This window comes from Sturnira hondurensis, unplaced genomic scaffold (genome assembly GCF_014824575.4).
Source record: "Sturnira hondurensis isolate 20B ecotype Veracruz unplaced genomic scaffold, ASM1482457v3 Scaffold0000022, whole genome shotgun sequence".
Taxonomy (NCBI): domain Eukaryota; kingdom Metazoa; phylum Chordata; class Mammalia; order Chiroptera; family Phyllostomidae; genus Sturnira; species Sturnira hondurensis.
This window is the reverse complement of record NW_028072653.1, coordinates 3790202-3860612: the sequence shown is the minus strand read 5'-3', so window position 1 is coordinate 3860612 and position 70411 is coordinate 3790202. Positions and strand designations below refer to the sequence as shown.

General features: G+C 40.5%; 3 protein-coding genes, 1 long non-coding RNA gene and 1 other non-coding gene across 8 annotated transcripts; 2 read left to right on the top strand and 3 right to left on the bottom strand.

The window, feature by feature from the left end:
* Positions 1-15795: 15795 nt before the first annotated feature.
* HMMR (hyaluronan mediated motility receptor) lies at positions 15796-39664 on the bottom strand. Its single transcript, XM_037040023.1, has 18 exons — positions 39253-39664; positions 35380-35478; positions 34868-34947; positions 32971-33018; positions 30812-31000; positions 29355-29441; positions 29166-29266; positions 27715-27789; positions 27402-27580; positions 26747-26895; positions 25267-25481; positions 23991-24107; positions 21861-22007; positions 21211-21363; positions 21031-21130; positions 20100-20276; positions 17508-17670; positions 15796-16958 (listed from the first exon to the last, which is right to left on the bottom strand). The coding sequence occupies exons 1-18, from the start codon at positions 39296-39298 to the stop codon at positions 16939-16941; spliced, it is 2145 nt and encodes a 714-aa protein (XP_036895918.1). The 5' UTR covers positions 39299-39664; the 3' UTR covers positions 15796-16938.
* LOC118984442 (U6 spliceosomal RNA) lies at positions 22628-22734 on the top strand. Its single transcript, XR_005065932.1, has one exon. It is a non-coding gene; the product is annotated as a U6 spliceosomal RNA (small nuclear RNA).
* A 151-nt stretch (positions 39665-39815) lies between the features above and the next one.
* On the top strand, positions 39816-45632 carry NUDCD2 (NudC domain containing 2). Of its 3 annotated transcripts, none has more exons than XM_037040135.1 (4): positions 39816-40096; positions 42057-42105; positions 42318-42469; positions 44546-45632. In XM_037040135.1, exons 1-4 carry the CDS (start codon positions 39932-39934, stop codon positions 44627-44629), a joined length of 450 nt encoding a protein of 149 aa, XP_036896030.1. In that variant the 5' UTR covers positions 39816-39931; the 3' UTR covers positions 44630-45632. The 3 variants fall into 3 exon arrangements, with proteins under 3 accessions (XP_036896030.1, XP_036896202.1, XP_036896116.1); XM_037040307.1 differs by having other exon boundaries at positions 39816-40120; positions 42393-42469; XM_037040221.1 differs by having other exon boundaries at positions 39816-40120.
* A 7417-nt stretch (positions 45633-53049) lies between these two features.
* CCNG1 (cyclin G1) lies at positions 53050-59923 on the bottom strand. Of its 2 annotated transcripts, XM_037038689.1 has the most exons (7): positions 59682-59923; positions 58298-58561; positions 56298-56551; positions 55631-55709; positions 55449-55547; positions 55035-55229; positions 53050-54282 (listed from the first exon to the last, which is right to left on the bottom strand). In XM_037038689.1, exons 2-6 carry the CDS (start codon positions 58559-58561, stop codon positions 55038-55040), a joined length of 888 nt encoding a protein of 295 aa, XP_036894584.1. In that variant the 5' UTR covers positions 59682-59923; the 3' UTR covers positions 53050-54282; positions 55035-55037. The 2 variants fall into 2 exon arrangements, with proteins under 2 accessions (XP_036894584.1, XP_036895295.1); XM_037039400.1 differs by lacking the exon at positions 58298-58561.
* LOC118982775 (uncharacterized) lies at positions 53050-61775 on the bottom strand. Its single transcript, XR_005065607.1, has 3 exons — positions 61765-61775; positions 60823-60832; positions 53050-54206 (listed from the first exon to the last, which is right to left on the bottom strand). It is a non-coding gene; the product is annotated as an uncharacterized LOC118982775 (long non-coding RNA).
* Between the last annotated feature and the right edge of the window lie 8636 nt (positions 61776-70411).

The following is a 70411-nucleotide window of genomic DNA, read 5'->3' as shown; positions in this document are numbered from 1 at the left end:
TGAAATTCCTAAACCTGCCTGTGTCAGGGAACAAATGAGACAATCATTCTGAAAGAGTGGAGCCCAGTGAGCTTATTTTTAACTATTTCAAGGATGATAAATGTGCTCAATATTTTGAACCACTGCTTTGGATTACGGCTCTCTAACAATTTAACAAGAAAACTGCCATTCGGAGAGACCTAAAAAGATCACTTAAACTCTTTATACACTACCCACTTAGAGCACAGAGCCCAAAGTGAGCTCCATGTAGCACGCAGAGTCTATGAGTAATGAGGAATTTACGATAATTTAGAAATGCTGTTCATCAAAAGATACTATTTTTTAAAAGATTTTATGTATTTATCTTTAGAGGGGAAGAAAAGGAGAGAAGGAGAAAAGGAGAGAAATATCAATGTGTGGTTGCCTCTCGTGAGTCCCCTGCTGAGAACTGGCCTGCAACCCAGGCTTGTGTCCTGACTGGGAATCGAACCGTGATTGTGTAGTTCACAGGCCCGCGCTCAATTCACTGAGCTACACCAGCCAGGGCTCAAAAGATAATATTTTTAAAAATGAATAAGAAAAGCACAGACTAGGAAAATGGTCTCGACACAAATAACTGCCAAGGACTCATACTCAGACTATATAAAGAGCTGCTACAATTCAATAACTTTTAAAAAATCATTTATAAAACGGGCACAAGTTTTGAACAGATACTTCACAAAGTGAAGAGGCAGCATGGCTAATAATCATCATATAAAAATGCGACACAACACAAGGGCCTCAAGGTCTGGGTGGTTCTTACTAAATGCTATTCTTGCCGAACGTTAAAATGTAGCACAGGATTTTGCAGACTCGGCTGTAACCAGATGTGTTATTTCAGGGCCAAACCCCAGAGGTTTGGCCAACTCCAAAGAAGTCAATATGTAATGAACCAGGCCTGATGGGTGTGGCTCACTGGATTTGAGCACCAGCCTGCAAACCAAACGGGCGCTGGTTCAATTCCCAGTCAGGGCACATGCCTGAATTGCAGGGTACTCGACAGGCAATCACACATTGATGTTTCCTTTTCACCCTCTCTTCCCCTCTTTCTAAAAACAAATAAAATATTTAAAAATATGTAATTAACTAAATAGCATCTATAAACAATGGCTAAACCTCCCTTTGGCAAGACAGAGCTTTTGAGGTGAATCCCTTGTCTCCTTTACATGCTACAAGTAGATAAAACTACCTAATAACACCATATTTTGTTTTTAAGTAGAATACGCCAAGCAGCAAACCCCTGGATTTCAGTCACAGAAAGATGCTCAATATCAGGGTGTTGGGAACGGCCCTGCCTGGTTTCAGAAACTAACCCCTCGTTGGCTAAGGCTGAGTAGAAAGACTTTGAGACCATAAACCATTAAGGAGACAAAGCTTATCTTCCTTGTAAGGGTCCTGCCTCTGCCTGCATTGACCCTTCTTGGCCCGGAGAAGTTGATGGGTTAGCCAATCAAGGGGAAGATGACCTAAGACAGGCATGGTCATGAAGGGGCCCTCAGAGAAGAACTTGGGGGACTAGAAAAAGAGGGTGATGGGCCCTAGGCCTCAGCTTGGACATAGCCTGATACTCATTCTGTCTGCAAGAAGTCTCCTAATCTCTTGTCTGCTTTACTTTCCCTGCCTGATCTAAGCCTGAAACAATGCTTTAAGCCTGAAACAATGCAGCAGGTGGGTGGGGCCCTGTTCTGGAAAGGGTGAGTTCCCTGGGGTGATCAGGCCTAAGAAAGCAAGCTTAAAATCCTATGAAACCTACTTTGTTAATACCCTCAATTTAAATGATATGCATCGAGGCATGAAGTGACTTTGTTCCCCCAAATTTTATGGTCCTTTTGCTCTCTGACCCTCACTCAGAATAAGCCCTCAGAGTACTTTGAATGTTATCTATTGTTTAATCATTTCTTCTTGACAATGACTGATGAGCTTTACATAGACACCCTGTATTCCTATGCAAATTAAACCCAATAAAAGCCCATTGAGGCATTGGTTTCTGACCCTTCTCCTCGGAGAGATAGGCCACCTTTCCTTCCCAAGCAGATCACGTCTGGGTAGATTTATTGTCATCCACAGTGGACTGGGGACTTGCAGGGAAAGCTCCCCCACAATCAGGGAAATGTAAATCACAGTAATATTGAGGTACCATTAAATGGCTAACTAACAGAATGGCTAAAACTAAAAAGACTGATAACATCATATGCTAACAAGCATTCTGAGCAACTAGAATGCTCACTCATTGCTGGTGGGAGCGTAACATAACACAGCCACTTTAGAAAAACTGTTTGTCAATTTATTATAAAGTTAAATATACACCTACCCCTTGACCCAGTAATTTCATTTCTAGGTGCTTATCCAAAAGAAATAAAAGCATATATCCCTAAAGACTTGCACAAGAATATTTATAGTAGCTTAATTCAAATAACCTAAAAGTGGAAACCACCCAAGCATCTCTCAGCAGATAAATGGACAGACAAATGATGGTATATACATACTGTGGGGTGTTGCTCAGCTATGCAAAGAAATAAACTATATAAATTAATCTTGAGATCATTATGCTGAGCGAAAGAAGCTGGACACAAAAGAGTCCAATTCCGTTTAAGTGAAATTCTAAAGTAGATGAAACAAACCCATGGTGAAAGAAATCATTTTTCCTTGGAGAAACGGGTAGAGGTTGGCCATAAATGAACTTTCAGAGGAAATAGAAATGTGTTATGTCTCGATAGGTGTGTGAGGAACATGGTTAAATATGTTTATCAAAACTTCGCAAACTAAAACAATTGAGATCTCTTCATTTCATTGCCTGTATTACTGTATGTAATTTACAGGTCAATTTTAAAACAGTAATACAGTCATATTTCGCATCATTTGGGGAACGAGATACTAGGATGAGGTAGTGTCATCCATTGCATTGGTACTGAGTGATGGACTACATAGGAAGTATTTAAATTTCCAAATTCATTAGGATCTAAGATATCAAAATCTTCTTCCTTGATACGATATGCATACATTTTTCACGTTTGAGTCTAAGTTGGTGTGATGCCCCAAGGGTACGAAACAAAGCTTTTTGTTTCTTCTTTTTCAGTCTCCCATCTTTTTGGAAACTACATCTGTTTGAACCATCCCAGCTGTTCCCATTTGTATGACTGTGACACCCACATGTAGGCTTCGACCTAAATTCTCTCTCAAGCTATGATTCCTCCACTCCAGATGCCTCAAAGAAATTTTTACTTCTCTGTTCCTCTGGCATATCAAACTCACAGGCCCAAGAAACTAAATTAATATTAATTCATTACCTTGTTCTCCAAACCCAACCTTCCTCTTAACCTCCCAGGTTCGTGTGAAAAATCCCATTAGACTAATTATCTTGGCTAGACTGCAACAAATGTATGGGAATGTATTAGGGGATAAAGATAACAAATAAAAAATGAAACATTAAGAAGAACAAGGCTTCTGTGAACCAGAGAATCTCGGTTCGATTCCCAGTCAGGGCACATGCCTGGGTTGCAAGCTGGTTCCCTGCAGGCCAACTCCCAGCAGGGGACGCACAAAAGGCAACCATACATTGATGTTTCTCTCCTTCCCCTCTAAAGATAAATAAATAAATAAAATCTTAAAAAAAAAAAAAGNACCTAAATTCTCTCTCAAGCTATGATTCCTCCACTCCAGATGCCTCAAAGAAATCTTTACTTCTCTGTTCCTCTGGCATATCAAACTCACAGGCCCAAGAAACTAAATTAATATTAATTCATTACCTTGTTCTCCAAACCCAATCTTCCTCTTAACCTCCCAGGTTTGTGTGAAAAATCCTATTAGACTAATTATCTTGGCTAGACTGCAACAAGCATATGGGAATTTATTAGGGGATAAAGATAACAAATAAAAAATGAAACATTAAGAAGAACAAGGCTGCTGTGAACCAGAAAATGGCGGTTCGATTCCCAGTCAGGGCACATGCCTGGGTTGCAAGCTGGTTCCCTGCAGGCCAACTCCCAGCAGGGGACGCACAAAAGGCAACCATACATTGATGTTTCTCTCCTTCCCCTCTAAAGATAAATAAATAAATAAAATCTTAAAAAAAAAAAAAGAAGAAGAAGAACAAGGCTGGATTCCTGTGGAGGGAAAGTCCCCAAAGTCTAAATTCAGGGTCATTCTGAAGAACTGATATGTAGCCTTATTCAAATTCCTAACAGCTTTGAAAGGAGAAACTTACATACAGAGGCAGAGCAAGGTTAAATAGCAAAACCAGACCTCAGGTAGTAGTGTAGACTTCCCAAGTAAACGAAGTATCACTAAGTTAAAAGATAACAACATCGGGCAGTTATTCACCCCCCATACATTTATTAACCTCCTTGGTGGGGGGTGTTGGACTTTGGGGGGAATTTTAATTTTCCTGGCAGTCAGCCAAGCATGAGGCTATGCAGAGAGTTCAAAGCTCACAGTTAAACATCTCCCGGGTGCCTTGGCTGCTGGAGCCACACTGCGTCTCTAAAGTGACTTCCCGCCCTGGCTGGTGTAGCTCAGTGGATTGAGTGCGGCCTGCGAACCAAACGATCACGGTTCGATTCCCAGTCAGGGCACATGCCTGGGTTGCAGGCCAGTTCCCGGCAGGGGACACACGAGAGGCAACCATACATTGATATTCCTCTCCCTCTCTCCTTCCCTTCCCCTCTAAAGATAAATAAATAAAAATCTTTGAAAAAAAAAAGTGACTTCCCTTACAAATATCTAATTTACTTGTACTGAAATAAATCCTTGACAGATGTAAAATCTTTAAACAAAATTGTGGAACAAAAGTACTAGAGGTAAATGGGTAGAGTGATCTTGGAGCGAGGAAGCTGTCCTTAAAAATCAGGCTGAAAGTCGTCCTGAAAGAAAGGGTTTACAGAGCTACATTCTAGCCAGAAGAAGGACCAGGCCCCGGGGCGTGCATGCGGTCTAAACCACCAAGACTGGACGGAGAAGACAAACCTGTCCCCTGTCCTGGCGTTGACAGGGCTGTGTTGCGCAATTAGTTTGGGGAAGACAAACGTAAGCTGTTTCGAAAGAATTTACACTGGCTGTAGACAAGAGGGAGGGCAGGAAAAGGGGAAGGAGAAAAAGTTCTGGGATCAGTGAATAGTGCAGGAAGACGAAGAAATGGATGCTTTTGCATTGGTGGTGGGCAACGCTCTGCAAAGTGCCTTACTTACCACGGTGCCCCAGGGTCTGGTGGTTTTACTATTCTTTTGAGGAAAGAGCTGAAAGGACTGCTTGATTCAAAGCTTCCACAAATGGCAATTCAGGAATGTGAGCAATCTTTTGTGGATTTGGGCCTGCAGCTATTAATTAACTTCCCCTGCCCTTTCTCTCATCCTGAGGCTGGCTGTAATTTACTGCATCTCAGAATTAGTCTCTTCTCACCTGGTATAAGCATATCATGAAATTCAGAAAACAGAAGTGAAAATATCAGCAAAGTAGAATACATAGATTTGGGTAACTATCTGCATTACGACAGCAATAATAATTAACAAAGCCAAAAGATAAACTAGAAAGCTCTGAGTGGTGTGGCTCAGTTGGTTGGGCTTCTGCCTATTACCGAACAGATACACAGGGACCCTGGACTCCAGGGCAGTATACTAATACCTACTGGGCTCATCTGTCCGCTGCCCATTGGAAAGACATCTCTCAATGCCAGAGATTTGTGAAAAGGAAAGGAAAGGTTTATTTAATGCTACTCAGACCTAATGCCTTCATTAAAATATCAAAGTCCTTTAGGGTATCCACCTACACACACACAGTGCTCCCTTCTCCCCCTGTCCTAATTCTGGGTACCGTAAATCAGGAAAAGAGCACACATCTGTTTTTCCAGGCTGCTGGTACCCTCAGCTGTGTTGCCGTCCAGGCAGAATCTCCAGTTAAGCCAAAGCCATGTGGCACCTTCTCATGACCTACTGGCAAAGGTTCTTTCACTCTTTTTCCAGGCAAAGTCTCTCCTGCTTCCCAGGCCACGTGGCCCAAGGGAGCACCCGAAAGCTGCGTGGGCCTCTTCTACCAAAGCTGCAGGGGTCCGCACTCCGCCAGAAGCATGTGGCTTTCTTCTTCACCTGGCTGCAGGGGTCCCCACTCTGGCAAAGCCGTGTGGCTCTCCCCTTTCACCTTGCCAAGAGGGGGTCCTTACTCTGCTAAAACCGTGTAGCTCTCCCCTAATGGCTGCTGTGTCTGGGTTTAAATCCCCACGCCAATCTTCCTCTGTACCTCTATTTCTGACTCCTCCCACGATCAGTTACACCTGCCAGTATCTCTGTATTATTAGAAGTTTACTGGGCTGCCATCGTGAGTCTGGGCAGGTGTGGCCCCCATGTCCTAGAGCCAATCTTCTCCAAGCTCCCACGCAGGCGCTGTAACTCAGGGGACCTGCCCCCCCCCCGTTATATTTTGGGGGAAGTGACTTCATCTCCCTGGCTCTAAGCCTGGCCACAGCCATTTAACATATCCAAGTGACCCACCAAAGGCTATAGATATGTTAAATGACCAGGCCATGGATTAGCCACAAGGCTGTGGCTGTACAAAACAGCCCTGCAAGTTCCTGGTCTATGTGTCCCTTCCCCCAACTCACACCTGTGGGGGGAAGGGGTGAGGACATCTTGTATGTCTCTCCAATATCCATATACACCTTGAGTTCTGGACACCATTCCAAATCTTTTTTTTTTTTTTGCACCCTGTATCATGTCCACAAAGCAAAAGGTTGCCATTTGGATTCCGGGTCAGGGCACATGCCTGCTTGCAGGTTCTGTCCCAGGTTCCCAGGTCAGTGCACATACAAGAGGCAACCAACCAATCAATGTTTCTCTCCAGGTCTCTCTAAAAAACAAACAAGAAAAAAAAAGAAAAAAAAACGGGAGAAAATACACATAATGCATGAGATACGAAGAGCTAGTTGTCATGCTATATATAAGAGACCAGAACAGGGGTAAAAAAAATTCTCTGGACATCCATGGAGTGGAAAAGTAGAAGCCTTCCTTTGGAATTACTATATATTTTTTTTATTTTTTAAAACATTTTATTTATTTATCTCTAGAGGGGAAGGGAAGGAGAGAAGTACCAATGTAGGGTTGCCTCTCGTGAGTCCCCTGCTGGGAATTGGCCTGCAGCCCAGGCATGTGCCCTGACTGGGAATCGAACCACAATCCTGGGGTTCACAGGCCCGAGCTCAATCTACTGAGCGACACCAGCCAGGGCTGGAATTACTATATTTTAAACAATAATATGAGGAGGAAAGACAGAGGATTTGAGTACGTGTCTGTTTGTGCTGGCAGATTTTATGTTTATAAACAAGAGAAAGTCCCCGTTCAGCTGTTTCAATTCCCAGTGGAGTATGTGGTAACGCCATCAGGAGAAGAAAAGCATGAGTCAGAACTTTGAGGGGCCTGAGCTAAAATTATATATATATTTGTATAACTTTTCAGCTCATGTAGCAGAACGTAACAACTTTTTATTATAAAATGTTTCAAGGTTGTATAAAATACTTCATACTTTCTACCCAAACTCTGTTGTCTTTTCATCTACATCAGACCTACTTTTTAAAATTAAACCTTTTTTATTTATTTTTATTTTTTTATTTTTTTAAGAGATTTTATTTACTTATCTTTAGAGGGGAAGGGAAGGAGAGAGGGAGAGAAACATCAATGTAGGGTTGCCTTTTGTGTGTCCCCTGCTGGGAGTTGGCCTGCAGGGAACTGGCCTGCAACCCAGGCATGTGCCCTGACAGGGAATCAAACCGTGGTCCTGTGGTTCGCAGGCCCGTGCTCAATCCACTGAGCTACACCAGTCAGGGCTTAAAATTAAACCTTTTTTTAGAGCAGTTCTAGGTCGACAGAAAAATGGAGGTGAAAATACAGAAGTTTCCCAGATATATCCTGCCCTCGCACATACACTGCCTCCCCTGTCAGCAGCCTCCCCTGCCCAAATGGTACACATGTTACAATTGATGAACCCATTAGACACATTACTATCCCCCGAAGTCCACAGTTTCCGTTCTGTGGGTTTACACAAGGGTACAATCCATGTAGCCACCCCTGTGCTATACGGTACAGAATACTTCACTGCCCTAAACATTCCCAATGTTTCTCCTATTCATCCCGCCCAGCCCGAAAACTCTGGCAACCTCTGATCTTTTTACTGNCCAGAACAGGGGTAAAAAAAATTCTCTGGACATCCATGGAGTGGAAAAGTAGAAGCCTTCCTTTGGAATTACTATATATTTTTTTTATTTTTTAAAACATTTTATTTATTTATCTTTAGAGGGGAAGGGAAGGAGAGAAGTACCAATGTAGGGTTGCCTCTCGTGAGTCCCCTGCTGGGAACTGGCCTGCAGCCCAGGCATGTGCCCTGACTGGGAATCGAACCACAATCCTGGGGTTCACAGGCCCGCGCTCAATCCACTGAGTGACACCAGCTAGGGCTGGAATTACTATATTTTAAACAATAATATGAGGAGGAAAGACAGAGGATTTGACTACGTGTCTGTTCGTGCTGGCACATTTTATGTTTATAAACAAGAGAAAGTCCCCGTTCAGCTGTTTCAATTCCCAGTGAAGTATGTGGTAACGCCATCAGGAGAAGGAAAGCATGAGTCAGAACTTTGAGGGGCCTGAGCGAAAATTATATATATTTGTATAACTTTTCAGCTCATGTAGCAGAACGTAACAACTTTTTATTATAAAATGTTTCAAGGTTGTATAAAATACTTTATACTTTCTACCCAAACTCTGTTGTCTTTTCATCTACATCAGACCTACTTTTTAAAATTAAACCTTTTTAATTTTTTAAATTTTTTAATTTTTTAATTTTTAAAGAGATTTTATTTACTTATCTTTAGAGGGGAAGGGAAGGAGAGAGGGAGAGAAACATCAATGTATGGTTGCCTTTTGTGCGTCCCCTGCTGGGAGTTGGCCTGCAGGGAACTGGCCTGCAACCCAGGCATGTGCCCTGACAGGGAATCAAACCGCGGTCCTGTGGTTCGCAGGCCTGCGCTCAATCCACTGAGCTACACCAGTCAGGGCTTAAAATTAAACCTTTTTTTAGAGCAGTTCTAGGTCGACAGAAAAATGGAGGTGAAAATACAGAAGTTTCCCAGATATATCCTGCCCTCGCACATACACTGCCTCCCCTGTCAGCAGCCTCCCCTGCCCAAATGGTACACATGTTACAATTGATGAACCCATTAGACACATTACTATCCCCCGAAGTCCACAGTTTCCGTTCTGTGGGTTTACACAAGGGTACAATCCATGTAGCCACCCCTGTGCTATACGGTACAGAATACTTCACTGCCCTAAACATTCCCAATGTTTCTCCTATTCATCCCGCCCAGCCCGAAAACTCTGGCAACCTCTGATCTTTTTACTGCCATCATAGTTTTGCCTTTTCCAGAATATCCTACAGTTGGAATTATACAGTATGTAGCCTTTTCACATTGGCTGATTTCACTTGCTAGTATGCATTTGAAGTTCCTCCTCCTTGTCTTTTTACGGCTTGACCGAGCTTTCTTTTTAATACTGAGTAGCATTCAATTGCCTGGCAGTACCACAGTGTATTTGTCCATTGACCCATGATGGACCTTTAGGCTGTTCCCACATCTTAGTTATTGTGCGTACTGGAGCAATGAATGTGGAAGTGCAAATATTTCTGCGAGGTCCTCATTTCAGTTTGAACGTTTCAGCAGTCCACGTGCTCGCTCACTCAGTGCAATGGAGTGCTCCCGTTGACTAATACAGTGAAGTCCTCATCGTTCACACACGCACATTCCAGTCCACTCTCCTTGGCTGCCAGGTTACATCCATGTCGCACAAACCGTTCTGGTTATATGAACATCGGCTAGACTTTTTTTTTTCCGGGCAGATTTGTATACTCAAATTCTTGGCCATTTTTAATCAGGTTATTAGTTGTTGTTTGGCTATTGAGTCACAGGAGTTTCTTATATTTGGGAAATTAACTCCTTGTCTGATATATAGTTTGCAAATATTTTCTTCACTTTTGTAGGTTGGCTTTTCACTGTTTCCTTTGTTATTAAAAAAAAAAAACTTTCCAGTTGGATGTAATCTAACTCTTCCATTTTTGCTTTTATTGACTGTACTTGTCGCTGTGGACCGCTCTGCCTGGTTCTAGGAATTGTATCTCTACCCCCTGTGGCTAAGGATGAGGGACGATCTTTGGAATGCCAGCTGTAGGAGACAAAGCCTGTCTCTGGTAGCAAACACTGCCTCAGTTTCCTCTCTCTGCCTTCAAAGCTTGGTCAGAAGTCAATGATGGGTAAGACCCTCACAGCGGGGGGCAACCTAAGCCAGACTCGATCACTTGGGAGGCCTTCATGGAAGGACTGGGGGTAGGGGGTGGCTACAACAAAGAGTAATGGACTCTTGCCCCACCCCTGGCTTTGACAAAGCCCAAGTCCCCAGGTCCTCTGGGAGAAGCGATTCCTGGCTCTAATCCCCTTAAGCCTGAGTACCTGATGGGGAGGAGTGCAGCTCCTTGCCTTGCTAGAGTGTGTCCTGGGGAAAACTCTGGCATCACAAAGACTTCCTGATAAGCCTGTGAAATGTCCTCTGCTAAGAGTGCTTTCATTCATATGTTAAGGGTTTGATCAGGAAACCTTAAAAACTCTCTTCTTGACAGACTCTGACTCTTAGTAAGCCCTTGGATTTCTTTGAAATGTTGTCTACTGTTTGATCCTTGCCGCCCTGTATTCCTGTGTATTAGAACCCAATAAAAGGCCCCGGAGGAGGGGGCTCGAGGCCTTTTTCTCCTTGGAGAAACTGGCCGCTGCTGGCCTTTTTCCCCTGAGAAACTGGCCATCAGCCCACGGCCTTTCCCCAGCAGAGAAAATGGCCACCCCTCCTCCCCAAGCAGTTCACGTCATGTCTTGGCCACATCCACTTTCATCCGAGGCACCCGGGAGGAATTGCGAAAGAAGTCGCCCCCACACTTGTTATGGCCCAACCAAGAAATCATTGCCAAGAAACCTTTCCCCTATATTTTCTTCTAGTCATTTTACATTTAGGTCTTTAATGATTCGGAGTTGGTTTGTGTGGGTGTATGGTTTAAGATAAGGTTCCAGTTTCATTCTTTTGCATTTGGACATCCCGTTTTCTCAACACTATTTGCTAAAGTGACTACCCTTTGCCCACCATGTGTTCTTGGCTCTCTAAGCTAGTTTCTGGCTTTCTCACGATGGGCATTCACTTCTGCATTGCTATTGGGTCAGTGTATCCTTGGGGAAAAGAGGGCCGAAGGCTTCCCGACCTGCTTCTTGATGTCACCTCTCAGCTTCGTGTATCTTTTCGCACACTTACTTTCCACTTAGTTTTGTCTTTATACTTGAAGGACATTTTTGTAGGCAGCATTTACTCAGTTTTGCTTTTTAAGTTAATTTGGTCACTTCTGTATTTTAATTGGGGTATAGGGACAATTTATAGTCAATGTTGACTATTGACATGATTAAGTTTAATTCACCATATTGCAATTTGATTCCCCTCCCCCCCATTTGTCCTTTTGTTTTCCATTCCCTCTTTTTCTGCCTTCTTTTGAATTGAATTTTTTTTTATTCTATTTTATCTTCTGGCTTACGGCTACAAGTGTTTCACGTTAGTGATTGCTTTAGGTTTTATAGTATGCATTATTAACTTAATCACAATCTATCTTCAAGTAACATATCACTTTACCTATACTTAAGAACCTTACAATCACACACTTCCATTTCTCCCCTCCTGGACTTTGAGCCTGCTGGCATGCTCTAATTTTTTAAAAACTATTTTATTTATTTATTTTTAGAGAGAGAGGAAAGGAGGGAGAAAAGAGATGGAGGGAAGCACCAAAGAAAGAGAGAAACTTTGATGTTTCATGGGCCCCAACTGGGGATTGAACCTCCAACCCAGGCAGGTGCCCTGACCGGGAATTGAACCGGTGGCAGGACGATGCCCAAGCACCTGAGTCGCACTGGTCGGGGCATGCTCTAACGTTAAATGTGTGTAAACACCGAACCGTGTTCTCACTTTTGCTTAAACAATGATCTTTTAAAGAGACTAAAGTGCTAGGAAAAAGAAAAGAGAAGAATACCACATATTTCCTGTGCAGTCACTATTCCTAGTGCTATCTGTGGCTCGGTAGACCCCTACTTTCGCGTGGCCTCACTTTTCTCCTGCCTGAATGCTGGGAACCACCTGGCCTGGTTTCAGAAGCTGTAACCCCCCCATGGCTAAGGCTGAGTGAGAGACCTTGGGACCCCGAGCCACAAAGGAGACAAAGCTTATCTCCCTGGCAGGAGCGCTGCTTCTGCCCCCTTTTACTTCACCCTCCCTGGCCCCCAGTGCATGACCGGTTAGCCAATCATGGGTAAGATTCCTCAAGGGAGGGGCAATCTAAGATAGACATGGTCACGAAGGGACCCTCGGCTAAGGATGTGGGGGCTATAGAAAAAGGAGGTGATGGACCCTCACCCCTCAGCTTTGACATAGCCTGAGTCCTCATTCTGTCTGCAAGAAGTCTCCTAATCTCTTGGCTGCCTTACTTCCCCTGCCTGACTTAAGCCTGAAACAATGCTGGGGGAGGGTGCAGTCCTGTTCTGGAAAGGGTGGGTTCCCTGGGGTGATCAGGCTTAAGAAAGAATGCATAAAATCCTGTGAAACCTGCTTTGCTAATACCCTCCATTGAAATGTAAGGGTCTAAGCATTTCATGCTTAGACCCATGAAAATTGTTTCCCCAAAGTTTTATGGCCCTTTAGCTATTAGAGCCTGACTCAAAACAGGCCCTCAGAGTTCTTTGAATCTTATCTATTTGATTATTACTGCCTGACAATGATTGAAGAACTTTCCAGATAAGCCATGTATTCCAGTGCAAATTAATCCAATAAAAGCCTGTTAAGGCAAAAGTGGGTGTGCTGAGAGTGGCCTATGTGCCCCAAGGCTACTCCCCTGGAGAAAGTGACTGCGGTGTCCCTTTTCCTCCACAGGACCTGGAGGTCCCTGTGAACTGGTCTCCTCTGATCCATAAGGCCGCGGACACTGCGGGCCGGTTTCCGCATCAACTGTAGGACTTGCTTTCAGGTTTCTTGTAGTGCAGCTCTGCTGCTGCTAATTTTGTTTGGGCATTTCGTCTGTAAATCCTTTTGTCATCTTCATTCCTGAAAACTCTTTTTGTTCAAGACGTAGTTGTAAGTTGACAGTGTTTCTGTCGAGAGGTGAGGCGAGGGACTTAAAAGAAAGGAGAGGACCAAATGCTCTGCTGGCAAATGGCAACTTTATTCAAGGAACAGCTGTCTTATATACAAACTGCTAATGCCTGAAGTAAGACCGCAAGGAACTAGAAACAATGTTGTTTTTCAAAGTTCGTGCACTCCCTTAAGCTATCAAAAGGGCAAGATGTTCTCATAATCGTCATTTTCTTGGAACATGACACATATGCCAAAATCTTGTTATATCCTTCAAGGCTGGGAACGAGAAGGTTAGGAAAATGTCAAGGTACCCGCCGGCTCCAGGGACCAGAAACTAAGTTCCTCCACCATTTTCACAGTGGAGGACTCTGTCCTTGGTCCCCTGTGGCCTGGCGGGCTCCCACATTTCGTCTGTAAATCCTTTTGTCATCTTCATTCCTGAAAACTCTTTTTGTTCAAGACGTAGTTGTAAGTTGACAGTGTTTCTGTATCATTGCTTTTTGGCCATTCCATTGTGAGGTTTCATATTTCATGTTCTTAGGATTCACTATGTTCCCTGGCTCTGCAGGTTTGGTTTTCACCATAATGGGAAGTGTTTACACCATTTTTTCTTCAATTTTCCTGTCCCCTCTTTCCCTTCTCTAGGAAGACCAATGACATATGTATCAATCTGTCTGAACTTGTCCCAGAATACCTTGCGGCTGTGCGTTTTGTAAATCTTGTTTCTCGCTCATTTTGGGTGGTTCCTACTACCGTTTTCAGGGTCACTGATCTTTCCTTTAGCAATGCCTAATCTGCTGTTACTGCCATCAACGGTATTTTTTTTTAAAGATTTTATTTATTTCTAGAGAGAGGGAAGGTGAGAGGGAGAAATATCAATGTGTGGTTGCCTCTCTTGTGCACCCCGCAGTGGGGATCTGGCCTGGGCTGAAGCCCAGGCATGTTGCCTTCACTGGGAATTGAACCAGCGACCTTTAGTTCACAGGCCAGCGCTCAGTCCACTGAGCCACACTAGCCAGGGCAAGAGTACTTTTGTTTCACATATCGCTTTTACCATTATAAGTTTGATTTGTTTTTTTTTTTAAGATTTTATTTATTTATCTTTAGAGGGGAAGGGAAGGAGGGAGGGAGAGAAATATCAATGTATGGTTGCCTTTCGTGTGTCCCCTGCTAGGAACTGGCCTGCAACCCAGGCATGTGCCCTGACTGGGAATTGAACTGTGATCTCCTGGTTCACAGGCCCACCCTCAATCCACTGAGCTACACCAGTCAGGGCTGATTTGGTTCTTTTTACGTTACATATTTACTAGGTCTTAGTATATATGGAATAACTGTTTTGACATTCATTATTTATAGCCTGTTTGTTTTGGGTGGATTATTTCCTTCATGTGGGTAGTGTGTCCTGTCTCTCTGCATGTACAGTAACCTTTCAATGGGTTGTGCCTGAAGTTTATCTATTTGGGGTGAATTTTAAAATCCTGTAAGTACACTTGAGCTTTGTTCTGGGGTGTAATTCGGTTCCTGAGAAATAGTGTGATCCTTTGAGCCTTCCTTTCGAGATTTGTTGGGTGGGCCCAGAGCAGTGCTCACTTTAGGACCAACCACAGGCGTAGTGCAGAGATGGTGTGGGTTCTGTTCCAGGCCCCTGCAATAAAGCAAGCCACACAAACTTCTCGGTTTTCCAGTGCATATGTTTACACTATACTACAGTTTATTAAGTATGCAATAGCACTTGTTTAAAAAAATGTACATCCTTAGTTAAAAAAAAACTGTACTGCTAAAAAATGTTAACCATCACCTGAGCTTTCAGCAACTCGTAATCTTTCGGTGCCAATAGACTTGCTTGACACAGGGTTGCCGCAAACCATCAGTTTGTACCAAAAAATGATCTATCTCTCTATATATCTTATTTGCAAAGTGCAATAAAATGAGGTAGATCTGTATTCCCCAACACTGCGGATAAACCCTTCAGTGTGTCCTACTCAACGCCTTATACATCACCAGGGTTTTCCAGTTTGGCTGCTGGCAACAGGCGCTATGTCTACCCTTGGGTCAGCCTTGAGCCCTATTACTCCTAATCTTAGAGGGTAGTTCTTTCTCTGGCCTCAGGCAGTTTCCTCATTTACACAACTCATAAGGGGCCCTTTCCAGCTCCCAGGAGCCCTCCCTCTGTGCAGTTCTCCCCTCTCTGGTGCTCTGACCTGTGAGCGTGGCCCCTTAGGTCTCCTCAGATTGAAGAGATGTGGGCTCTGATTGAAGGTGGCGTGGGCTCTGCCTGGGCCCCTCTTCCCCACCTCACTTGAAAAGGCTCTCAAGGCTGTAAATGGGGTGGTTGTAGGGCTCACCTCGATTTTTCCCATCTCTCAGGAATTGCTGTCTTTCGCTGTCTCTAGCATCTTGAAAGTCATTATTTTGTAGATCTTGTCTAGTTTTTGATAGTTTTAGAGTGGGTTGTGTTTGTGGAGGGTAGGGTAAAGATCAGTACATCTGATACCTATTACTACATCTTGAATAGAAGCAGAAGTCTTGAACTATTTAACTTTATTATACAAATTTTTTAATTTCTACATTTCCTCTGAACTTAATTCAAACAATGATGTTTAAAAATTCACATTCTGTATTAAGACACAATACAATAATTTATTATGAAAAGCTATTCTGACTGGAATAAGTCTGTTAGTACATCACTAGGGAAATATTTTTTAAATGTTTTATAATATACTAACTGTAACTCAGAAATTTTAGATAATTACCACTCTCTAAATAATCTACTGCCACTTGTAATTCTAGTGACAAGAAAAGGAGGGCACAGGTCATAAGCACATCTTTCATTCATGCATTCGTGTAACTTCGTATAATGTAAGTTGAATAATCAGGTTAATGACTTAATGTGTGACTTTTATTTCACATTATGGAAATACTAATCAAATACCCACTAGTCAGGCTGATGCCAAGTGGTATAAAAAAATTCTTTAAAGAGTAGCTAAGAGCAGTAGTTCTCAGATTTTTGATGTATCTAAGAATGAACTGCAGAGTTTGTTTAAAGTGCAGATTTTCAGAAAAAAAAAAAAAACCCTCAGGTTTTAATTCAGTAGGACTGGGAAAGAGTCTAGGAATCTGCCAATCATCCACCAGCTGGTGACTCGGATCGAAGATAAAGAGATTACTATGCAAGTAAGCAAGGCCTTAGATCCTACTTGAAGTGGATGAGTGCTGGGTGGGTCAAACGGGGGAACCTTATTAGGAGAATCAAAGCAGAGGCAAGAACAGGCCGAGGTGCTTTGTCCTAGCTGACGAGGTTCGGATTAGAAAAGCCATCCAGGATCAACCCAAAAACCTGGGGATCAGAATCTTGAAACCACCTAAGGTTTCAGAAGAGGAGGGTAGTAATGTAATAGTGATTTTTAAAGGAATGCTGACTGACGGGACGAATTGTAAGACTGGAAAGCTGAGTAGAAGGTGTAGAATGAAGCGCTGAAAATGAGCCTCAGGGAGGACGTACTGACAACAGACAATAGAATGTCAGATGACATATTGGCAAAAATGTTGACCTTGCTTTCAGAGACCAAAAACAGGAAGTTAATATTAAATACATGTCAGAGTATTCATCACAAACACAACGGTAACAATAGCAATAATAACAATGAAATAAAAATAAAGACTAACAAATAAAAATAAAATAATCTTCAACTGGTTTTTCAGATGTTTGCTTGAATGATTCATGGCACTGGATGGGGCCTCAACAGCAGTTGGTATTGCCTGGAGGGGATTAGTAAAAGGCACAGTTAGTATCCTAAGTCAAAACCAATTTGTCATCAGTATAATCTAAAAGTAAGCGTGTACTCTTCTGTGAGGCAGGGGAAGCAATGCTTGCATTTTGCAGCATAATTTTATTTACATTTCCTCACTCACCTTTTTTGATCAATTTTGATTTATTGTCAAAGATTCAAAGATTCAAGAAAAGGAGACACAACATCTACTTTCCCCAAACTACAAACTAGACCTTTAGGTTAAAATGCTAAGGGTGTGTCAGAGGGAAGAGTTGTGGTGTGGGGTGGGTAGGAGCCAAAAAAAGTCAGATGAGGCTTCGAGGAAGAGGGAGTTTGCTCTGGGCTTGAGGGACAGGTGGGAGATGGATACGAGGAAAATAGAGTATGCAAATAGGAAAGAAAAGGCATTTTACAGAAAAAACCTCAGAAGGAATTTCTTACACAGCAGAAGCTGTTGACAAATTTTCAGGTCATGACAATGGACAACTTGCTAAATCCTCCCAAAGCAAGGTGACAGTTCTACACATTCTTTTCTTACCTTCTTTTAGTGGGGTTTTGGGAGCAAAATTTTCTTTACTTTCATGAAGAAAAGCCTTTGCAGGATCAAAGTGTTTGATACCCAGAACTTTATTCAATTCCCCCTGAAGTTTTCTCTCGTTTTGCTTTATTTTAGAAAGCTGAGAGCGGAGTTTGCACACCTCCTATGTACAAAAATATATAGACAATAAACAATTACTTAAGATCACGACAGTGAAAAGTGTAACCAATGTTATGGACAAATTCCAAAGTTGCTAAAATATCAAACCAAATGGCAAAAATCACTGTTAGATGGAGGCTTTAAGACTTTGAATTACAAAATGACAAAGGAGATAACAAGTCCCTTAAATCTTCTTGCTGCTCTACAGGTACAAAGATATGTTTCTGATAAAAGTTCATCTCTAACTTAAATGCCAAGATCAACTTCCAGTATGAAAGCACTCGAGGGCTCTGCTGACCTGCTTCCTAGCGAAACTAAAAATTAGAAAAAGGCAACCATCTAAAGCTTCTGAAAGTGGTCCTAAGACAAAACAGCCAAGGAAGAAACATCTATTCAAACACATCTACAAAAATGTGGTCCAAAGGCGAGGGTCTGTGGTATTTGAACAAGTCTGTTCCCTCCCCTCACAACGTAGGAAGGTGAAATCCCCACGCCAGACTGCTGCAGCCGAGTACCCGGGCTTCCCCCAGCCCCCCATCAGGACATCAGCATTTCTCACCTTGCCCTCAGCTACCTGGCATCAGAGAGATGCAAGCCCAAACCACAACGTGGTATTACTTTACATGCACTAGGACTCTGGGCATCAAAAAGTCTGTTGGCAACTGTCTGCCTGGTTTCAGAAGCTGTAATCCCCTGTGGGTAAGGCTGAGTAAAGCACCCAGGAACCATAAGCCACTTAGGAGACAAAGCTTATCTTCCTTGTAGGGGTACCACTCTGTCCTCTTTGTCTTCACTCTGCTTGGGCAGATAACTGGTTAGCCAATGATGGGTGAGATTCCTCAAAAGAGGGATGACCTAAGACAGGTATGATTTTGAAGGGGCCCTCAGGGAAGAACCTGGGGAACTATAGCAAAAGGAGGTGATGGACCCTCACCCCTCAGCTTGGACAGAGTCTGAGTCCTCATCCTGTCTGCAAGAAGTCTCCTAATCTCTTGGCTGCCTTACTTCCCCTGCCTGACTTAAGCCCCAAACAATGCAGCAGGTGGGTGTGGTCCTGTTCTGGAAAGGGTGGGTTCCCTGGGTGATCAGGCCTAAGAAAGAATACATAAAATCCTATGACACCTGCTTTGCTAATACCCTCAATGTAAATGATAAAGGTCCAAGCATGAAGTGACTTTGTTCCCCCCAATTTTATGGCCCTTTAACTTCTGACCCTGACTCAGAATAAGCCCTCAGAGTTCTTTGAATGTTATCAATTGTTTAATCATTTCTGCCTGACAGTGATTGATGAGCTTTCCATATACACCTTATATTCCGGTACAAAGTAAACCCAATAAAAGTGTGTCAAGGCAAGGGTCAAGGTGCTCTCCCCTTGGGAAAGAAGTCACGCCGTCCCTTTTCCTCCAAAGGACTCGGCAGTCCCTGTGAATTTGTCTCGTCTCCTCCATAACACTGCTGACCCCAGGAGCCTGGATCCGCCTCAAAGTCGGGTAATCACAAGTGTTGATGGAAACAAACTGGAACCCTCCCGTGTTGCTGCTGGAACGCAGACCAGTGTCACGCTTTGGAAAACAGCCCAGCGGTTCCTCAAGGGGTTGAACAGTTACCGCATGACCCAGCAATTTCACTCCTAGGTATAACCTACGAGCAACAAAAACCTAGGTCCACATAAAAACTCAGACAGGAGTGCCTGTAGCAGCGCTGTTTATAACAGCGCAAAGGTGAGAGCAACGCGAATGTCCACCAACCAAGAAATGAATGGATGAAATGTGACACAGCCCCAAAACAGAACATTCGGAAAGAATGGCACACCGATGCATGCTACACAGGTGAACCCTGAAAACACGACGCTGACTACAAACAGCCGGTTACAGAAGACCACATGTTATTTGGTTCCCCAAAGAAAAAATGTCCAGAAAGTAGATTAGTAGTGGGAGGAATGGATGAGAAGATAGGGAGGTAATAGCTACAGGGTAAGGGGTTTCATTTTGAGGTGACAAAAATGTTCTAAATGCACTTGTTTGTAAATATACTAAAAGCCATCAAGTTGTACATTTTCAGGCATGTGAATTATACTTCAATAAAGCTGTTTAAAAAAGTTAAATGCTTATTTTGGAATACTGCTTATCTTTACGGGATAGTATTTACTCGTTTCAAGGACTTTGCTACTTTACAAACAGTAATAGATGTATACAGCTTTATGAATTCTTCCAATCCTTCTAGCAATGTTCAATATACTAAGGAAGTGGTTAGAAGACCTGAGAACACTAATACCCATCTGGTCAATATTCTGAAATATAGCCTTAATTTTCAGGTGGATTTTCCTCTATAAACTATCACTTTTTTTGGAGACCAAAGTCCTTCATTTTACTTGTGATAAATAGGATTAAAAAACCCACCATACTGAAAAGGACTAGATGTTATTTTACAAACCGATTTGAGTTGGCTATTTTCATCTTTCAGTTTCACAACATGCTTGATTTTTTGCTTTAGATTCTGATGACCCAACAATTTAGCATACGAGTCTCTGAGTTTGTTTAGCTGTTCCTGAGCGGCCCCGTGTTCACTCAGCAAGGCCTGTTTCTCCGCTTCAAATGCATCCAGTTGTAGCTGAAAAAGAGTTTTTTTTTTTTTATATAAAGTTAAAACTGTTAAATCTTACTTGTCTATATCAAGCATACAGAAAACCCAGGTAAAACAAAACTTAAAACATGAACAAAGCCAGATTTTGTTGATGTATTCTCAGGTCTCTCCATACATTCTCTATGAGATTCTTTTTAAAACACTTTGTATTTTCATTTGAAAGGTCAGGAAAAGAAGCAAGCAGTGGAGCCGGCCAGCCTAACATGCGTCAATGAGATCACATTACAACCAGTACGGATCACGTCAACGAGATCATATTACAACCAGTACGTATCACGTCAACGAGATCACATTACAACCGGTACGTATCACGTCAACGAGATCACATTACAACCGGTACGTATCACCTGCTGAAGCGCCAAGATTAACATTTACCCTTTTTCTTTTTAAAGATCAGTGTATTCACTTGAGATGTACTGAGAAAGATCACAACAGAATAATTATCACACAGTCACGCAGGCTAATGATCAAAAGAGCCTTCTAAGCTATTCACTTTAAATCTCTTATTGGGAGGTATTTTTAAGCTTATAAAGGCTCTATTAAAAATGTATGCATAATCATTTACCAAAACGTAACAGCCTTCTTTAATAGCAAGTGAAGTTGGCACTAAAGGCACGGCAAAATGGTCTTTCAGAAAAACCACGTCCCCGTCGTGGCTGTGGCAGAGAACAGAGTGAATTGCTAAAACAAACACAGGCAACTTCAGTCCTAATGGACAAACCTGAAAAGGCTTTGTTTTATTATGTAGTTCTTCATAAAGGAGGCGCCACTTATCCATTTCCTCAGTTAGTTCTGCCACTGTACTTTCTTTCCCGGCCTGTCTGCAAGGGACAATTAAAGACACAGGGTCACAGACAAGAGAACCGAGCTGCCTGGCACTCGGGTCCTGAAACTGGATTACCTTGCTGCTTCTTCTTCCAGCTGCTTCTTAAAGTCTTCACATTGTTGCTTCAGTTGGTTCTCCAAATCAGTGATTTTTTGAAAAGAAGAAACTGTGATTTCTTTAATTTCTGCTTCTTTAAGTGCGGATCTTGTCTGAACATCTAAAAGCATCCTTGGGTTTGAGAAAGAAGATTCTCTAAACATTCTATGGCCACTTTAATTACTTCTTCTTTACTTGTTTTTTAAGCTTAAGGACCTCTTCAATAATTTTACCTTTTTTAACTGAGTAAATTCTTTAGGTTTTACTTATTTTTAGAGAGAGGGGAAGGGAGGAAGAAAGAGGGAAAGAAACATCAATGTGAGAGAGAGACATTGATCGGTTGCCTTTCCCACATGCCCTGACCTGGAACCGAACCAAACCCAAGCATGTGCCCGGACTGGGGAGTGAACAATCTTTTGCTTTGCGGGACAATGTCCTGGCAACTGAGCCACATCAGTCAGGGCTAACTGAGTAAATTCCTAATCAGCCAATTGAGATCACCCAAAGCAAGCCGTGAAACTAACCATAAATCCCTGCAGCACTTAATAGGTGGCTTTCAACAATGTTAAATTGTCTCCATGGTTCGGCCACAGGGTTGGGGGGCGGGATGCTTTCTTTCTGTGACATACCTTGCATATTCTTGATTTGAGTTCTCAGTTGCCAGTATCTGACGCTGAACATCCTCTGCGCTTTTCTCAGCCTTGGCCACTTTTTCCTTAAGTGATGAGTTCTCCCGCTTAAGATCTTCTATCTCACTAGCAGCTAATGCTTTATAGCTTATTAATAAGAAAAGTAAGTTAAGGGATTTTTCTAACTACTGTATACATGGAGAATATATAGCCGATGAATTTATACTTCATAAAATTTTAGGTAAAACAAACAAAACCTTATTATCTACATACTCACACAAGTAAGACTCAAGTGTTCTGAGGTTAGTACTAATGAGCTTATATGGCATGTGCCGTTCACTAAAAAAAAAAAAATCAACTGCCTACTACGTGTAGGAAGTATGCATAGAGAGATGAAAAAAACCAACCATGAAACATGAAAATTACCCTAAAATCAAGATTCTACAATCCCTGGACTTTCTGTCAGAGTTTATGGTGTTGTAGGGAAGATAGGAAAATGCCTCTCCAAAATTTTGCACAAAAAAAAAAAAAGTAATGATTACATTCATGGTAAGTGTTTTGAAGAAAAAACTACACAGCTCCTTAACCTGATAAGGGGACCCTACACTTTGGTTGGTGATTCGGAAAAGGCCTTTCTGAGGAGTTTAGAGCTAAGCTGAGCCACAGTGGAGAAAGAAGGTTTAGTGGGGCAGTTAGGGGAAAGCATTTCACAGGGAAAAGATGCTCAGAGGCAGGTAGAACATGGTGCTGCAGACCATGAGACTGGAGTGCTCGCTTTGGCTGCACGTATACTGCAACGGGAACAGTGCAGAGAAGAGGAGCATGTCCCTCGTGCAAGGGTAATACGCAAATTCATGAAGTGTCCCATACTTTAAAACAAAAAAACAAAATGAGGAAAAGGATGAAACTAGAGCCTAATAAATAAGACAGGCAAGAGCAGAAGTTAGACAAGGTTGTGGTCACTCCTTACTGCAACTCCCCACGGGGATCCCTGGGGTCTCTAAGGAAGTGTGTGTATCACTCTGGAGACAGGAGGAGAAGGGACTGGGGAGGGTGCACTAAGACAATTAACTAAAAGACAATGATCTGAAAGACAATCATCAGTGCAGGTGAGTGAGAAAGAAGGCTTGGACTAAGGTGCTGGCAACAGAAAGACGTGAGATCTCTTTTGAAGGCAGAGTTTTAAAATTCCAGAAGTAGATGTTAGGAGAAAGGGAGAGGAAAGGATCAAAGATGACACCAAGATTTACGGAATGAGAAGCTCGGAGGATGTCATCAACTAAGATACAGAAGAATGAGAGACTACGGGTAGGAAGACATACAAGGAAGATGAAGAGGTGTTTTAGTTACTATTAGAGAACAGTGAGAGGTACCTACTTGGAGACGTCAAGTAGGCAGCTACATATACGGGCACGGACTGAATGGGGGCGTGTGGTCTGAAGAAACACTAAATGGTACCAGCACACTGACGGAGAGTAAAGTTATAGAACAGCTAAGCACCTCCAAAGGCACTATTTTTTCACAGTAGCAAGGAGGAAAATCCCAGTACAGCATTGGGAACAGCACTAAAAATCACACAACATAAAATTTATACAATTTATATGTTTGCACTGACATAAAAATTATAATTAGAATGTGGTCTGTATGCGCATGTATAATACATGTTATATGTAACACATCACATGAAGGAGCAGATCACTGGGAAAGAAAGTACCAGTCAATGACTGGGCACTGGGCGAATCATTAACCAGATGGAAAAACAAAAATAAATTTGACCCTGTATCACTACACCCACAGAAATCAGTTCTGGGTGAAAAAGTAAAAAGTGAAACAGAAACTTTTTGAATAGGTAACTATCTTTATGTTCTTGGAATAGAAAGAAGTTCTCCAATGAGATGCAACAGTGTTTACATAAAAATCTACAAGTTAACCACATTAAAATCGAAGGGAAATGACTGTATAGACTAAGACTACCATGTAACACTAAATGCCCATTTAGGCGGGTCACGGTGGAATTAAAGTGATACCAATAACTTTCCTTGTGTGGTTTTGTTGTTGACAGTTTTCTCTAGAGAAACACCCCTCCCGGCTCTCGTTTTTATTAAGAGTGCAGGCTCCCAAGAAAAGTACCTTTCAAACTGCGCAGTGACGTCTCCCAGGCTCCGCTCCGCACTGTTACACCTCTCCTGCAACAGCAGGGCGGCCTGAGTGTGAGTGGCATCACTCGTCTCTAGTTCCGCTTCTTTCCTGAGAAAAAGAGACAGTTACAAGACAAACTGCTAACTACCAATCATTGCGCTAAGAAAGAGGTCAGTACTTGCCTTTGACTCGGGGGATGTTTCTATTAGCTACTGATAGCTTGGACCTACAGTCATGGCCTCCCTCCTACAGGTGTTCATTTTGTGGGCTTCATCTCATCTTTCCTGTTCTGATTTTACTTGTTTTCATCCTCACTTACTTATTTCTAAATTTATCTATCTTTTCATATCACATGTATGGATGTATTTATTTTAAACATTTTTTGGAAGGATAAAAATACTCAAATAGAATCTTAACAGCAATAGCCAAGACTAAAGAATGCAAAGAATTGCTAGTTAAAAAGCATTTGGGATGAATAAAATTTAATTCTCTGAACGTAGACCTTTAAGAAATACTAAGTACAGTTAGGGACACTTTGTTTTCAAAGTCCTTTTGAAACGAGTCATAGGATTATGTAGATTTATTTTGATTATATCAATAACCCACAAAAAATTGTTATTCAAAGATTCAACAACTTATGTAGTGGAGTATTTTGCATAGATACATTTCCACTTTTGTGTATATGTCCATCATTTTACATAGTGGAAGTTATATCTTTAATTACCATTTTATGGGGGAGCACAAACACTTCAGAAATAACAATCAAAAAGCAAAATGGGAAAAAACAAACCACAACTGGAAAACATTAAAAAATAAGAAATGTATCATTATAAGTAGAAAGAATAAGATATGACGCTTTATTTTCACTCCACTTCCATACTGTTTTCATCACGTTATGCGTCTTCCACTATATTTACTTAAATTAAAATATCTGGTTAGATTATTGAGTTCAAATCGCTAATCATTTTATTATTTGAATCCTTCGTTTTCAACACTAAAAAATTTTCTAGCAAGGAACCGTGAACTAGACATGAGCCTACATGTAATATATCTCAGAACCGTGAGCATCTCTTGCTGGAGACTATTTTTATTCATTCCTTTTCTGCTTTTTTTTTGTAGTGATTAGAGATTAAAAAAAAAGAAAACAAGTTTTTATACATGTCTGCTTTGGGGGGAACGGTATCAAAATGTAATTATTAGGGGGATTGTTCTGTGCTTTGTAAAAATCCGAAGTCATGTGTAAGTATGAGGTCCCGTTAATACAAACCCCTTCAGCTTTTCCTCTAGAAGTGCCAGCTCTTCAGCTTTGGCTTTTGCTGCTTCTTCCAGTTGTTTGACCAGCTTTTCAGCTTGTGCCTCCTTCTGCTGTAAGTTATCCAGCTCCTCCAGAGCTTGCTTTAATTCTTCCTCAAGGAGATTCCTTTCTTTCATTATTTGCTCTTGCAGAGAGCAAAGCTTCTGCTGAAGACTAGAGGATAATTCCTTCATCCAAGAGAAAATGACCCAAATTATTTGAAATGTTTAAATAATTTAGTCATTTGTGAGGTGTTATTAAGGACACAAAAATGTACAGATAATGATGTAAGAATACCAAATTCAGGATCCTCAAGGAAATTTGAAAAAGTATATGAAGATACCATATTTACTTTGCTAGGGATTCTATCCTGTAACTTGTCAACAGTGTGATAAATGGTATTTTAGTCTTTGTTTATACGCAACACATATACACAAACACAGTTTGTAAAACTAAAAGCATAGTCTACAACTGGCTTTATTATATTTTTGGTCATATATTATGTAAGAAGGACTACTATTTCAATGATAATATAAGAATATTTTAAAGTTACATGTACACCAATAAAAAGATAAATATAAGTAAATCACCACTGTAAAAAATTCGGACATTATAAATAAAGTGAAAATTGCCTTTGGTTCCTCTCCACCTCAATCCTAGCTTCCCCGTTCCTGAGATAACCCCTTTAGTAAATATATATGCCTAGTGGTCTTTCCTATATATTTACCTATAAACATTTAAAAAGATAAATGCCATATATCGTGTATGAAAAGGTCAGTCAAATAACCATAACATGATTGTCGAGGTATTTTCAGGTTGGTATAGATAGATCTACTTAGTTCTTTATGTTGCGGCCTCCCCAACAATATGTATATTACGTACATATTGTTATATTGCCCAAATCTCACCAAGGGTTTTTTAGCGAATGTTTAAATTTGTGTCAATCATATAAGTGGAAAAAAAAGGACTTTTATTCCTTTAATTACACTAAGGTAGAACATCTATTAACTGTTACGGGCTCTCTGAATTTCTACGTCTGCCCATTTTTTCCCAGTGGACAATCTTTTTTCTCATTGATAGGAAAAGTAGTAATGTAATCTGGATTTGGAATTTATGTAATCTGGATTTGAAAAATGGCCAGTTTTGTTTCTTGTGTGATTAGATGCTTTTTTTTACAGCCTAACCATAAATGTCTATGTAGTAATCTAACACAAGAATGTGCTGAGAAGGTTTTTAAAGAATTTCCTTATTTTGCTTCATCTGGTTGCTTGTAATTTTTTCGCATTATCAAGAGCACTGTGGTGAACACCTTTGTAGTTAAATCTGCAGAGTCACCATGATGATTTCTTCAGCACGAAACTCTAAAAGTATAATTGGTGGATTGAACCTGACCCCGGGGAAAGGTGCGGTGGGAAATAAGCTCTGGTTTGATTTCCTACTGTGGTAAAACTACCTTCTCTTGTACCAGAAGCGCATCCGTTTCCAACTCTTTTTGTTGAAGCTTTTCATGTTCTTCGTTTGCAAGAATTAACTTCTCTTTTAAGTTTTGCATTTCAGAATGTAGATTTTCATCTTGTTCTCTGTCCCTGTTAATGAGGTCTTCTAGAAAAGGGAAATGTTAACAATGTTGTAAGCAGACATTAGTATTAACTTTGAACACCACAGATTCCCATAATATTTCATTATACATACATAGCATGTTAAGAGATCAAGTATTTTCAAATGGGAAAAACAACCCCTGTAAGTTCATATCATTGCTCTATATGTTATATAATAAACCCCTCAAACCTAGTTTTATTTATCTACCCATTTTAAATAGCCACAAGTAGAGAGGTCAAATATTGCACAATTGTATATATTTACATCAAGACAAGCAACATGTTAAAATAAACATTATAATAGACTAAAATTTCATAAGTAGAACAGGATTTTTTATTGTTGCTTATAGAATTGTTTTTAAAAGTTGTTTAATTAAGGACATTATATTGTTTAAACGTAGCAGTGCTTTCTTTAATTAAATATTGTATTTAATTAAATATTGTATTTAATTTCTTTTCTTAAATATTATACTTAAGCTGCAGAAAGTAATACTGTAAACACTAGGATACCTTTCTCTTTCTCAAGTAGCTGACATTTAGCATCCAGGTCTTTTACTTGTTGAGACAAGATAACAATGTTTTCCTCAAGAGATTGCTTAAGACTTAGAACTTCATGATTCTTCTCTTTCAAATTTTCCTCTAACTGGGCAATGTCCAGCTTGTATTTTTCCACTTGATCTGAGGCACAACTGCATTAAAACAAATTATTCTGAAGAGCACATCTATTTAAGCATACAGAAAATTAAGTGAAAAGAGATGAAGATGATATATTCCTCGTCCTTCAACAAAATGAGGACCAGTTTAGAACTACTACTGATATTACCTTATTTCTTCAATGTATTCTAAGAGTTCTTCCGTATCAGATTTTTCATCAAGCTTTTCTTTCTGTACTGAAACACTGAAAAAAAGGTGTATATATCACTACAATATATACAATATGTACAATTTTCACACACGATGTTTACTTACTTTGTACCAGACACTGTTATATGAGGCAGGCTGATTCTTTGGTCTAAACTCTCAACTATTCATTTGACCTCTCAGGGTGACATTTTAATATATGCAAACGGGAGACAATTTTTTAAGCGAGAGAGCTGTCAAATACATTCTGATAAGAGGGCTGTGACAAAGAGAGTCACCGTCCACAACATTCCACCTTTTTGTAGCTTTCCTGATTTCCCCACCCACCCCTCGTACAAAACAGCATATTGTACGCCACAAAGCGTTTGATCCAGGCTGCCTGACGTACTTATGTGTTAACCCTTCTCCAATGACCTCGATTTAAGAAATGGGCAAAAGACTTAACTAGGCACCTTACAAAAGGATATATGCAGTTGATAAAAGTATAATTGACTTTAATAGCAACGAATTAAAATTATGATGAGATACAGCTCCTAGCAGGGCTAAAATCACACAGACAGCACTGAGGTTAGTGAGGACATGGAACCAGGGGATCTGCCACACGTTGCTAAGTGGGCATGTAAAATGGTTCATCTCCTTGCAGTTTCTGAAAGTGCCATATGCAGACTACGCTGGGATTCAGGGACTCGACTCCTACGTATTTACTCAAGAGAAATAAACACATATTGACCAACAGCAGAACCGTAAACACATGGAGGTTGGCTCATATATGGAATCCTACTCAGAAATTAAAAGGAGCAAATTGTAACACACACATGCATGCTATGACAAATGTCCCCCCAGCCCAACTAACTCTTGATGCTGAGATCAGAACGTGATTGCGGGGTTGGGGGCACTGCACGGGGAGGAGCGGGAACAGGCACCAAGGAGCTTTCTGAGGGAATGGCAATGTTCTCCAGCATATTCAGGTGGTGGGATTTAGATACGAACCACTGTCAAAAGGCATCGGATGGACTACTTGTGATCCATGCATTTTACTGCATGCCAATTACAGCTCAGGAGTGAAAACAAGGCTATGATTATGCACTAATCACGGCCTCCTACACCAGTGCTTCTCAATTTGGGTCAGTTTTACCACTTCCACATTACAGTATTAGAAAGACTATGAGGCCTTTCCTCATCACTGATACAGGAGAGGTACAAAACTAGTAACAGTCATATGTCTTTTCAGGCTAAAATATTTTGGAATAAATAGGTCTCAACTATCACATGGGAAAAGAAATAAGGCAATCAGAGGAAGGCAATGGGGTAGGTACTGTGGGAAGGTTAATGTCTTGGAGAACAACGGCAGGTGAGAGAGGTGAATCCTGAACTGGTCACACTCAATACTTTCTCTTTCCTTCAGGTACTCACAGTTGTCCCTCCAGCTGTGCCACTTTCCCCTGAGACTCTTCGAGACTCTTCTGGGTGACCTGCAGTTTCACCTCCACGCCTTGTGGCTTAGCCATCATACTCTACACGACAGAAATACGGTGCAGGAAGTAAGAAATCGTTCAGATCCAAAGGACCAGACACAGCACAGTTAGCAAAGGTATCACTCACCCTCATCTTAGTTTCTCTTTTGTTTCTAAGTTTCATCAACTCAAGGCTTAGAATCCTGAGATTCTTCTGGTTACCATCTTCAGAAAACTAAGTTCGACAAACATGTAAAACATTAAGAAATATTTTCTGCTAAGTCATACATCCAATCACTTAAATATTGATTATCCTAGCAATTATTGGGGCCGTTACATGCCTGCAATATACTCTGACAGAGCAAACCGCCTCTGACCAGCACCAGGATCACTGTGTTTCACTGCTCTTGTTCTCAGCCTCCTGTTCTTTCATGTGAGGCTCTGGTTTATTTTAGTAGCCTAGGTGGCCACTTACCTCTGCTTCCCTCTATCTGCTGGAATGTGCATTTTAAGGCTCTAAAACAAAGTTCTTGTAGAGGATTTTGTAAAGCCAGTTTGCTTAACAAAATGCATCTATCTGAATTGCCCGGTCTACTTTGAAATATGTAAGGACTACAGGGTTCATCCCAGGCCAACTAAATAAGATCTTCTTGGAGGGGGCCCGGGAATCTGTTCCCTTCCCCACAAAGAGCCCAGCACATTACGGGCCCTGAATAAAGTCTCTTAAACTGAACAGTGATTCACAGCATCCCTCTCCTTCTATAAAAAGCAAAATGACTATTTTAAGTACTAATAGTATGTTAATATTGAACACACTTTATGTATTGAACACACTTATTCTTTTTGCACTTTATGTATTCCCAAAAGAATTTGAGACGAAAGCCTGTTATTATACAGCCACTTATTTTAATAATTCTTTTTTAAAGATTTATTTATTTATTTATCTTTAGAGGGGAAGGGAAGGAGAGAAAGAGAGAAACATCAATGTACAGCTGCCTCTCGTGAGTCCCCTGCCGGGAACTGGCCTGCAACCCAGGCATGTGCCCTGATTGGGAATCAAACCGTGATCATGTGGTTCGTAGAATACTGCTACTACGATCGCGGTTCGATTCCCAGTCAGGGCACATGCCTGGGTTGCAGACCAGTTCCCAGTAGGGGACTCACGAGAGGCAGCTATACATTGATATTTCTCTCCTTCTCTCCTTCCCTTCCCCTCTCAAGATAAATAAATAAATCTTTAAAAAAATTAACATGGTAAAATACTGCTACTTATTTTAAAGAAAGGTCTTTAAGGTGACTTCTAGATGTATATTCTTGCAACTTTGAATAATGTTCTTATTTAGCAGAGTTACTTTGAAAGAAGGTGAGAAAAAGTCAGACATTAAAACAAAAATTAACTTGCTTCTCTCCAGCTTCTTGTGTGCCAGGCACAACAAAAAAAGATACAGCAATAATTCCTACTGGAAATAGCGTAATATTTAAGGGACTTTTAGTAAAGGGAAAAAAAACCAAAGAAAAAACTAGAGTCTAAAATTCCCAAACTAGTATGTGGGAAACACATTTACTATTTATTCAATTGTAAATACTGTCACATGGTTGAAATACCTTAGATCTCAGTAGCTCGTTAGTCCTGGTCAATTCAGTAAGCTGCTTCTCCAGGGAAGCGTTACCTGCAGAGAGAGAGGTTTTCTCCCTGACCACGGCACTTAGCTTTGCTTCCATCTTCTCCAGCTCGGCTTCCAGATCCAGGAGCCGCTTGTCCTGAGCACCACGTTCCTGCACAAGGACGCGGATCTGGAAGGTGACAAGGGACCTGGGAATGATTCACTGACACAGTGACAACGTAAATGGCTACTACTGATGATTACATTCCAGTTCTAGGAAAACTTCTGATTGTGACAGGACGCTCTTAATATTCTAATTTCATTGGCTGTTTGTTTGAACCGTTGTAATTTACTTTATGATGCCGCTTAAAAATCTGTACGCATTTCAGGAACACAGGATTTTAATCGCTGTAAACCTCCCAGTATAATTCAACTCTTTATTCATCTTTAACATCTTTGAGACCTCTTATTTTCCCCAACATAAGTTTCTCTATGCTTATATTATTGGTTTATAACTGGTGTCTATAGCTTAGTAGAAAAAAGGACACTGAAATGATCTACATCACACTTTTGCAGCTAAAGAAGTTTAAGCCCCTCAATGGTCTATAAACTCAAATGCCTGCATGACCAAGCAGATAATATAAGAAGCAAAGAGAGCCAGGTGAGGACTGAGGAGCAAATGGGGATCTAAAGGGGCAGCCCTACACAGCCCCACAGATGGTTACCCAGGAGGGGATTGTGGGAACTTGGCTGTTGGATCTGATTTTGCAAGAGAAATCAGAAATATAAATGTGTTTTTGCACAGTTTTTTAAAAGACTTTATTTATTTATTTATAGAGAAAGGGGAAGGGAGGGAGAGAAGGAGGGAAACATCAATGTGAGGTTGCCTCTCGTGCACCCCCTACTGGGAACCTGGCAGGCAACCCAGGCATGTGCCCTGACTGCAGATTCAACCAGCAACCCTTTGGTTCGCAGGCCCGTGCTTAATCCACTGAGCCACACCAGCCGGGGCTGCACAAAACTTTAAATACTGATAATTAATTCAAGTTAAAAAACAACAAATACTTTGGGGCTTAAATAAAATAGAGCTCCATTTGCCAGAAATCTAAAAGATTAACCGATGCAAATGCACAAACCCAAAAAAGTTCTAATCCTGGCACTGCCACTTACCTGCTATCTGAGATTCATCGATTACCCCCATTAATCTCTTGCATGTATCCTCAATAAAATGATAGCCAATATTATTAAAATAGATACAAAAGGATCAGAGCAACCAGGACAAAGATTTGCAAAGTTCTATTGGCATAGCCTTTGTTCTGAGCCAATGTTCAATCACAACCAATGGAAAGTTTTATACATCAGAAGAATATGTCCACTGAAAAGGGTAAGGAAGCATAAATAAAAGACTGCCAGAAAAGCAAAGCTGGGAGTGACCAGCTGAGTCCTGCTTGGGTGGGGGTTGGGGGGGCGGGGTCAGTGGGTTCTGCAGGTCAGCTCTGCTCAGCAGAATCTCTGCCATGGTGGAAATGCACTGTCCAGTATGGGAGCTTCTCATTACAGGTGGCTATTGAGCACTTGAATTATGACTAGAGCAACTGAAAACCTGAGTTTGCCATTTAATTTAATTTAAATAGTCACATGTGGTGAGCAGCTACAATCCAGGGCAATGCTGCTCCAAATTATTTTATCCTTGAGGAAGGCATATACCTATGACGCAGAGGGATGCATCAGGTTAGCACAACTCCATCACAATCCAACTAACCTGCTAGGATTTCATGCTCACTAAGTAACTCCCACTGCCTTAACATATGAAGTAGCACACAGGAAAAGCAAATGTGAATACTTGACCTACACATAACTGTAGTACACTAATGTACTGATTTTCAGTGACCATTCTTTTCTTCAGTGGATTGTCTTGAATCTGTCCCTGAGTATGCTACCAACTTGCCTTTGCCAGCATTCCACACAGACAAGCAGGCTCTGAATTACAGTGTCCCAGCTAAGGAATGAATTCTCTGTGGGCACTTGTTTGGATGGCATATTTGCCATCCACAGTGACTCCTGAAGCTGCAACTGAATCCTTGCCTCTTCCTTCTCCATCTAACTCTCTTTCCATTAGAGAGCACATTTATTTTTCAATTAGTCGAAAGCATTGCTTACCTCTTTTTCCAACATCTTCAAGTCTTTATCATTCTTTTGAGATTCCTTCTATTTACAAATCAAAAAACAGCAACAATTAAATTTAAGTGTCACAAACATCGTAGCTGAATTTGATTTTTAGTTATCAGAAAAGACGAAGGATTCCCAACAGTTCATTTCTATGTTAAACATTTCCCTGAGTCTAATAAAGATTTTTTAGGTGACTTATCTGGTTAGTGAAGGTAAAGTTTCTTTAGACCTAAAAATATTTCAGGCTAAAAAGTTTCCACCCCAATAGATTAGTTTTTGTTTTTTTTTCCTAACAAGTCCAGTGAAAAGAACTGGCAGAGCTTTATGAATAAAGCCACTGACTGTTTCGAATGTTAAACAGCAATACATTTTGAGTACTTAATTACTCTATCTCAGAAAGAAAAGAACCTCACAAAGAGAAATCAACTTAAACTTAAACACCCATAAAGGGGGAAAGATGCAAAGAAATCAAGACAAACTGAATGAGTACCAGCTCCTATTTTAACCTACTCATTGCCTTTATGTCCAACAACCTTTTTGAGACAATGACCCAAAACAGAATGTCTATCTTTTCCATCTCAAATGGAAGAAAATGCATAATCATCTCAAATAAAATGTGTTTTAGATGTTTCTAAGTTGGGGGCAGGGAGGGGCATGCCAGCCTCACGTTTACTAATTTACCACCTGATGGCATTTTCTATTAGGAATGGACTATTATTTGGGGTTTTGCACAAACTTGAAACTTATTTTTTGTTTTTTAAGAGTTTTTGAATTCTATAATTAATTAAAAATTTCAGAACTATTTCTCCAAGAAATTTAAATCAAGAAATTTATATCAATTTCCAGGAATGTCTATATTAGTGCTGCCCAATAGAAATATAGCATAAGCCATATAGTCATTTTCAAATTTTCTAGTAGCCCTATTTAAAAAGTAAAATTTCTAATAATATATTTTACTTATCCCAAAATATCAAGAATATTATTTCAACATGTCGTTATACAAAGTTATTAGTGAGATCATTTTTGTTGTTGTTCCAGTTCTTCAAATTTCGCTGTGCATTTTTCACTTATAGCACATCTCAATCCAGGTTCTAAATTTTCATCAGAAATAAGTCTCTGTATGGAGAGTTCATAAAACAGATGAGAAAGTAGGTCTGCATGCCTAGGCTGTTCTGAAAACATTTCAGAATATTCCAACAGCAGTCTTTAAATATAGGCATGTTCATTAACATGCCTGTTTAGTTTTAATGAAAACTAAATAAATACAAGTCTAAGCTCTACCTATGGCTTCAGTTTCTCAACTCTGGACCTTTCTTCACATTAAAAGAGCAATTTGTACAGCTCCTTAAGAGAGTACAGCATGCTTTTATGAATGAAACAGTCACAGTAGGCTCTTGCACAGGCAATTAACATGAAGCTAATACGAAGTCAATCTCCCACCATGTCTAGGCAGTTTCTGAATAGTAAACGTCTTTTAGGCATTAGAATGTTTTTTGTTTTTCTTTTCTAGTACTTACCCTTCTCCCAAAACAAACAAACAAACAAACAGAACCTCAACTCAAATGATGGTATGTAATAAACCAGAGCATCCCATAATTTTTAAAAGCTTACTAGGTGTTATAAAATGTATCTAGATATAGGAATGACTGAGTGGAGACCATTTTGTAATTCTGAATGAGGGGCACATTTAAGCACAACAATAAGTAATGGTGTAGGTAGAAGTGTAAAACTTACTAAACAAAGTCCTAAAGATAGTGTTTCATTCATTTACACATTTCTTTATTACCTTAATGCATACACCTAACCCATTCTAGTCAAATACAATACCTTTCAGGAATAATTTCAATGACATAGTTAATAAACCAGATAGAACAGAAGAGCTTTTCACCTTTAATCCCAAAGTCTTAACTTTTCTTGCTGAAGCAGGCAAGCTAGTATTCTTGTCAACAGCAAAATTTTGTTGAGATTCTGCAACAAATGAACCATAGACAAAATGCAATGTCAAAATCTCTTATTCTAACTATTAGTCAATCAACGTAATGTTATTCTTTTCTTGACTTTACGATTACAAATAATTAGTTGCACAATAGTTTTTACACATCTAACATCTTCTTGGTTTTCCTAATGCTCTCTGACAGAAGGCCAAGGTAATTACACCAACAGGTGAAGTACATAACCATGTAAGTGTCTCGCTTCATTCTCCTGGTTATACAACAATGTAATGGCCAAAGTATTATTTGGTACTTGACCTTTCATAAATCAATCAAATAAGAAAATCTAAAGATAGATGTAGTTTCACATTTTTAGAAATACTGTACAATCTTTAAATGTATCACTGTTACTCATAACTTTCAAACTTACGGGATCTTACAATCATTTTTTAATTTGGGGATCCATTACCTTTTTGTTTTTTAAATCGTTGTGATTTCTGAAAGGATACTGGCCCTTTCAGCACCTCTGAAGTTTTCACGTCATAAGCCCCTGGAGATGGCGCACAACCTAGAGGAAACGCAAACATCAATGTCTCACCTAGTGTTACTCACGATGCCAAAGTAAAGTGAGTAATACAAATGCAAAAATATCATTAATAAATGCCTTGTTTTTTAAAGTGTAAAAATAGCACCCATTTGATATGAGGAACAATATCATTCTCTTCCCCAAGGCCCTTTATTTCAATTGGGTCAAAGAACATGGGCAACTGGGCAAAACAGCAAAGACAGTCTTGGGGTGAACATCCTATAAGAACAAGTGACAGGGCTTTCTTAGTAAGAATTGACGATGAGAAATAACATACTTGGAATCTACTCAGTCACCGAGGTCAACCACCATCAGATTCTAGAAATGAGGCAATGAAAAGTGCCTAGCCCTAGAGATTGAGCCCGAAAAATTTATAGTGGCGATCCATCCCTGGTTAATCCCAATATATCAGAAAATTTATAAAGTCACAGACTATAGGTCAACATCCCAGAAATTTATATTGTATAACCTCGTGTGAATAACTGGAGCCTCAAACTGAAGGCATTGCAGAGCGCTTATGCATAGCCAAGGGAAGATCTGCCTTCTCAGGACTGACAATAATAAAAATGTCATTGCCATAAAGCTTTAGCTGATTGGGAATCAATAGTCATACCATTCTGTGAAAAGCTATTTACTTCAGTCCAGATTATCATGCAAATAAATAGGAACAGCAAGGAGTTTGACCATTCCAAGGCAACCCCAAGTGTCCCCTAGTGTTTTTCAAACAGGATGATAGAAGCTCATTATTATAACTTGACTAGCATTTTTTAAAAACAGTGAAACAGCCCTGGCTGGTATAGCTCAGTGGATTGAGCACGGGCCTGCCAACCAGAAGATCGAGGTTCGATTCCCAGTCAGGGCACATGCCTGGGTTGCAGGCCAGTTCCCAGCACGGGACGCACGCGAGGCAACCATACATTGATATTTCTCTCCTTCCCTTTCCCTCTAAAGATAAATAAAATCTTTTAAAAAATACAAAACAGTGAAACAGTAGAAAATATCAGTGTGACTCACAGGTAGCAAATTTAAGCACTGTTTTGTGGTACTTTTGCTTCCGTTTTGTGTAGAAATACAAAAATATATTCCACACAGAAATACATAATTTATTTCTCACCCTGGGACAAAAACATTGAAGTCAATTGCTTTCAATTCTAAGTAGGCCATAAAAACATCAAGGACAGAATCAAGTTTCCATTCCTCTACTGGAACAATGATCATTTATAGATACTGACATAAAGATTCCAATCCCAGGAGCTTTCAGATCTAAATGTAGTGGGTTTCCAGTCAGCAGAGAGAATTAAAATGAAGTGCATAATTCACCGGGATATCTAAGGTAAAGGCAGACTTAGCAAAAAGCATCCACCTTGGCTAGCTCATATTTCTCACACCCTGCAACTGCTAATCCCATGTAGTTATCAGCTCATATTTCTCACACCCTGCAACTGCTAATCCCATGTAGTTTTCCCATGACGGGGATTTCCCTAAAATCAGATTAAAAGTGGCACATCTTAGAGCAGGTATTTCACTCACTTGGAATAGGGGTGGGGACCTCAGTGAGGAACGCATATTTTAAAGCAAACAGCAGACTCCAAAGGAACCTGCCACCGCTATGGTAGACAATGTCCTTTGGGGGGAAGTAGGGATGAAGGGATGGTTATCTTTTGCTCTTTGTCTTTAGGGACCCTTTTGTGAAAAAGTGTGAGAAGAGAAGCACTTGGCAGAAGACTTGGCAGAGCAGCCAGGAAAAAAGGTGATGCTGAATTCTAGTGTTCTAGTTCACCACTGGGTGTACACTCTCAAAAGGGGGCCAGGAGGGGTGATGGGTGGTAACTAAGCAGAATCATGCAAGCTGAGAACAATTAGGACCATATTTAAAAACTCTTCCCTAAAGACTGAAGAGTCAAACTCGACAGCTATGGGTACTTAGATTAAAGAAGAACCAGGCTGCAATCCTGCCTGTACCTACCATCTCTTTGTGAGACTGGGCACATGCTAGTTTCATGCTATAGGTCTTTTCCTTACAGACACTCAAATGTGCTACTTCGTAGATACAGCCTGTTAGAAATCTGGGGAGAGGGAACATCAGACCAAAGGTGATAACTTGGGAGATACCACAAGCTTTCTGGAACAACCTGTATGTTGATCAACAATAATGGGAAGCTAACACAGGCAGCCAATACTTGTATGCAAACATTTTATGCATTATATTAAATATATGCTTCAAACTTCCAGAACTGTTTAGTTTCTGTTTCTTCTACCTTGAATGGCTAGTCCACCTTCTACTTTGCCTGGCTAACTCTCACTTACACTTCAGATCTCAGTCTGATGTCACCTCTTCCGGTTTTCTCTGAATTCTCCAATCAGGGTAGAAGGCCCACATAGCAGCGTGTGTGTGTCGGTCCTATCATAGACCTCATCAGTTTTGTAAAGGCTCATAATAGGGTACTTCTCCAGTTCCCACATTAGACAATGTACTTGTGTCCATCACCCACACTGGACAAACAGCTGAGAGGTAGGGACTGTCTTAATCATGACCGTGTCCCCAGTATTTAGCTCTGGGTTGAGGTTAGCAGTGTTGGTGAAGAAAACACAGAAAGTCATTGGGGATGTGGTAAAGGGAATGGGGTTTGGTAATCAGCCAGGTTAGGCTCAAATCCAGCTTTGTCTGCCCATGAATAGAAATTACTGTGTGTCAGGTACTGTGTAGTCATTGGAAGAAGTCCGTGAATAACAACATTTCCATGTTGTCTGACAGAGAGTAAAGACATAACAAGAGACCAGTAAATGTGTATGTTACAGTGGATAAATCATGGATCAGCTCTACCACGTACAGGCTACTCAATAGTTACAAACCGTTTCCTCGTCTGTAAAATAAGGACAGTATCAGTACCGTCCTCATTTGGCTGTTGGAACAAAAAAAGCACAACCAGATCTAGTTGTAAAAACCTTAGCACAATCCCTGCATACGGTTAGCCTCTAATAAATGAGTGTCTTACTAACCACATCCAAGGCTTCCTGGTTATTGTGTCTACACCCTGCAGTGGTTAAGAGCATGGGATGGACTGTAGAAAGGCCCGGTTTCATGCACTAGTTTTGCCAGTTTGCCAGTTCCTCAACACTAAGGAAATCTAAGTCTTGATCTTTTTATCAGTAAAATAATGCATACTATTTAGGATTACCTCTCCAGGATGTTGGGAAACACAACTAATAATCTACATGATGACGTAGCAGGCTGCTGGGGACACCGTCAATACTAGCTGCCATCGCTTCACTGATAGTGATTTCGATACTGCCATAATCTTACAACCACAAGCTGACTTTACCAACCTTTCTTTTGTGCCTGAATGTAATATCTAAAAGGAAATCCACATTCAGACAAAAAGCACGCTCAAGGGTTTCTTCTTCTTTTTTTAATCAGTAAGGCCTTTCGCACTTGACCATCGACTAGTTACCAACGCTTCCTCACCTTCATTCCTGCTCCCTGCGTTAGTGTCTACCCTGCACTGTTTATGGGCTGCATCCTCCAACTGTATGGAAGCTCTATGGGACAGGGACTTTTTCGGTCACTGCTGTATCCTTATCACGCTAAATAGTGGTTGGCATCTAGTAAATGCATCGTATATGTTTCAAAAACAAAAAGTCAATTGAACGAGCCCCGTCTCAGCCCTAAAACCGCCCATTTCGCTCTCATAGAATCGAAAGGGGCAAGGAGCGTGACAGCAACTCCCGTCCCTCAGTTCCTTCCCCCGTACGCACCAGAAGGGTCATTGAATCGTTTCAGGGGCGCCTTAGGAAAGGACATGCTGACGACCAGCTCCACAAACCGAAGGGTATCAGCGCTCCTCGGGGACTTCCTGGTGCTGCTTTTGGAATTTACTGACTTCAAATTCAAATCTCCCGGCTCACTCTCGCCCACCTAGACATTAACCAATTGAAAAACCAAAACCTTGGATACACCAATCCAGGAAAGGAACATCCATGAGCATGCGCATTAAACTCTCGCCGCGTCCAATTAGGGGGCTTGTGAGCTCAGCGGGGGACGTGCCAGTCATTCCTGGCGTTACACAATTGTGACCTACTCCCCAGTAGCATTTGCGCAAGCGCACTTCGAATCTGAGAATTTTGGAGGTCGGCTTGTGGCGTCATTCAGGTGGAGATGCAGTGAGTTCCAGCCTTGTTGATTCCAGCTCTCTCCCACCCTTTCTTGGATGTAAACTTTTCTGGATGTCAGTGATTTCGAATTGGGTTCTGCCAGTGTCCTAAATAGCCAATGAGAGGGAAAGTCAAATACGCTGAGACCTCAGCTTGCACTCCTGCGCATGAGTGGTGACCCGAGCGGAGAGGCCTGGGCGTGGCCTGGGCGTGGCCTGAGCGTGCAGAGCCAGCGCACGCAGTCTCAGGCTCCGTGCAGCTGCCGCCCGGAGGCACTTGGAATATGTCGGCCCCGTTTGAGGAGCGCAGTGGGGTGGTTCCATGCGGGACGCCGTGGGGCCAGTGGTACCAGACCTTGGAGGAGGTGTTCATTGAAGTTCAGGTGCCCCCAGGCACTCGCGCCCAGGATATCCGGTGTGATCTGCAGAGCCGGCATGTGGCGCTGGCGGTGGGTGGCCGCGAGATCCTCAAGGTAGCGGCAGGTCGGGTCTTGCGCTTTCCCCAAATTCCCAAGTCCTACGGTTTCCGTAGTAGGAAGACTGTTGGAAGGCCGTTGGGTTTTTCTGGCAGGCCGAAAGAGCGATACAATTGGCCTGATTTTGGTCTGATCCTAGTCCCACCTCCAGGGCCAGTCCTGAGTTGACGTGGAAACTTGAGCCCATTTTTCCGACGTTATTACTAACCCAAATGAAGCTCCTTCTGTTGTGCCTCTGCGGGTCTTCAGTTTAGAACCCTGTAACTAGATAAATACAGAAACAAGTATTTATATTCCATACACACTGCTCCAGGCACCGCCCTAAGTGCTGGGAGAACAGCGTCGAACAAGAGAAACGGATTCTGAACATGAGTTACGGCAAGCAGGGAGCCACAAAAAAGCTAAAATAATAAGATAGTTACAGGGAAGCGAAGAAAGTCAAGGTTAAGGATGACGGGATGAGGCTTCAGGAATGATGTCAGGTGATTTTTCGATGTTCACCTAATATCGAATACCGATAGTATCGATGTCAGGTAATTTCTTATTGAAAAATTGGAAAAATTCTGCATGTTTCTGGAGTGGTTAAGCAGATGGTCAAGAGGTGTGTGAAGGAAATAATACCCCGTTTATTCTCTTCAGCGCCCTTTGGGTGTGGGGTCCACTTTTGCCTTGTTAAGCTTTATAGTTAAATTCAGTTAAGTCGGAATTAGATTCCATTCTCTGATTTCATGCCCAAGATGTAGGATGGCATGGTGAAAACTGTTTGGTAGGTTACCTGGTTTTGCCGTTAGTTTTGTAATCTTGGGCAGTAAATTTTTCAGTGACTCCAAAAAGTTTGGTAATTACGGAACCATTTTTATAGGACTGCTTTGAGCATAACATAGTATCCATGTGAATAAAGAGCCTGGAGTAGTTTCTGATTTGTAGTAAGCACACAGCACAAGTTAGCTATTAGTCTTTCCTATGGAAGTGCTTTCAGTGCCTTTGAGAAAAGGAAGATTCATGTGAGAGACATTGATTTACATCAACGTGGATCTAAATGACCTGATAGTTTCTTGAACAGTGGTCTAAGGTTACAGTTCAAATTTATCTTAGTAATTCCAATAACTTGGGAATTTAAAAAAATTTGGCAGAAGCACATTGAAACAGGTTTCAGCAGATGCATTCAGTTAAATTTATATTTTGCTTCCTTCTTAAAAGGAGTTTCTGGAAAAAAGAAACAAGTAATTGGATGTCATTTTTAGTATGTGCTAGAGTAATTTTTTAAAAGATTTTATTTATTTATCTTTAGAGAGGAAAGGAAGGAGAGAAGGAGAGAAACATCTGTATGATTGCCTCTCCGTGAGTCCCCTGCTGGGAACTGGCCTGCAACCCAGGCATGTGCCCTGACTGGGAATTGAACTGCGATTGTGGGGTTCGATTGTGGGGTTCGCAGGCCCGCGCTCAATCCACTGAGCTACACCAACCAGGGCTAGAATAATTTTTTAATGATAAATTGCCCAACAAAGAGATTGAACCAGTGCTTAACGTTTATTTTAAAAGATGTTTTTTATTAATTTCATCAGGAGAGCTCCTGTAATTTATTTTAATTGGTAAAACATTTCAGATACACATTTCCTAATTGGCTAATCAGTGATCAGTAGTATTGCTTCATCGTATAAAACTTAAGGAGCCCTGATCTTTCTTTAGAGAACCCTGCATTCTCAGTCAAAGTAGACACTCCAGGCAGTGAAACCTAGGTTCCCTTCCACTAGCTAGCAAGAAACTTTCGGCTGAGCACTTATCCATGGATTGAGATGGTATAAAACTTGATCTCTGTGTTCTATCCAAATTAGACAATTATATGTGGATTAGATAGGAAATTAGGTAAGTCTTAAATCATGAAATTAATGAAGTTTCTATATTTTTAGTACTTTATTTGTTTATTTTTCAGGGCAAGCTCTTTGATTCTACAATAGCTGATGAGGGAACATGGACTTTGGGTAAGGGTAATCTATTACAAGTCTTAGAGTCTAACAATTTTGTCTTGGAACTTAGTACGTTTTCACTGTTGTAGGTGCTTTGTCTTTGCAGCTTTGGAAGATACAGTAATAGAAATGCGTTAACAATTTTATGGCAAGCTTATCTGATGGTTTCTGAAAATGTATAATTTAATAAATGAACTCCAATTTCTTTGTGATTTTTGTTTGTTTAGAGGATAGAAAGATGGTTCGTATTGTACTTACAAAGACAAAGAGAGAGGCAGCAAATTGTTGGACTTCTCTTCTAGAATCTGAATATGCAGCTGATCCTTGGGTGCAAGACCAAATGCAAAGAAAGCTTACATTAGAGCGATTCCAGAAAGAAGTAAGTCGGATAACTGTATGATATGTGTCATTACACATCTTAAAAATATAGAAATATTTTTTTGAAACCAGAACTCATGGGGTTATAAAAATGACAAAAGTTCTGTAGAAGAATTTTTCAAAATAAATGACTAGAAAAATGACTGGCCTTTTTAGGTATGGATTTGATTTTTAACAAATTTTCTTGAGAATTCATATAATCATGATTTCTAAGTTTAAATTCATCTAATGTAAATCAGTAATGTATGAATAAATTCATAAAAACTCAGTCGGTATAGACTTCCAAAGTGTAAAAAAGCTAAAGGGTCCTTTACCAACATTTCTGCATTCCATGCCCCTGGCGGCTCAGTCTCATCTTATCATGATATTGGCTTGTTTTGTTTCTAACATGATTGGAGAATCAGGCTGTGTATATTGGTGAGGTTTCTTTTTTAATACTGTTTTGAGTCTCTTTCCTTATTAGTGCACATAGATAAAGCTTATTTCTTTACTGCTTCAGGGTGTTTTCTAGTCTGAATGTACTATAATATTTCCCATTTGATAAGATTTAGATTTCTCCATTTATGTCTGCTAGTTCAAACAAATTTTGTGCTTTCATCTGGGAGAAGAATTACTGCATCAAAGCACTGTTAAAATTTCCATCTACGTAGTGTTTTCCAGATGTGTCTCTCTAGTCTAGACTTTGCTCCCGACTTTTGGACTCGCATATCTAATTGCCTATTTAACATCTCCACTTGGCTAACAAGCATATGAAACTTAACACGTCCAACATGAAGTTCTTAACTTCCCTCTCACATTTTTTCTGCGTCTAGCCTCCCCATCTTCATTGATGGACCCAAGTTATTCAAACAAAAAGAAAATTACAGAATCATACTCCGTTCCTGTCTGTCTCTTACACCCTGTCCATTTTGTCAGGAGGCCTTGCTAGTACTGCCACCGCCACTCTGGTCTGGATGTCCTCTACTGTCTTGTGTGGGTGACTTCAGTAACCTAATTGTTCTCCTCACTTCTCCCTTTGCCAGGCTGCAGTCCTCTGAAGATAGCAGTTAACCCAGTGAGAGCAGTCCTTTTGCAGTGCAAGGCTGATTACATCACTTCTCTCCTTAGAACTCTTGCACACTAGTACAAGACAAGGTCTCTCACGAGGCTCAGTCTGGCCTGGCCTTCCTGAACCTCCAGACCCCCTGGGTCATCCTGCTCTAGCGTGCAGGCCTTTTTGCTCTTCCTTAAACACGTCAGGCCATTCCTGTTGTGTTCTCTTGACTGCAATGCTCTTTTCCCAAAGCTTGCCTACACTTGCTTTCAAGTCATTCCTTGGTGAGCATTCTTTGAGTCTTGATCATCTTATTTAAATACCATAAGCTCTTCATTTCCCTTATTGTGCCCTACTTACTTACTTTTTCCTATAGCACAGTGAACAGAATTGAGCAGTTAGGACAGACGATGTAGTCTTCAAAGCCTAAAATATTTACTGCCTGGCTCCTGATAGGAAAGTTTGCTGACTCCTGCACTAGCTAACCTAATGGTTATTATTTGTCTCCTGATCAAGTGTAGGCTCCACAGAAGCAGGAATCTTTGTTCACTCTTGAGTTACACAGTAGATTAATGGTGTCTTCCAGACCATAGGAACTCAATAAATGTTTGTTGAATAAATGAAACGCCCTCCCAAAGCTCTAAAGCCTGAGGTAATGCTCACTTAGGATTGTTATGGGGCTTAACTCTGTTAATGTGTGTGTAGCTTTCAAACCCTACCTGGCATATAGTAAGGCCTCAGAAGTGCTAGCTATTAAAGTCTGTGTCTACACTGACACGAACGGGTGTGTTTGTCCGTACGCTTGTCAGCTTTGTAAATATTCGTAAGTCTGAAAGTTGAAAAATACTTTATGGTTTTAAGTTCCATGTGGTGGTTACAGTGAAGTTTGGTATATTTTTACATGTCTTTTGGCCATTTAGATTTCCTTTTTTTTTTTTTTGTCATTTGCCAGTTCATATCTTTCTACCATTTTCCTTTTGGTTTACTTGGTTTACTTATATTTTTCCTTAGAAGTTTTACCATAAAATTTTTTGTATCTTTTAGAATCCCGGTTTTGACTTCAGTGGAGCAGAAATCTCAGGAAACTACACGAAAGGTGGACCAGATTTCTCAAATCTTGAGAAGTAACTGCTGCTGTTTCGCTGCCTTCTGTGGACTCTAGCAGATGTTGCCAGCTTGGTCAAAGGGACAGATTGTGTGGGGGAAGAAAAATGTGGGTGCCCACAGTTAACTAATTGCAAAATATATTTAATTATGGTTCTAAAACTTGCATTCAAATATGACTTACATAGGAAACATTTTAAATACTGGGGGGAATATTCTATTGATACATGGTAACCTTTTTGGACTTGTTTTTGCTCAGCATGAAGTTTCAAATGCTGCATTTTGCTAGTTTCATATTTAATCTATATTTTTAATACAAAACCAGGTTATAGATCATATGAAATGACAGGTTGACTTCAGGGAAAGTTAAGTTTTTTTCTTGTAATAAGTGTGATGCAAGAGTAATATTAATAAACTTTTCTACATAGGAATTGTGTACCTCTTTGTCTAAGTATACCAGTTCATACAAGGAAATTATATTACTGAAAAGAATATTAGAAAAGGAAAAAACCTACAAATATATTCTGAGTAAGTTAATTTTAACAGTTAATGAAAATCTCTGAATTAGTGTGTATTATTTCTTGAGAGATCACTTTATGTCAAGAAATTAAACAGTTAACTGACAAAAGATTGGGTGAGGTGAATATGGTTATTGGGCAAGTGCATTATGAGTGACAAAAACCAAACTATTGTCTGTGATTATAAATGGGTGACATCATTTTGGTATTAGTGGTCCAGACATAGAAGTAAGAATTGTCTTTGCATTTTATTTTATCCTTTTTATCTCCTTTTTAATTTAAAAATAAATTTTAAAGAATCTCAAATGTACAGAAAAGTTAGACAATGCAGAATTTTGTTTTGTTTTTTAATTTTCCTGAACCATTTGTATATGAGTTCACGACGTGATGTCCAGTTATCTCTGTGTACCTCAGCTTGTATTTCCTTGGAAGGAAATGCTCATTCCTACATGTAACTACGTGTAACTACAATACAACCATTCAAATCAAGAAACAAGCACGACACATTATGACCAGCAGGTCCTCAGACCTTCACTCGGTCAAGTTCGGTTGTTCCAATAAAGTCTTTTGCAGCAGGAGGACGCAGTCAGAACCATGCCTTCACTCTGGTTGCCGCACGTCTTCGTCTGCTTGAATCTAGGACAGGTCCTCATTTTTCCTTGACTTTTATGGCCTTGGCGTAAAAAGGGCGAGTGCCAAGGTTTCAGGCTAGCTTGAAGATTTCAGGCTAATGTTTTTGTTGTTGTTTTTTTTTAAACAGCATTTCTCATTTCTCATTTTGTCTGGTGTTTCATTATTAGAGTCAGGTTTTGCATCTGTGGCAGGAATACTAAAGGAGTGATGCTGTGTCCTTATTATATACTATCATGACTTAAGAATGTTACTTTGTTCTTTTTCTGGTGGTGATTACTTAAAGTGGTGTCTGCCAGTCTTCTCCATTGTAAATCTACTCTTTTTATGTTTATAATTAAGTACTTTGTGGAAGGTAGTTTCAAAATACTACCTTGGTTTTCATCACACTTTCATTTTATTGCATCTTTATAGAGTCATAATTTCCTACTTTATTCAGTGGGTTAAAATCTTTTTTCTTTTAAATTTTTTTATTTAATTATTTTTCAAGTACAGTTTTCTGTCTATTACTCCCATCCATCCCACCCCCCATCCTCCCCCCTCCCTCCCATTTCCACCCTTCTCAGTTGTTGTCCATGTATCCTTTATATAGGTTCCTCTAAATCCCTCCCTTATTTCCCCTGAAATTCCCTCCCCTCTCCCCTCTGGTCACTGTCAGCCTGTTCTCTATTTCAGTGTCTTTGGTTATATTTTGCTTGCTTGTTTGTTTTGTTGTTTAGCTTCCTGTTAGAGGTGAGATCATATGGTATTTGTCCTTCAACACCTGGCTTATTTCACTCAGCATAATGCTTTCGGGTTAAAATCTTTTACTCCTATTACTTTGATGCTCAACATTTTTTCTAGATTTGGTCAGTGTGAGACCATTCTAGGTGTCTTTTATGCCCTTTTGACACGTCCCCATCATAATTTGAGCAATTTCTTAATCTGTCACACAGTATACCAGGCTTATGCTTTTCCTGCCCCAGCTCAAGAATCAGCAGTTTTACCAAGGTATCGTGGTTCTCGGTGGAGAATAGTTTTTTTGAGGTCAAGATTTGTGTGCTAGTCAGCAGTTGTTGATGTGTATATAGTGCATACATTTACCTCTATGTGTCAAAAACCGTGACTTCACTCTTAAACTTGCATTTCTAATCTGATGGGGTCATTTTTTGGTTTTCTTCCTATATAACTACTTTGAACACTCAGTGAATTCTGTGAACCTTCATACATTGGGCTCCCTATTCTAGGCCATGACCCCATGAGTGAATGCCTTCTTCTGTTTAGGCTCCAGCACCCTGTGCCAAGCAATGATATTCTTCTCACCTCTTTGGACTCTAACCCCCCACTCTGGGCCACTTCAGCTCAGCTGAACCCTTTGGCAGGATCCGTGTCTCGTTCGGGTTACCCATTCACTTCAGGAATGAATGGCTGGGAAAGAGGCGTTTTTTCTTTTGATTAGCTTCTCATTTTGACATTTTAAAAAATTGTATAATTTGAATTGACATACAGTAAAATGAACTCTTTTCATTTGTAGTTTAATACGTAGAGAGAGATGTTGCCTCGAAAATCAGGAGATTGAACAGTTCAATTCCAAAAATCACTTCATGTTAGGTTTGTCTTTTTGAGGAGTTAATATAAATGGAATCATGAGTAATCTTTTTTAAAAACAGTTGTGTTGGGATATAATTCACATACTATGTACACTTTACCCTTTTAAAGTGTATAGTTCAGTGGTTTTTAGTATGATCCCATATTTAACCATCACCATGGTCAATTTTCATTTTCTTACCTCAAAAGAAATCCCATACTTTTAGCTATTATCCTCACCCCCATTCCTGCCCCAAGTACCCACTAATTCACTTTCCTTCTCATATTCCATGTTCTGGACTTCTCATATATGTGAAATCATAATATGTGGTCTTTGGCATACTGGCTTCTTTCACATAGAGTAATGTCTTAGAGGTTTTTTTTCCATGTCATATGCCAGCATGTTATTTTTTTGTATATACTACCACACATGGATTACCCATTTGTCAGTTGGTGGATTTTTGGGAGGTTTCTGCGTTTTTTGGCTGTTATGAGTAATGCTGTCTATAAACATTCAAGTACAAGTTTTTATATGCAGATATATTTTTGTTTCTTACATAGGGGTCGATTTTCAAGTTACGTGGAAACTTTATGTTTAACATTTTGAGGAACTGCTGGGTGGTTCAGTGTGACAGCACCATTTTACGTCCCCACCAGCAGTGCACGGGAGTCCAGTTTCCCCACGTCTTTGTCAACACTCGTTCTGTGACTTCTGGTTCCAGCTGTATCAGTGGGTGTGAAGTGCCACCATACTATGGTTTCAGTTTGGATTTCCCTGACTAATTATGTTCAGCATCTTTTCTTCTTATTTACCATTGGTGTATCTTCTTTGGGGAAATGTTTATTCAGATCCTCCCCACTTTTAAATTGGGTTATCTGTTTTTTTAAACTGAATTTTAAGAGGTTTTTAAAAAATATATTTTGGATACAAGTCCCTGATAAGAAATGAGATTTGCATTATTTTATTTTTATTTTTTAACTTTCTCGATGGTGTGTATTGAAGTGTGAATGCTTTCAGTTTTGATGGAGTCCAACTCATCATGCTTTTGGTGTTAATGTCTAAAAACACTGCATAATCCCAGGTTATAAGGATTTATTCCAATGTTTTCTTCTAAAAGTTATAATTTTCTTTTACATTTAGATTTGTAACCTACTTTACGTTATTTTTTGTATAAGCTGTGAAATAAAGGGGGTTCATTTTTTGCATGTGGATGTCCATTTGTTTCTGTATCATTTGTTGAAACGACCATTCTCCATTAAATTGTTTTTGCCCTTTGGTCAAAACTCAGTTGTTATTTATAGGGGTCCTTGGGTCTCCATTCTGTCCCATCAAACTCTGTCCCTTTGCAGCTTTGCCAGTACCCCACTGCCTTGACAATTACAGCTTTGCAATAAGTCACAATTCGGTAGCATGATTCCTTCAGCGTATTTCTTTTTTGAAAGTGTTCTGGCCATTTTAAATTTCTTTGCCTTTCTATACAAAGTTTCTGATCAGTCCATGTCTATTGTGCAGAAGGTTCTTCTGGGGTTTTCATTGGAGTAGCGTGCATGCCCTCGAAGCCACGGAGACGGGGTGTCTCTGCATTTAGAGGAGACTTCCTGGTTTCAGTCACTAGCGTTTTGTGGTTTTCAGCTTATGGAACCTTGATATCTTTTGTTACATTTACTTTTGTGTTCATTTCCTGGAGCTGTTGTAATTGATTATTTTTTGAAATTTCGGTTTCTAATTACACACTGCTAGTGCGTAGAAATATATTTGATTTTTGTTTCTTGACCTTGTATCCTGTGATCTTGTTAATAAGCTCATTAGTGGTAGGAAGTTTTGGTGTTTATTCCTTGGGATTTTTTGCATAAGCCACAAATGAGAACATGTGATTTTGTCTGTTTTAGTCTATAGACCAGACTATAGACTAGATGCTCTGGTCTTGTATTTCCTTTTCTTGCTTCATTGTACTTTTGAGAATAGAAGAGGTGAAAGAGGCCATCCTTTCTTGCTCTGCATGCTCGTTTCTAGAGCATTAAGTCTTTTACCATTTACCATTAAGTCTTTTACCAACACCAAGTGTTGTGTTAGCTACAGGTTTTTTTTATAGATGATCAGGATCAGGTTGAGGACGTTCTCATGTATTAATTCTTACTTAGCAGAATTTTTCTCATGAATGGATTTGAATATTCTCAAAATTCTTTTTTGGTATCGTTTAATTTACTCATATGCTGTTCTTTTTTTTTTTTTTTAAGATTTTACTTATCTTCAGAGGGGAAGGGAAGGAGAGGGAGAGAAATGTCAATGTATGGTTGCCTCTCCTGGGTCCCCTGCTGGGAACTGGCCTGCAGCCCAGGCATGTGCCCTGACTGGGAATGGAACTGTGATCCCTTGGTTCCCAGGCCTGCGCTCAGTCCACTGAGCTACACCAGTCAGGGCTAAGCATATGTTTTTAAAAAGTGTCTTATTGATTATGCTGTTACAGTTGTCCCAATTTTTTCCCTTTGTCCCCCTCCACTCAGCACCCCCCCACTCCCCCAGGCCATCCCTAGAACTTTGTTCATATCCTGGATCATGCATATACGTTCTTTGGCTACTCCATTCCCTGTACTGTACTTTACATCCCCATGGCTATTCTGTAAATACCTATTTGTACTTCTTAATCCCCTCACCTCTTCACCCATTCCCCACACTCCCCTCCTATTTGGCAACCATCAAAATGCTCTCCGAATCCATAATTCTGTCTCTATTCATTTGCTTACTTTGTTTTTTAGATTTAGTTGTTGATAGATTATGTACTTACTGCTATTTTATGTATAGTTTTGATCTTTTTCTTTAAAAAGTCCTTTTGACATTTTTTAAAATAATAGTTGGGTGATGATGAATTCTTTTAGCTTTTTCCTGTTCAGGAAGCTGTTTCTCTGTCCTTTCATTCTAATTGATAGCTTTGCTGGGTAGAGCAATATTGGCTGTAGGTCCCTGATTTTCATCACTTTGAATTTTTCTGGCCAATCCCTTCTAGTCTGCAAAGTTTCTTTTCAGAAATCCACTGACAGTCTATCTTTAATTTGGAGGATTATATTGACTTTTAAATTTTGAACCAGCTTGTATCTAGCCCCTTCTTAAACTTGATCATAGAATATTACTTTGCTCATATACCTGAATCTATTGAGGATTTTTGTGTCTGTTCATTGGGATATTCAGTTTTTTGTTGTTTTGTTTTTGTATTGTATCTTGGTGTGGTATTGGGGTAATGCTGGCCTTATAAAATGAGTTGGAAGTGATTCTACTTTCTGGAAGAGATTTGTAGAATTTAAGTCTTAAATGTTTTATGGGATTTGTCAGTAAGATTCTAAACAATGGGTCAACTTTAAAAAATAATTACAGAACTTACTCAGGCTCTAGTTTATTTTAGCTAAGTTTTTCTCATCCGTGGCTTTCCAGGAGCTGATTCATCTCCTCTAACTACAGCAGAGGGTTGTCACTGCCCCTTTTCCTCTGAGTCCTTTTAGTGTTTTTTGGTCCATAGCACTGTCTCTTTCATTCCTAATATTGGTCATTTTTGTCAATCTTCCTAGAGGTTTATCAATTAATTGTATTGCTCTTTTTATAGAACTACATAGTTTTAGCTTTCTTGATTTTTCGTGTTATTTTGTTCTAGTTCATTGTATTTCTTGACCCCTCCTTTGTGTGTGTGTGTGACTTTTTCCCTTCTGCTCACTTTGGTTTTATTTTGCCCTTTTTCTAGTTTCTTAAAATGGAAGCTTAGTGACTGATTTGACAACTTTTTTGTCTTAATAAAAGCAGTTACTACCATGCACTGGTTTAGCTTCGTTCCGTACACTTTGCTATTTCCATTTTCATTGAGTTCAAAATGTCTTACTTCTCTTGGGACTTCCCCTTAGAAACATGAACTGTTTAGAAGTCTGTTGTTTAATTTCCAAGTGTTTGGAGATTTTGCTCTTATTTGTTTCTGATTTCTAGTTTATGGCCAGAGAGCATACTTGTATGATTTAAGTTAAGTTTCTTTAAAACAATTTTTTTTAGATTTTATTCACTTATTCTTAGAAAGAGGGGACAGGCAGGAGAAAGGGAGAGAAACATTGATGTGCAAGAGAAACACTGATTGGTTGCCTTTCCTAAGCATCTGGACTGGGGAGCAAACCGGCTTCCCAGGCATGTGCCCTGACAACCTTTTGTTTTGTGGGACAGTGTCCAGCCAGCTGAGCCACACCGGGCAGGGCAAGTTCTTTTACATTGTATTTTATGACCCAGGATATGGTCCCTGTTAGTGAGAGTTCCATGTGCACTTGAAAAGAATACCCGTTCCAGTTTTAGGGTGACATTTTTCTGTCAAGTAAATCCAGCTGCTTGTCAGTATCATCCCGTTCTTCCAAGTCCTTGCAGATTTTCTGGCCGTGGTTCTGTAGATTACGGAGAGGCATGTTTAGTCTCTGGCTGTAACTGAAGCTCTGTCCACTTTCCCTTTCACTGCTATGTATTCACGCTGTGAGGTTAGGTGCATACATATTTAGGAGTTTCATGTCCTCTTGGTGACTTGCTTATAATATCATCTTTTATTGTCCCTCTTTATACCAGGCCATTTTGATTGCTTCTGAATCTACTTTGTTGAATATTTAAAAATTGACTTACCTTTTAATTCTTATTTATATTTACTGTTTTTAGTTTACAAAAAAATTACAGGTTCACACAGAGTAAGCAGTAACTTATTTTATAAAAATTACTGTTAGTATCAAATAGGGAAAATGAGTCCTTGAGTGTGTTGATGCCGATGGTGGCACTAATTAACATGGTCAGACTGTCATATATAACGTGGTTAGTTTTATTGGGAATTATAGTTTCATGAATCCATTTAACCTTTTTTGGGAGGTGATGGTCACAGCCTTTTGGGCAGAACTGCATGGATTTGATGTGACCTTGAGCTAATCACTTCTCTTTCCTGTGGCTCTAGGTCATTTGTAAATTGGGTTAAAACCTCATACCCTTTGGAGGATTATATGAGATCATTCATATAAAAATATCTAACAATAGTACCTGATAGTAGAAACTTCATTGCTAACCACAAGTATTAGATCAGAGATGTCTATTTTTTGGATAGTGTGTTGTATAAATGGAAATACAAATAAGGTTCAGGTCCCTTTTTTAAAAAAAAACACTTGTGAAAAAGGGCTTATTAAATATCTAATCTGAGTTAAGGGCAGAAGGAGACTTAAGTTTTTCTTCAGTAGTTCTTTGCAGAGTGGACACTGCAAAGAATTTAATTAAGCATGAACAGTTCAAAATTGTATGTTGTTTTAGTTCAATATTACCAGTTGAGCTAAACAAATTAACACAATACTTGCAAATTACCTGTTGTTACCAACCACTATGTGCAATACTGTTTAAGTAGGTGAGGGGGTGTGAACAGAACTCCGGGTGGGCTAGGTCTAAGGGGGAAGTGGCAGTAAGGCGGTCCATTAGTAGTGAGTCTTAAGTGAGACCCACAGTACATAAAGGTCAATTTTAAGTGCACATTGAGCATATTTGTCATCATGTGCCTATTTTAGAAAACCACTAGAGTAACAGCCAGGGTACTAGAGATTTTTTTCTTTGCTTGCATACATCTTACTTTAGTGCTAAATTGAAACTAACGCAGTAGAGATAGCTTTTTATTGTGGTTCTGCCATCACACTGCCAAAGTAGTTTGTTGAATCAGAAGAGAAACAGAAAACCACCCAGCAAAGAAATGCAATTCAATTACTTTATTAAAATGTATATCCCTTAGTACCAAAACATAATGGTAGTTGGTTAGGTTACCTCTGCCAACTCAAAATTAGCACGATGTGATCAAAATATTGAAATGTATCAGCCTTTTGGGAAAACTGAGGTTATCCACAAAACAATGTTTACAAAGTATACTGTGGTTCTTTGGTTTCTTTTCCAGTGCGTATTTAATCCATAACATGATGTCAAAATTGGGTACAGTCATCCTGGATGGACTCAGGCTGCACACCGCCCTGAGTAACCACTCACGACACTTGACACAGCAGATCTGTCACCTTCTATGCACCGACTGACTAGAAAATCCTTAACACCTTGGCGACATCGTGACCACAAAGACGGGTAGTTACTTACAACTCTGTCCGCCCAGTGAGGGAACTTAGTGAAAGTACATTCCCTTCTTGAAGAAAATTCTAAATTAGAAGCAATGGCCGTTTTATAGAAACAGTCCTTAGTAAAAACTTCTGGAGTGTTCAATCACAAGTTTTCAGAGTGATGTTAATGTGAGTCACTAATACAATAAAACTAATTTTCTCATTTGGACCACATTGAAACAGATTTTGTATAAAAATTGTTTTTGTGGACACAAACATCACCTGTTTTCTAGGAAAAACTTTAAAGATAAATTGACATGCCAAAATTGCTCAATGTGTAGTTTTGCTTTATATAAAATGCCCTCAAATTTAAATGTTAAGTCCCATGTAGCAATGAAATCCACATCTCTAGGTATCTATTACTTGTGTTATGGGTGCTAAGAAACCATTTTCACTGGTTAAAATAGTGACCCTTATTAATCTTCAAAGTGCATTTGTGAAATGTTGGTTTTGATACAAACCTCACTATTCAAAATTTAAGTCATGTAGTAGGTTCCCATTTTTAGTACCCCTGAAATAGCCTGACCTAATACAGAAAGTTGGATCAATGTTAGGCATGAAGGAAGATTCACAGTTTACTTCACCAGACTTGTCATTCACGTTTCACATTATGTTCTGGGCATTGTTTGTATGCCTCGAATTTATGCATGACTCCACTACAGCGTAATGTTAATTAGGCAGTTTTCCCAAACCTGAGAACATCAATGCTAAACTACTTATGATGTTTGAGGCTGCACAGCTTAAATCCACTTCAACATTCTGGAACCCATACTTCAGGATCACGGAGAATGGCTTCATAGGAGAGCTTTTGTTGCTGTTATAATCCTATTTAAGCAAACAACAAGAATCAAGTTATCAGATGCCTGCCAAACAAATATTACAAACTGTTAAAAATTATTTACTGCGTATATCTAAGACTCACAATCATGTCACATGTAGGTATGTTAAATGTTAACATTTAGTTTTGAATAAGAAAAAAAATCACCGAGTTAAAGTTAGATGGCAAGACTGGTGACAATAAGGCATGTAGCTGCTTTCCAGTACTCAAACTGCTACATTAATGACACAAACTACAGTGTGAAAACCATCTGCTGGAACTTATTTTTTCTTTAGAAACAACATCCAAGACCGTGCTGATTTTGCTTATAAGCGAACAGTTTGAGGCCGGTTCACTGGTTCATTGGTGGTGCCGACTTTTGGTCCTGGGGTCCTTCTCCAGCTTGTCGAACTGTACATGAGCCAGAGCTCGAGTCGGCATAAAGCAAAATGACGTGCAATTAAAAACAACTGTGTTAGTGCTACTTTTAAAATTCAGGGTATTAAAGAGGATGCTGTTTTCTAAGCTGATAACTTAATGAAGTGGCCAACGTACATGTCAAAGGTTGGCTAACTCCTTACTGTTAGGGTTACACCTTGAATGGAGTTAATGCGCTAAAATATTAACTGACAACACCAGTGACTTTCCGCTTGGCTAGTCTGACTCCGTCTTGTTTGTCTTGGATTCAGATTACAATTTTTGAGTTGTCAAAGAAAATCACAGCATCTTTATAGGGAGAATAACTCTGAGCCACATTTACCTATTAAGGAACCGTTTCAGGAATTGTTGGAAGGTGGCTTATTCTGTAGAAACTATGCCTCAGTTGCCGTGCAGTTCGCCCAGAAACAATCCATTTCAACTTCTGAACGTTTGGTTTGGAGCACTTGTCTGATGAATATTCAGTTAAACACTTGGATACGAGCTCTTGCCAGAATGTCAGATCTCTGCCATTTATCTGTACACAAATAAAAAAAAAATTCTACTCAATTTTAAAAAGGCCTGTAGTACTTCACTGCAGTAATAATTGCAATCTTATGAACATGTCTTTCCTCATCAGAAACCTTTTTAAAGATAAGCTACTGAAGTTTCAAACGTGTGCTATCATTTTACTTCAGGAGATAGTACATATTGTTTGGTTTCCATGACAGTGTTAACAGGAATGAGCCTGGCATACCTTGGAATGTTTCTGAAGACATTCTGCATCTTCTGTTAACTCTGCACACTTCTGTGCCTGGATCTCCAGAGTGATGATGGACAGTGCCAACACAGAAGGCTAAAAGAGATACATTTTAAACTAAATGTTGGCCACAACAACAGGCATGTAAATAGGTTTACTCTTTACATAAAATAATTTACCTTTGCTTTAGAAAACAGGATCCTGCAGTGGCATGCCTTCAGTTGAGCTTCTAATCTTTCAAAGTTAAGGCTATTCCTCCTTTAAAAAAAAAGAGATTAATTTGATGTAGATAATTTCACATCTAGTCAAGACAACTTTTTAGAAAACCATTGAAGTCAATTTTAATACTAAGTTTATACACATTTACAGAAAATTATTTGAAGTCAGCAAGTCCTCTTCCTTCAGAGACATTAACTCCTTAAAGAGGCCATACATGAATTTTAAGTGATTTTAGGACAGGAAAAAAGTATGCCCCAATGATCAGGGTCTCTTTTTATTTGAATAAATCTATTTCTGCATCTATTGAACTTCCTTTTTCCATAAACCTGTTAGATGCTTACCTATTAGTTCGGTAAGTTAACTACTCTATAAATGGAAAATGTAATATAAAATAAAGGTCGACGTGTCCTTTAGTCCCAAGAATTAGTCTTCACATAACTTCCAGAAGCTGCTGACAACGGAAGCTGTTGACAACCAAAAGCCTCCCGCCTGCTAGACAGCGAAGCCAACTTCAAGGAGCCGCAGCTCCTTTGAGAGGAATCTGCCCAGGACACCAAGTTTAAGCACCATCCAGACAACACAACTCTGATTTCCAAACGTCCTTGGTTCAGAACAAAGATCACTCACCTTTCGTACGGTGAGTTCTCTTGAATGAGTGAATAATAGAGCTGCAGAAACTGAAAGGCAGTAGTAGCTTTAACTTTCCAGCACACCTTCTCCAACACAATCTTTTCCATTCTCATGAGGTCTGAGACCGTGAACCTGTACTGGCTTATTCGGATCAAGTCACTGGCCAAGGGGACATTCCTTTCCTCTTCTATGGACTTTACAGCCAGGTAGAAGCAGCTCAGTCCAACACACCCAAGGTGCTTGGGCTGTACCTAAAAAGACAAGCCCATGTCTTTATTTCAATTAAAAAAAAAAACAAACCATAAAGGACAATCTAGAACATCCACCCACCATCAGGAAAATGTGTCTTTGCGGTGTATTTGTTAACAGAAGGAATTAAAAAGATCAGCCCTTTGCGCCCCACCTGGAACCAATTTTGGAGTAACTGGACTAAGCTGTATAATCTTGGGGTTCAGCACACAAAAATTCTTACTTTTTAGAAAATCACTAGAATGAACTATAAGCACAGTGTTGCAATTGGATCAAGTAAGTTAACTGGTCAAAGGCTTAGATGCGTTAAGAAACACTGCATATGCACAAAATTTCTTCCCAGAATGCTGTCTCTCCAGGCTGTTTTCTTTGTAGTACCACATGTAAATTAGTTTGTCTTTTTAAATTTTATTTATTTATCTTTAGAGGGGAAGGGAAGGAGAGAAGGAGAGAAGTATCAATGTATGGTTGCCTCTGGTGAGTTCCCTGCTGGGAACTGGCCTGCAACCCAGGCATGTGCCCTGACTGGGAATCGAACCGCGATTGTTTGGTTCACAGGCCCGCACTCCATCCACTGAGCTACACCAGCCAGGGCTGTAAATTAGTTTTAAAATACTATAGTATGTAACTGTCACTCTGCCTGTAAAGCTCTACTACCAAGCTCTTTTTTTTAATTCATCATTTTCTGACTGTCTACCACGTGAGACAGTCAAAATTCTATCCACTCCTAAGTTGCAGCTCAAAAAAACTCGAAGAGGCCTTTACCAGGGTTTGTGTTCTCCTCCTCTTGGAACCCTTCCAGCAACGTCTTTATGCCTCTTTGGAGGCATAATGTAATTACATTTCTTATGTTCTGTATTGTAGGATAGTCATTGGTACAAACATTCCCACCGAAGACTGGAATATACTTAAGGGACAGGTGTATTTATTCTGTGCAACATTTATACATGCAAAGGCGATGCCCGCACATGCTGTCTAAAGAGTTGTTTAATTAGTCTGGAACAAATTTCTGGAACCATCTAATTGAACAAATACAGTATTGAGTTCCTCCTCTCTGGGATACATTGTGTTAGGTACCTAAAAGATGAGCTTTATTTGCATTGTCAGGTAATCTCATTACCCACCAATGACCATGGGCAGGCACATGTATTTGTAACAGCGAAGCCAGCTCTGAAAGATACACTGATGTCCTGCTCATCCAACATAGGAAATAATAATATAAATGCTTCTCCATTAGAAGATACTCTATGGCAAGCAGAGGCTGGAAATGTCCAACTTATGCCAGACGAGTATGTCTACGGCTAAAACAACTAGAATTTTATCCTTGAATGGAGATCTATTTACTCTATTGACCAAGTGATTGATGGGATTACAAGGGGAAAAAACCCACCCTCTCATTCTTAATCACAATCTAGCATTTTGCTGCTAACACATTTTTAAAACTTAAAGAGTACATAAATGAAAACACCCAACCTATTAAGAAAGATTTTTAATAACAACAGCCAACTCTCTTACTGGGAAACTGCAATTAATTATTTGATATTGGACTATTTTTCAGTGTCAAACATTTAATACATAATGCATTACTCTTGATTATAATAAGAAAGAGTATTCATCAAATCTGTAGCATGGCCTATCTGCTTAAAATAAAAAGGTCAAGTTTATGAATATAAACCCAAAGCCAGCAATCTGCAAAACACATTGAGCCAAAGGAAGAAAAACTCAGGGTAATGTCACTTTAAACATACCTTCATTTTGGACAGGAATCTGTCCAGTAAATTCACAGCTAGAGAAAATGTCTCTGTGTCGAAGCCAAAGAACTGAGTGAGGCTAAGAAGATCTTTCACTTCAAAGTCCCTCAGTCTTGCAGTCATCCTGAGGCCCTTATCGTGTGCAGATTCAATTAGTCTCAAGCCACAGACCTTTGGCTGACATTTTGGCTCCTGCTCCAACAGTGCATTCAGCTGGTGTAGCAGTTTCTGGGAGTCGGTTGTGGTGAGTACCTCTATCATCTATATATAGAACAAAGCCCAGAAAGGATAAGAACAGCCAGCCCTTCCTGCATTGTCCTGTGCCAAGTGCTTGACACCACGTTTCCCCTTCCCCAACGGGGTTACGATCTAAGTCACAGCAGAGAGCCATCTGTTTTGCCCACCCTCCCCCAACCAGTTGGTCACATCCTAAATTGTGAGTTCCTAGACAATAAGCCCAGGTCTTACTTCTTTTTAAAAAATTGCAAATCTTCCAAGAAACACTTGTCAAGTCATTCACTGTCAAGAGATAACTGCATTGTAAAGCAGGACACTAAAACTTTGAAACTAGATGGTAGTGTGTATTCGGCCATGTATTAACAATGTAAACCGCTGTTCAAGTTAATTAATTTTGCTTAGTCCTTAGCTCCTCATCTGTAAAGTGGGTCTGAGGTTATTACCTACCTCACTTGATGTGTGGAATCTAAGAGGTCACCAGGGTATAGAGCTTAGTGCATACTAAGCTGGGGTGCCCAGTCAACACTGGACAACATTAATGAGCTTATTTCTAGGTCTGTAAAATGAGGCAACAATATCTGTCTTTTGGGCTTCGAAGACTAAACAAGACCACCCCTGCAGAATTTAGCGCACAGCCCTCAATGATTGTGAACCTTTACTGGTGTTGGGAAAGGAAGCTTAAAGGGTGTTATGGGAACACGTAGAGGGACGGGAGGCTAACCTAGCCTGCAAGAGGAACAATATCACTTGTTAATAATGCACATTTATATGTCCCGGGGAACATGCTACGCCCTGGGCATACACACGGCCCCTCCCAACGCAACCGAAAGACCAAGAGTCATCTGTTCTCTTACTTGCTGGAGGAGGACGTTTAGGGTTGGGCAGCGACTAACTGTATGGGTTCAGCTCTTTCGCCCCCGTGCTGGCCCCCCGGGACCCGCCTGCCTGCGGACACTTAGACCCCTCCGACCTGAGACAGGTCGGATCGGGCCCCACCCCTCCAGGCTCAGACTAGCCCAGACTTGTTGCTGACCGCAGCGGGATCGCCAATCCATGAACCGGGCGCGGGCCAGACTCACCCCTCACCCCCCACCTTTCTCCCTACACGCCCCCCTAAGTCACCCCGCGGTCCCCTCCAGCTCACCTTGGTCGCGAATGCGGCTCCTTCGCTGTAATCACCCTCCCCGGGCCTGCTCTCACCTCAGCCCACGATGTCAGATCCGAGAGGCCTAGGAGGCGAGGGGACTCGTGGGCAAGAGGGGAGAGGCCCGGGGAGGGGGAGCTGTCCTGAGTGGAGGGCTCCGCAGTGCCGCACAGACGACACCGACCGCCTGAGGGTCTGCTCGGAGCCGAAGGGACCTGGCCCGGCCTCCCGAGTCCTATATTGGAGGGCGGGGCCTTCCTGTAAAGGGAAAGGGGGGTATTTTCACCGCTAATTGGGTGGTTTATTTGATGGATCGCCCCTGCGGACCAAAGAGGGCTGATCTGTAGAGAAGGCGTCAAATTCTCCGCCCCTTGAGACCACGCCCCCTACCTGTAAGCGTCTCTCATTGGAGAATTTTCCAATGTGTCAGTGGGGAGGAGGGCGAACGAGGTGCTGCACCCACCAACCCTCGCCCGGGTAAGGTGTCTGCTGTCCGCTGGGGGTCCGATTGGCCGCGATATCTTTCCAGAATGTACTGGGGCTTTTTGTTTGGTGCGGTTTAGTAGAGCGGCACTGCCCCTTTTTTTCTAAAAGTATCGTGGGTAGTTACTGAAAAAAAAAAAAAAAAAGGAAAGCCTGTATTTTTATTAGAGGTGGAGAGGTGATGGTGATCTTTCTTTGTGAGCTTTGACTTTGAGAAAGTCAGTTGATCCTTGCCTTACTTTGCTTTTTGTATAATTTCTCAAAGAGTGGAGTTGGGCTACATAAATTCTTGGTCTTCCACCAATTTTGTGAATTTGCTATTTTAGTCAATTGAAACAGAAAAGTTGGTAGATTTCCCGTGGCTTAAAATGAAAAGCGTGCGGTTGACTCTGAGAGGACCACACAGGCAAAATAATTATTGTGACTGTGAATCTCAGTTCACAGATCTCTGTGGGAAGCAATATTATTCTTTTTATTTACTGCAAATGAACTTAAAATCTAATTGTGAGTCTTTGCCAGGTTAGTGGGCAAATAGTAAGCTTGAAGCCCTTAAATACCCTCCCTCCCTCTCTGTCTCCCAGATCGTCACAAATGAGACCCGTGTACAATGAAAGGACTGGTGAGCAAGGAGTCGTTTATTAGTTTTCATGGATTGTACCTGAATATTTCTGTTCTCATGGCCTCTTCCCGGTTAGTAGCTCTGTGGGCTCTGAACAAGTGAAAATCTAGAACACTTGCTGGCTTCTTTGCCATGTGCTTCCCTGGGGCAGTGCCACAGAACCAAGCCCTGAGATGCTAGCAGAGTGGTGGGGAGGAAGAGGAAGGGGAAACCGGGAGAAAACGTTAATATGGCAAAATAAAAGTTCAGCCACATGATCGGGTCAGTTTGATAAACTGGCCTTGCAAATGGGAACGTGGCCTTGGTTCTCCCTGAAGATAAACTTACGAGTAGAAGTGGGCAATGCAAAACATTTACAGTAATTTGTAAGTTTACAAATAATGTGTTTCTCCGTGTTTGGCTTTAGTGACAAAATTAGAACTATATATACACATGCACTCGTTTACTAATATCTATTGAACACATAAAATGTGCCAGCGGAGAAAATGTACCAGTCCCAGTCTTGGTGGACAGTGTAGTCTTGTGGACAATATAAACGCATAGACTTTGGAATAAAACGGACTTTTCTGACTTATTTTCAAATCGCAGGCTACTGACTAGAAAAAAATTTCTCAAAAACGGGAAGTAAGAGGTTTTACTCACCTGATCACTGAGAGGATTACATAATGCAAAGTACATAAAAAGAGAGGCGCTCAGAACACAGCGCTTGACAGATTATCAAATTACCTACTAACATTTCTCTTGAAATGTCTTGTTTAAACACACATGGGATTGTGTTTTCTGTATTGTCAGACGTAGTCTTCTACTCTCAGCCTAGAATTAGAATGATTTACTTAACACTAATAAAAGCAACTCCATTGCATATACTAATTTTTATACTTTATATAAAGTATAAAATACTTTCAGCTTCACTTGAAATTTTCACGTGAAGCTTTAGATTGTTTATTCTTGTTGATGTAATTAAATTGTTTTCTCTCACACCAGGATCTTGGTATTACTTTGCATTAAAATCTGAAATTCTGTGTATCAAAAAATGGTTTCACTAGCACTGCAGAAAAATTGATTAAGCCAAATGAACATTCTTTACCTTTTCTCTTTCCCCTCACCCCCACTGTCATTTTTATTCCATGTAATTTGAACAGACTATCATTTAAATAATATAAAAGACGTAATTAGCAAAATGTGCAGATGTAAGACTCACTTATGACTCTTGTAAAAGAAAGAAATGAGCTCTTCATTTACTATGACATTATTTTTAAAGATGTGTGGATTTCATAATGATTTTTTTTCTGCACATTTGTGCAAATGTCTGACCTCTAGGTTATTTTCTAGGCTCCGTGCTACACGCAGCCTAGAAATCCACCTGCCATCTTCATACTCTTCTCCATCAACAATAGTTAAGTGCAACGAGAACCAAAGCTCGAAAGAAAATGGCCTTCAGACTGGGCACGAATCCCAGACATTAACGGGAGGATTTAATAATAATCTCTACATTGTAGACTGCAGAAATGCCTTTGAGCAACACAAATTAAAACGAGCAGGTGTGGGCCCTGGCCAGTGTAGCTCAGCTGCTTGTAGAGTATCCTGGAAGCCAAGAGGTGGCAGGTTCAGGGCACATGCCTGAGTTGTGGGCATGGTCCCCAGTCAGGATGTGGCAGAGGCGACAGATTGATGTTGCTCTCTCACATTCGTGTTTCTCTCGCTCCCTCTCCCTTCCCCTCTGTCTAAAATCAATAAAGATGTCTTCGCGTAAGGATTAAAAAAAAAAAGAAGAAACAATAAGAAACCAGCAGGTGTTAGCAGTGATAGTGTGTCACACCCTGCCTGGACTCATAGGAAAATTCCTCACTGATTATGTTTGCATCCTGGAGATGGGAGGTGACTTTGCACTTCACCCTCTGTTCAGGGTCTCTGATCAACGTTCGGAAGTTTTGGATGTAGGCTTCACCAGCCGTGAGGAAAGCTGGGAAAGGATCAAAAAAGACCTCAGCTGCATCCCTTCCCTCTACTTCATGATCCTTCCTGGAATGACTTATCACAGACCCCTGTTGTCTGTCTGACTCTTCTCCCGTGTGTCTGCATTTGAAGAAAAGCGACTTGGCTGTGGCTTGTTTAGGGCTCTGTTAGCCCCTGGAATTATGTATAGTCTGGGTGTTGGCATGCAGGCAGGGAGAAGGATGCATGGAAAAACGATGTATCCTTGCCACTGGAAGAGTCTAGCTACCTCACATACAGGAACCCCTCCCAATTAATTGAGGCTTTACTATGTTCCATGAAAAGCTAAACTTTGTCAAGAAAACCACTGCTATACAAAGACACTGGGAGACATTAGGGAGCGTACTCCCGCTCTCTAGAATTTAGTCTAATGGCCACAAATTCTGTTGAGTGCAGGGCTCAAAGCCAAGGTCAGCCAATAATAAAAGGGCTTTGCACTTGTGTTGTATTTTCCATGTGCCAGGCTACATGCTGACCTTGAACACACATGATCTTCTTTGGTCTTCAAACAACTCTAATATTGTTACGATTATTCTCTACAAAAATGAGGGATATTTTGTATATAACCCGATTTTAAACCAGAAAGTGTTAAATAACGACAGGAAAGAGCCATCAGGGAAAAGGAAGTGTCTGATTGTTGTAACAATCCAAGCCCCACGTGACACTAGTCAATTTACATTCCGTCTGCTGTGTTGCCATAGAAGCTGCTAGTCAGGTACTCACAGATTACAACGGGAAAAAACATAAAGGAGCAGAAATCCTGTGTATTTAGCCTTCTTAAAATTCTTTGAATGGATGTAAAGAAATATCACTAAATCCTTTGTACGTGTTTATATTTTCTACATCAATTTTATATTCATAATATCCAGTTTCAAATTAAATGGACTCTTTTTGATTTAAAATATTCTATCTTGTCAAGTGTAAAAGCTTTATATCAGAACTGATGTAAGAATCATAAAACATGAATTTTTTGTACCCATATGTAGTTAAAATATAATGGAATGAGGCACCATTTGCTCAAGACTTCTTAAAATATCTAGCTGTTGTTGGAAGTCACCCAGGCATAGATTCAGCTCAAATAGAACAAACACTTTAAGACAGATGATAGAAGTTTCTATTTTTAATGGAAATATATATACATATACATATATATATATACACATATGGAATAAAAATGGAATTATCTTCTGGAAGGTGGCCCCTTGTAGTACAGGCTTCTCCCTCTAGGCGAGTGTTCTAGGAACCGATCTGTATCCGTGTGCCAGCTGGTGGTGTTATGAGACACAGCGTTCACTTTTGGTGAATTGTTTTTGAAGACTTGATGCATTTGCCCATTTCATGATGGGCGATTCACAAATGCACCTGTGCTCACCGCTCTGCATGTTGAGCAGTTTTTGACCAGAAACAGCTCGACCTCCACGTCCTACCCTGCCTAGTCACCTGATCTCACCCCAAGCAACTTTTTTTGTTTCCCTGGGTTAAAAAAAGCTCTCAAAGGGAAACATTTTGGCAATGTGGAAGAGGTGAAAGAAAAAAAAAAAACAGCAGAAGCACTAAAAGTCATCAAATTGATGAGTTCAAATATTGAGCAGTGGAAAACCATCTCAATAGTTGTATTGCATCAAATGGAGAGTATTTTGAAAGTGACTGAGATTTAAACATGTAAGAAAAATATGCAATTTTTAATAAACAGATTCTAGTGTTTTGGGCCCCCCTTGTATTTACATCATGCAACAATACTTGCAGTCTGTATGAGCATTAAAATGTTTGGATGTAATGAATAATACTGCCAAATAGCCTTGAAACAGCTTTTCAGATAAATCTCCAGTCACTCCTGGCCTTGTGGGAGAACTTCTAATGACTACAAGCAGCAGTTATGTTGAGACGCTAAGGGTTAGGTTACCGTTTGGATGTCAGTTTTCTCAGTTACTAGTTCAGAGACTCAGTACTTTCGTATTTTAGTCCTCCCCCTACCTGCGGTTTTGCTTTCTGAGGTTTCGGTTAGGGTCTGAAAATATTAAATGGAAAATCCCAGAAATAAACAATTCATAAGTTTTCAAGTGTGCACTGTTTGGAGTAGTGTGATGAACTCTCGCGAGTCCCACTCCTTCCCGCCCTGGATGTGAATCCTGCCTTCATCCCGTGTCTCCACGCTGTAGAGGCTCCCACCCATCAGTCTCTTAGTTACCAGATCCGCTGTCAAGGTATGGCAGAGCTCGTGTCCAAGTCACCTTTATTTTACTTAACCATGGCCCCAAAGTGTAAGAACGGCCATTCTGGCAATTTGGAGATGCCAAAGAGAAGCCGCGAAGTGCTTCCTTTAAGTGAAATGGTGAAAGTTCTCCACGTAATACGAAATGAAAAAATATTGTTTGCTGAGATTGCTGAAATCTATGGTAAGCATGAATCTTCTATCTATGAAATTGCTAGAAACGAACAAAAAACTGTGCCAGTTACAGTCACAGTGAATGACAAGTGCTTCATTAAGATGGAAAAGGCGTTTTCCATCTTAAAAATGTAACGTGGGTGGAAGGTATGACATCATCCCGACTTGCTGATCCTCCCATTCGTTAACTGTAGTGCGTCATCGCATTGCGTCAGCATTGTATCATCTCTCGTCATCCCCAGTAAAGGGTGAGTGCAGCACAGTGAGATAGTTCCAGAGAGAGATCACATTCACATAACCTTTATTACAGTGTATCGTTATAATTGTTCTCTTTTACTATTAGTTATTGTTAATCTCTTACTGTCCCTAATTAATAAGTTAAACTTCCTCATAGATACTTACGAACAGGAAAAAACATAGTGTATCTAGGGTTCCGTACTGTCCATGGTTTTAGTTACCCAGTGGGGGTCTGGGAGTGTGTCTCCTGCCAATGAGGGAGACTACTGTAACTGGGAATCCATGGCAGTGCAATGTCAAAGTCAAAGGTTGTTGTGAGGATTGATTGAACTAATACCTGGAATGAGCACCTGTTAGGGTTCAATAAATGTCAGGTACTCTTTTCTGTAGAAATAAGTAACCTTCAAAGATTGCTGCTTGTCAATGACTAATGGATTATATATATTATAATTGGTTTATTTTTCAATTACAGTTTACATTCAATATTATTCTGTATTCATTTCAGATGTTCAGCAAAGTGGTCAGAAAATCACGTACTCTACAGAGTGGTCACCCCAATATTTCCAGTACCCACCTGGACCCATGCGTGGTTATCGCAGTGTTTGTGACTGTATTTCCTATGCTGCTACCTACAACTCTGTGATTCTGTAACCACCAATTTGTCTTAATCAAATTGCGCCTTTCTCCCCTCTGACAACTGTCAGTCTGTTCTCTGTATTTATGAGTCTGTTTCTATTTTGGTTTATTTATTTTGTTCTCTAGATTCCGCATATAAATACAGGGGTGGGCAAGAGTAGGTTTACAGTGTGAGTATGTGAAATAAAATCCATTCTTATATGAGTATTGTTATAATCATAACCCACGTGTCTTTTTTCATAGAAACAACTATAAACCTACTTTTGCCCCCTCCGCATGGTTTTTGTCTTTCTGTCTGACGTTTCACTTGGCACGATACCCTTCAATGACTAAATACATTTAAACCGAGCAATGTTTTCAGGACCTTTGCTCTTCATTACAATAATAAGTCTTCCAGTCGTTTTGAAATTAAAGTGTTGATTCATCTCATAGCATGCCAGAGATAAGCCTTCATAAATTGGGAGAAGTTGGCTTAATGCAAATCACCTAATAGGCTGAGACCAATGTTTTAGATTTTTCTCGAGTCTTTCTTCTGTTTAGCATTTTCCTTACGTGGATTCTCCCTTACATATGAAAGTGTCTGATGATTCTCATCAAGAGATAATGGTATCTTCTATTTCTTATTAAACTTCATAGTTTAGAAAGGGCTTTCACAGTCCAATATTTTTTCCCCTTTTATTTCCTGTGTGTTTGGTATCATATCCGAAAAAAGCATTGCCAAATCCAAAGTGCTTAAGCCTTTCTCCCGTTTTCTTCTAAAAGTTTTTATATTGTTTTAGACTACTCAAAGTAAGTAGAAAGAGTCATCGTCTTTTTTCACTTCATGGTGTAATCGTTCATGGCTAATCTGAAACATTGTACCAATGTTAATGTTACTCCTGTTGGTTAGCTATGGCTACTTAAGAAACACCTCAAAACTAAGTGACTTAAAACAATGATGGCGTTGCTTACCAACAAATCTGCCTTCAGCTGGAGTTGGCTAGGGTTGGCTGGGAGGCTGGTAGCTGGAATTTTCTGCAGGGTCGCTCACTCACTCATTCACATGGGGCTGTCTGGGACTTCAGCTCTGGCTGTGGTCACAGTATTTACATGTGACTTTTCCTTATGGCTTCTGGGCTTCCTCACAGCATGGTGGCTGGGTTCCAAGGGTGACTACCAGATAGATAGACAGACAGAGAGAGACAGAGAGACAGAGAGAGGGCAGTCAGAGCCGTATTGTTCTGTGTGATTAGTGTCTGAAATCACACCACATTCCTTCTTTGGTTCTCTTGGTCAAGTAGCCTAGCCCAGTTCAAGGGAAGGGAAAATAAGCTCCACCTCTGGATGGAAAGCTGCAAGGTTCTGGGGAGCACAGAAGACCAGATACAGTGCTGGGGCTGTTTTTGGAGGATACCATCTTTGTACCTCCTAATGGTAATGTACACATTTTTAAATGGCAACGTGAAAATCTGCAGAAATGATTGGTAAAGTGGAAACTTCCAGCAATAAAGCGCACCTCTGGTAGGGGTGTTTAGACAGTTCTTTCAATAACATTCGGTAGGCAAACATGTATTCTGCGATATGTGGGCCAGTACTGAACGAGAATGATGAACTCGCTAATGATGATGTGAACCAAGCGTTCCATGCGAGTTTTTGCAAAGTAGAATTTTTTTTGCACTCATTAATCTCAGGATTAGAAAGGAATGTTCTAGTAAATTCCCTTATCATTGCTGCTTAAAGTATAAGGATATTGCCAAATATAATAGTCAGGATCTTATCAGTGTGAGTTCTTTTTGAAAACTCGGAAGCCACCTAATGATAAAATTGGTAAAGTTTACTTTATTTTTATTTTTACTTTTTTTTATTTTTTAAAATTGGTAAAGTTTAGACAATTTGAAAGATGAATGTTGAAGAAATAATATATCAAGGGAAGTCAGAAAAGGACACAGCTTTGCAGGTCATCTAGAATTCTATGGAGAGGGAGTGGTTCTGTGGCAGTGGGGTGCCAAGAATAGAGGCCATTCCTTATTCACGCTGGTTTTGAACTTAAAGGGTAAGAGACGTAGATTTGTGTAACTGGGTCTGATTATTTTGATGGTCCACGTGTGCCTGCTGAGAATGTTCCTCACACCTCGGGGGCGGGGCGGGGGGGAAGAACTACTCCAAAATCTTATTGTTTGTCACGTTGCTGCCAATCAAGTCTTGTGTTGAGGGTGTTTTTTTGAAAATTTTATTAGATTATTCTTTTTAAAAATATATATTTTATTGATTATACCATTAGAGTTGTTCTATTCCACCCCTTCATTCCCCTCCACCCGCACACTCCCTCCGCCACCATTCTCCCCTCCCTTAGTTTATAACCACGTGTCTCAAGTTCTTTAGATTCTATATTTCCCCCACTATTCTTGCCCTCCCCCCTATCTATTTTCTACCTACTGTCTATGCTATTTTCTGTGCCTTCTCCCCCCTTCTCCTCCCACTCCCCTGTTACTAACCCTCCATGTGTTCTTCATTTCTATGGTTCCAATCCTGATCTAGCTGTCCTCTTGGTTTGCTTTTGTTTTAGGTGTGGTTGTTAATAACTGTGTGTTTGCTGTCCTTTCACTGTTCATATTTTTCATCTTCTTTTTCTTAGATAAGTCCCTTTAGCATTTCATATAATAAGGGCTTGGTGATGATGAACTCCTTGAACTTGACCTTATCTGAGAAGCACTTTATCTGTCCTTCCATTCTAAATGAAAGTTTTGCTGGATAAAGCAATCTTGGCTGTAGGTCTTTGGATTTCATGACTTGGAATACTTCTTTCCAGCCCCTTCTTGCCTGTAAGGTCTCTTTTGAGAAATCCGCTGACAGTCTGATGGGTACTCCTTTGTAGGTGACTGTCCCCTTATCCCTTGCTGCTTCTAGGATTCTCTCCTTCATTTTGGTCTTGGCTAATGTAATTATGATGTGCCTTGGTGTGTTCCTTCTTGGGTCCAACTTCTTTGGCACTCTCTGAGCTTCCTGGATTTCCTGGAAGTCTATTTCCTTTGCCAGACTGGGGAAGTTCTCCTTTATTATTTGTTCAAATAAGTTTTCCACTCGTGGCTGTTTCTTTCCCCCTTCTGGTACCCCTATAATCCGGATGTTGGAACGTTTAAAGATGTCCTGGAGGTTCCTAAGCCTCTCCTCATTTTTTTGAATTCTCATTTCTTCATTCCTTTCTGGTGGGATGTTTTGTTCTTCCTTCTGGTCCATTCCATTGATTTGAGTCCCAGTTTCCTTTCCATCACTATTGGTTTCCTGTGCATCTCCCTTCATTTCAATTAGTTTAGCCTTCATATGTTCCTCTAATTTGTGACTATAATCTACCAGTTCTGTGAGCATCCTGATAAATAGTGTCTTGAATTGTGCTTCTGAGAGGCTGGCAATCTCTTGGTCACTTAGCGTTATTGGCTCTGGGACTTTGAGTTCTTCTTTGCGCCATCTTTCGGGTTGTTCGTGCCTGTTCCATAGCAGGATCAGAGCCCTAAAGTGTTCACTAGAACAGGGCAACCAAGTCGCTGGGTTGTGACGTTGTAGGTGGGGGCGGGGTCAAAGAGGGACAATGGCTCTCACTGGTATTGCAGGGCAACTAAGTCGCTGGGTTGTGACGCTGTATGTGGGGGCGGGGTCAAAGAGGGACTATGGCGTCCTATCCGCCGCCTGCCGCCACGGCCCTCACTGGTGCCCTAGTTGCCATCACCGGGCCCACGCATTTCGTCCCACTGCACGAGAGTGTGCCACCGCTGTCAGCCCTCGCCCCCTGGGGCCTGCGTGGTCTGTCTCACTGTGCGCGAATATGCGCCCGCGGTCTGCCCCGCACCCCAACTGGTTCCGGTCTTCCTGCGTGCCTGGGTCGGGGGCCCTGTCCTACCCGACCCTGCTCGCTGCTGGCTCCGCCCCTCTTACCGTCCCCGTTGAACGGTTAGATGTTGTCAGACATCCGTATAATTCAATTTTCTGTCCTTTGGTTGTGTCTTTGTTTCTCCAAACCTTTGTTGTATTCAAACTTGGTTGTGGGAGAAGGCACAGTGTTTCCACCTACACCTCCATCTTGGCGGAAGTCCCTATTCTTATTTTTTATCAGAGATACTTTTTAAAACAGTTCAAGCCCTGGCTGGTGTAGCTCAGTGGATTGAGCGCAGGCCTGTGAATCAAAGGATCGAGGTTCGATTCTCAGCCGGGGCACATGCCTGGGTTGCAGGCCAGTTCCCAGCAGGGGGCACACGAGAGGCAACCATACAGTGATATTTCTCTCCCCCTCTCCTTCCCTTCCCCTAGAACTGGTTCAGAGTTCTGGATTTTAAATACAAAAGGTTTGGTTTTCACTCATTGAACCACTGGATGGCAGCCTTGTGCTACTTTTCAAGCAGT

What these genes read in the sequence shown, in the direction of transcription:
- HMMR (XM_037040023.1), bottom strand. Translation starts at nt 39,298, where the DNA reads ATGTCCTTTCCTAAGGCGCCCCTGAAACGATTCAATGACCCTTCTG. An exon ending in ACGATTTAAAAAACAAAAAG is followed by an intron (nt 34,948 to 35,379) that starts GTAATGGATCCC and finishes CATTTGTTGCAG; the next exon opens with AATCTCAACAAAATTTTGCT. An exon ending in CTGGAAGAAGAAGCAGCAAG is followed by an intron (nt 21,131 to 21,210) that starts GTAATCCAGTTT and finishes TGTCCCTTGCAG; the next exon opens with ACAGGCCGGGAAAGAAAGTA.
- NUDCD2 (XM_037040221.1), top strand. Translation starts at nt 39,932, where the DNA reads ATGTCGGCCCCGTTTGAGGAGCGCAGTGGGGTGGTTCCATGCGGGACG. An exon ending in GTGGCCGCGAGATCCTCAAG is followed by an intron (nt 40,121 to 42,056) that starts GTAGCGGCAGGT and finishes TTTATTTTTCAG; the next exon opens with GGCAAGCTCTTTGATTCTAC. An exon ending in TGAGGGAACATGGACTTTGG is followed by an intron (nt 42,106 to 42,317) that starts GTAAGGGTAATC and finishes TTGTTTGTTTAG; the next exon opens with AGGATAGAAAGATGGTTCGT.
- CCNG1 (XM_037038689.1), bottom strand. Translation starts at nt 58,561, where the DNA reads ATGATAGAGGTACTCACCACAACCGACTCCCAGAAACTGCTACACCAG. An exon ending in TCCTGTTTTCTAAAGCAAAG is followed by an intron (nt 55,548 to 55,630) that starts GTAAATTATTTT and finishes TATCTCTTTTAG; the next exon opens with CCTTCTGTGTTGGCACTGTC. An exon ending in GTCTTCAGAAACATTCCAAG is followed by an intron (nt 55,230 to 55,448) that starts GTATGCCAGGCT and finishes ATTTGTGTACAG; the next exon opens with ATAAATGGCAGAGATCTGAC.